Below are 72089 nucleotides of genomic sequence, written 5' to 3'. Positions count from 1 at the left end.
GAGCAAAATTCTTAGGATTAGAACAGATTCCAGTAGGTTAGAGGGATGAGATTTATACTGCAAAAATGTCTCGTGCTGAATCACAATGGATTTTCAATTCAAACACCCTTTTTTTGGTTTTGTATTCCACTGACTACTACATGCAATATTTTGGGCATCGTGGAATTGCATCTAATGTTTTATGTGTAGTATGAATTATATGTCATATTTTATTTTTCATTTTTAGTTTCTTATGCATAACCTAATGTTAAATTTTAATTTATTTAAAAAAATCATATTTTTAATATATATTTTTACTTGTATAATGCATATGAGCCTCTACTAACTGCAGGACTATTAGTTAGGATACCTATCATAAATCAAAGTGACTGTTATTTATAACACCATAGAATGGCTTGACTGTGGATTCCTCTGATGAAGCAAACAGCTTATTTTGATTGGCTTGAGATCAGGGGAGTTTCCTATCCATGGACCAAAAATTTCAATATTTTTTGTTTACCGAGCCATTTAGTTATAACTTTGCCTTTGGACACGGTGCTCCATTATGTTGGAAAAAGCATTGTTCATCACCAAATTGGTCCTTGATCATTGGAAGAAGTTGCTCTTAGAGGATGTTTAGATGCAATTCTTCATTCATGGCAGTGTTTTTAGGCAAAATTGTAAGTGACACCATAAATGGTATCAGGATACTTTAATGTTGGCATGATACAGGACTCATGATAGTGCTCACCTATTCTTCTCTGGACCTCTTCTTTTCAAGACTTTTTGTTCTCTCTCTCATTTTCTCATTTTCCAAGCAATTACAAGCTCTCCAATATTGAGATTTGTGCAAATATATTTGACACAAATCAAATTTTTGGGGAAAAATCTGCAAATTTAAATTTCAAAAGATCTACTCATCTCTTTTTAACACTGTAAATACTGAGTCTTTGCATATACCTGTATCTATCAATAAAAGTTTAAAAGCTTATGAATAGCTTATAATTGTACTTCAGTAACCATAGAAACATTTGACTAAGAGATCTAAAAAACACTGAAGCAGCAAACTTTGTGAAAACAAAATTTGTGTCAGTCTTAAAACTTTGGCCACAACTGTACATGTAATAACAGGTCTACAAAAGATACTGGGCTTTTGGCTGCCTGCCCATATTGATTTGATAACGGGTTATGCTAAAAATATTAAATCTGTAAAGCAAAATGAAATAAGCTTATCTCTTTATTCCTTAACATATAGAGGATATCCTAAAGGTTAGATATTTTCTTATGATATTTTCTTTCTTTCCATTTTCAGAGAAGATAGTTTATAACCATTTAAAACATAAAGTATGAGCCTGCATTTGATTGTACACCTTTTCCTATAGCTTTAAACTAGAATTAAATTTACTAAACTATTACAGTCCTACTGTTTTTATATTGTGGCAAGAGAATAACTAAAGGAACCGATCCTCCAAATGATTCCATTCATATTTCCAGTTGGCATATTATGCAGCTATGAGTCCATATCTATAATATAACGGGGGACGAGTGTCTCTGTCTGAAGCCTTTATAGACTGCGCATGCGTGACACGCATTCTGGCTCCAGACAGAAGAACGCATCCAGCCGTTACAGGTAAGAGCAGTGCATGGCGCCGGAGATCACGGTATGCGTAGGCACTGAACGCATACCACGATCTCTGGCGCCATACTTACATACTTACCTGACCGGGAGGAGCAACTCTCTTCGCCGGAGACCGGGGCAGGAGTGAGGCGTCGGATCGGCACATGCGCATAGCGCTATCTGGCGCTTTTTACTGAAGACACATTTGCAGTGTGTCTTCAGCAAAATGGCTCCGGACAGCATGGTGCTCCGGCGCCGCACTGCTCCCCCAGCCTCCGGCAGAACAGGACACCGCAGCGCTGGAGCACAGAGAAGAAAGGTGAGTATAACTATTTATTTTTTTGTATTGTTTACCTGTTAAATGGGGCATGGGCATGGGGGTGATCTCGGGTCGCTGATGGGTTGCTATGACAGCCGGGGGTTTGTTGAAGACCTCCATGCTTGTTATTATGGAGGTCCCCTGAAACCAAGCCTGTGGCCGGGCTTCAAAGGAGACTGTGATTTTCACTATATGCAGCAATACTGTGGTATTACTGTATATAGCACAAGCGATCAGGTGATCACATGTTCAAGTCCCATAAAGGGACTAACAATTACAGTAAAAAGTAAAAACAAATGTTTTAAAAAGACATGAAAAAAAGTTCAAATCACCCCACTTTTCCCACATTAAAAATAAAAAAATACACATATGTGGTATCGCCACATTCATAAAAGTCTGATCTATCAAAATATCAAAATATTTAACCCAATCAGTAAACATTGTCAATGAAAAAACAGTGGCTTCCCACATGGCAATAGATTTTAACGAGGACATACGTTCAGTTATTGAACTGTCAGGATCCTTAACCTGGGAGGAGTGTTTTCAAAACTAGGAATCCCAGAAAAATAATTAAAGAGATGTCTCTTTATAGTGATACAAGGCACAACATATTAAGCACTGAATGCTAGCTTTAATTTCTGTAAAACACTAGTGGGGTTAAAATGCTCATTACACCCATAGATCAATTCCTTGAGGGGTGTAGCTTCCAAACTGTTGCCATTTTTAGGAAGTGTCTGCTGTAGAGTACGTGCACACATTACGTATTTGCTGTGTTTTGTTGCTTTTTTTCTGCACAGTTTTATCACAAAACTGAAGCATTTCCTAGTACCAGCAAATTGAATGATAATCCTGAAGTCGCATGCACACGTTGCTTATTTTTTCCTTGCCAAACTTTAAGCAGTTTCAAATATGGAGCATGTCAATTTTTTTCAGCATTTTTTCAGCGTTTTTCACCCATTTCAATGCATGGGAAAAAAACACAAGAAAAAACATTAAATACGCAAGTAAAAATCTGGCAAAAACGCACATTTTTTTTCTGCTAAGAGACACATTTTTGGTGCAGAAATGTCTGCAGAAAATACTGAACATGTGCACATTCTTGCACGTGTATCCTAGAGGCTCTATACATATGACATGGCTCCTGAAAAATAATGCAGCAAAATCTGTGCTCCTAAAGTTTAATAGCTCTCCGTTCCTTCTGAGCCCTTCCACGTGCTCAATCAAGAGTTTACCATCCTCAGCAAAAAATGTGTGCCAGACTTGTGCAAATGAAAGGTTGTGGATAAAACATTTTATTGGAAAACATTTATTTGTTCATACCAATAAAGTGATTTTTTTTGCAATTACTATTTGTGTCTATAGACTGAAATGCGAACTTGTGAAGCCAGATTTAGAATAGTCAAGCTATGAAATGCCTGTCCCATACTGATGGCAGATTCAATGAAAGCATTCAAACAACTGCTAGCCGCTCATCCAATAACAGATGGAATTGAACGTGTAAATAATGTAGCATTAAATGATGATAATTGTTCATAAAAGAGTGAACTGTTCTGAACCTAAGTACTTATGCAACAGAATTGATGCACAGAATTTTTTCGTCTGATGATCACATTGTCTAATCCCAAGAACTAAAATAAATGGTGTTTGATTTCTAAAACACTTACCAGCACTCTAGGTAGAAGAAGGTGGCCAATCATAATCTAGTTACAGAACCAGTGTGTTGCCACTCCAATAAACTACAGTTGAGAGAGGTACACACTTAGGCCACAGCCCCACTATCAGTATTTAGTCAGTATTCGGTCAGTATTTTTTCTCAGGAGTGGGAACCTGGTGAGGAACAATCAGAGAAAAGGTTTAATAGAAACAAGTCACCAATTCTGCATTTATCACCCACTCTTGAGAAAAAATACTGACCGAATACTGACCAAATACTGATAGTGGAGCCATGGCCATAGGCAGACAATGCTCCACATCATCTTATTTTTGTATGACAGATGCCAGACAGAAATAAGACCTCAAATATGGGACTGTCTGAAATGGCTGGAGCCACACAGAATGGCATCAAGGCTGTAGGATGTATACCTTTACCATAAAGCAAAGTTGTTTGTATACTTTATAGTTGTATTATTTGAGCACTAAATAGTACATTGTAAGTGGACGTGTCAATACAAGAGACAGTACCTTGCATCACCCAACTTAAAGCTGGCTCTTGAGACTAAAAAGTTGGCACTTACTTCCTTCTTCCAAAAAACTTGTATGAGTGTCTTACATTTTGCTTTATTTACAACTCTATGGTCTCTTGTAAGTAGAATTTCCAAAACTCTAGAAAAGACTAGTAGTGAATTCCAACCCAAAAAAAGATATACTGTGCAAATATTTTACATCTAATATATCTTCAAATGTAGAAATGTAATAATCATATTAACATTTAAACAGTAATTATCTGTAGGTACTGAGATATCATTAAAAAAATCTTTTTTATAATAAAAAAAAATCTAGTTTTCAAGAAGAATTCTTCATATCTAAGTCAGTAAGCTGCAATGATAATTTTAAATGTTCTTTATGCACATTATCTCTCTTCCAATAGATGTTCTCTCTGTCGCTCTTGCTCAGGTGTCAGGAGATAATGAGGGCACACAGTGCCCTATCAGTTCTCTATAATCCAAATGAGAAACAGTAAGAAAATGTCAAAAATAAGAGATATTCTAGACATAAAGAGACTAACACAGAGACTGGTTTTAAGCTTCCATTAGTGTCTATTGCTACGTGTCATGCATTTCTAACACCATTTTTCGTTTCTAATATTTATTTAGAGGTTTTAGTGAAATTGATTAGAGATTAGAAAGTAATATCACAAATAATAAAAACCTCTAAATAAAAATGAAAGAAAACCCACAATGGTATCTGATACATTAGCTCACTAAGGGCTGTACACACATTTAGATGGGGGTCTCATCTGGAAGGAGAGGAAAGAAAAGAACATATCCCCAAATACTATATAAACCATTAATTCTCTCGGGCCCCTTTGCTTCTGTTGTCAAACCAGTGGCTACCTGTTTCCTAATTAGTGCACTCACAAACCAATAGGCGACATGGGAAAAAAAGCAAAAACTAGATGAAATGTTGCCTAGTATTCAATGAGTGATTTCATTTCAGTTTTATCTATGCTGACAATTCATTTAATAAGTGAAGACACCATTTGCAAACTTTACGTGATAGAGCTTCTGTTTTTACATGCTCCTTTTTTGTTATAGATATTTACAGAGTATTTCCTTTTTTGCCAGGCAGTGGTAATGGAAACCAATTGGATTAGATTTACAACGTATACTAGTCTGAACACCGTTTTACTGAACATATGTTATTCTCTACTTGTTTCTGAATCAAGAAACATGTTTAAGAGCATCAGATGTGTAAGATCTTGGTAATTTAGGAAAATTTCATCCTAACCACCTCTACTACTTTTAATGTTTCCTAACACATCGTATGTTTAAAGCAGACCTGTTACCAGGTGAAGAAAGGCTACTTTCTGCTTCTATTTTATTCCCCTGTATATTCCATGTTTTAATTTTTGTGTTTGTTTTTTTAAATCCACCATATGGTCCCATAGATATGGGCTTTTTTATTTAGTTTACCCAATATTGTAAATGTTATGGTCTTTACCAAGGGGGCACAGGATAAATATATAGCGTACCTTAAAGACAAGCCCTTAGAAAATCCTGTGAGCAGCATTCATTTTGTAAAGACCATAAAAAATCTAAATAAAAAGACCCATTCTTCTGGAGCCGAATGGCGGATTTAAAAAAAAAAAGAAAAGAAATGAATACTTAGGGGGAGCAGCAAAAATAAAATAAGAACAAAAACTGACCACTTTTGACTTAGTGGCAGGTCCTCTTTAAGTTGGCTAGTTTCTAATTCATAAGTATGAGGAGATACTAAAAATCATATCTGATATCTAAATTTGAAAAAGTGACAATATAATTACAGCCTCCATTTAATTCTGATCACTATCTATTAACCCATTACCGCTGTATTAGTGACAGCATATTATCTGTCAGCACATAAATTATGATTTGCAGCTTATATTATCAAGTCTATTATCTTGACACCCACTCTTGCATTTTAGTTTTAAGAACAGTGTCCACAATGTTAAAATAGGATTAAAAAATCATTCAAAGACCATAAGAGATTAAATTATCACAATATGAGCCTTCCTACTGGACCATCTCGTAAATATACACAAGCTTATGCAACGCCATTGATAGGTAGAAATCATAGTCGGTATGATCATTACTAACAATGTGCTATGAATTATCCACCGTCTCAGTACTTTAATCCTTTTTTGACTTATGATGATTTATGGCATCTGATAAAACATCTCAGAATCATAATCCCTTCCTTCCTCCCTTCATCATGCTATCATAATTCATTCAGTTTGCACTTTATTTCCTGAGATGTATTAACGTTTCTATTGTGTAGAAAAGCTATGAAACAGTTTGCAATTTTTGGTAATCTAGTTATTGTTACTCACCTGTCCCGACTTCAGAGCTGGCATCTGATTCCTTCTTTTATGTCTGCCTACCTTTGCTGTGATCCACACTGGGTTTCACAGGTTGACTGGCAAACACAATTGATTTCAACACTCAAGGCCTTTTAAGGCATTGACTCTCTCAACCATATGTATCGAAAAAGATAGAATTCTGTTACCCTGTTACCCTCATCAGTTCTCCCAGCTGGCTATCTTCTCTGCAAATTCCTGTGGTTTCAAGGATCTGAATCTATTTCCTGGCTCTGACCTGCTGATTATCTCTTCATCTGCTGTAAGCATAACAAAAGTTCTCTCTGGATTGTATCTTCTCTTTAAACAAGCTTGCTTGTACATCAATACTGCTATTGGCTATACATGTGATTGCTGATTAAACCTTTGTCTGCTGTAAGCGTAACGAACTGTCCTTTGAACTTGTTCAGATGATACTGCAGCAATTACTGTATTAGCTATACTTCCTTTCCTATGGTTGTTTATGCCCTTTGCTCTATGTTTTCTGGTGTGTTCTTCTCCACTTGCCTGTCTGCAGTGCAGATTACCATGTAGTCCTGGACCTCACTGTTCATCATAACATCTGACTTTTCACTCTGTGTGTTCTCCCTGATGTGCTACTTAGAAAATCCACCTTACCAAGTGAGCATTAATAGTTGTCTACACTCGGGCATAGGGATAACTATTTTCCACCACATGAAGATCCTCACAATTTATTTTGCATTTGGAGAAGTAATATTGAAAAAAAAAATGTTTCAACAATTTAAATGTGTTTGACTATGTAACATTTACAACCAATGAGTCCAAAAATAGAAAGATGATATGTTCTGCAACCAATAGATTTAAAAAGGAAGTAAACAATCACTTTGAGTATCACAAATTTTTGTTAAAATCATCTAGATTGCAAAAGGGGTTGTCTCAACATAGACAACCCCTATTTTAATATGAGGTTTCCTTCTGTTTGCTGAAGTTTAAGAATGCAGACTTGCATAGTATTCCATTTGAATTGTAGGATTATATACTTTAAATCCACTTGAAAAAAAAGAGAAGAAAATAGACCCCTAAAACATAACTTTTAATCTTATATTTAAGTCTCCCTACCTGACAGCGGAGGTTAACACCCTAATAGTTGCAAATTGGTGCCTTAGCTCCATGTCGGTATCCTTGAAAGCGATATTTCCAAAAAAGGTCAGTTAGGGAGACTGATAGGGATCATTAGAAAATTGTTAGTCCCCACCACTGTATATATATCTATATGTCCATTGTTGTGTAACCCTGTATGGCCTGAATCGATTGTACCTCTATTTTTTAGAAAGATTTTTTGTGAGTGTTTCACTTTTAAATATATGATTAAAAGTTATTTTTAGGCATCTATTTTCTTCTTGTTTTTTTTTTCTTTTATATTAAGGCCCTGCTGGTCTACTCGTGTTTGGTTTTCTCATAAAATCCTCTTGACAGGAACAACACTACCTCTGGTTTTTGAATATGTCCTCTATCGTAATCATTGCATGCTTTCAGTTGTTCTTTAGCATTATATTGGATCCTCAAAACCAAGAATTGCTGCTTCTTTGTGGTTCTGCATTCTGGCAAATAAAGTGTTGTCTCAAGCAGGGACCTCCTTTTATAATGTTCATGTACCCAAAATAGGCCATATGGAAAGGCTATGTCAATATACACACTGTTGCAGTATAATTATCAATATATAATTCAACCATCCTTTGCAAAGCCCCTGTTGAATCACGGCAGCATTGAAAGAGGGAGCACATAGTGAAGTTGAATAGGGCAGACAGAAGGCTAACCAGGGAGCAAAGGAATACATAGAAATCATGAACCCCCATAGCAAAAGTCAAAATTTCTGACCCCCCCCATAAAAATATTAGGCGGAGTAGACAGGGTCAAGATGCATAGTAGCAGTCACAGAATAGCATACCACTCAACTTTTAAAGACAGGGAGAGAAAAATGTATTGCAGCACCTTCATAGAATTCATAGAACCAGGGGAGGAGTCCTGAGGAGATAATTTGCATATTCCCACTGCATTTTGGGGTAAGTGAAGAGTCTCCGCGAGCTCAAAGAGCACTGGATTTTGGCTGTTGGAGCTGAAAAGAGGACATCGGTAAACCAGGGGAGGAGTCCTGAGAAGATAATTTGCATATTCCCACTGCATTTTGGGGTAAGTGAAGAGTCTCCGCGAGCTCAAAGAACACTGGATTTTGGCTGTTGGAGCTGAAAAGAGGACATCGGTAAACCGCGCGCCTGCAGGCGCCCGCATTTTTAAGCTTTTTTTTTAAGCTTTTTTCACTGTTTTCAGAACATTAACAGTAAGAACATGGAAGAGTCCAGGAGCCATTTGGTGAGCTGCATATCCTGCTACATGTTCACAGACTTGCCAGTGGAAAAGCCAAACTTCACATGTCAGAAATACAAGCTTGTGTCCCTGTTGGAGTAAAAGTTGCGAAATCTAGAAGAGAGGTTAACTACCTTGAAAATCATTAAGGAAGGTGAAGAGTTCTTAGACAGAGCAGAATTATCTCTTCATGATTCAGAAAGAGAAGAAATTCGAACTGCACCTGACGAAACAGAGGAATGGAAGCATGTGACCCACAGAAGCAGGAGGATCGAGAGGCAGTCAGCACCCATACTGCTCAGGAACCAGTATCAGGCTCTCACGCAGGAGAACCATGAAGAAATACAGCAAAATAAGACTTTGCCAGCAATGAATAACCTTGTGAGCCCTCAGAATCCTCCTGGATGGAGAAAGAAGAATGTTGTGAAGAAAAAACGGAGAGTGGTGGTCATGGGGGATTCCCTGTTAAGAGGAACAGAGGCCGCTATCTGCAGACCAGACATAACCTCAAGAGAAATGTGCTGTCTTCCAGGAGCAAAAATTAAAGATGTGTCTGACAGGATATCAAGACTCTTCAGATCTACAGATCACTACCCATTTCTGCTAATACATGTGGGGACAAATGACACCGCAAGAAAGGACCTGGTAACCATCTGCAGTGACTTTGAAGACTTAGGCAAGAAAGTGAAAGAATTGGGAGCGCAGGTGGTCTTCTCATCCATCCTCCCAGTGGATGGCCATGGAACAATGAGGTGGAATAAGATTCTACAGGTGAACAACTGGCTACGTCGATGGTGCTGTCAACAAGGATTTGGATTTCTGGATCACGGAATGAATTACCTATACGATGGACTACTTGCTAGAGATGGGGTGCACCTTACGAAGACTGGAAAACATGTATTTGGAAGTCGCCTTGCTACACTCATCAGGAGAGCTTTAAACTAGAACAATGTGGGAAGGGAAGCAAAAGGCCAGAAAAAGCCATACAACTGACAAATACTATTGAGATCTCTGCTACTGGAAGTGGAAAGGAAGAACAAAGACAAAACAATTTAAATAATAAAAATATGGGAGGAAGAGAAACCAATCACAAACTAAAATGTTTTTATACAAATGCACAAAGCATGGGCAACAAACAAGGAGAATTGGAACTACTAATGCAGGAAAAGAAATATGATGTCATTGGAATCACTGAAACTTGGTGGGACGATACACATGATTGGAATAAAAGGCTAAAAGGATACAACTTATTTGCAAGAAACAGACTTGATAAACGAGGAGGAGGTGTCGCATTGTATGTTAGAAAAGCGTATATCTGCACAGAGATTGAAGCTTCAGAGACTGGGAGTTCTGTGGAAACTGTTTGGGTAAGAATACAAGGAGAGAACAACGGAAAGGACACCATTGTAGGCATTTACTACAGGCCACCTGGGCAAGCTGAAGATATGGATGAACTCTTTATGTATTAAATGACCAAGTTCTCCAAAAAATATGACGTAGTGGTCATGGGAGATTTCAACTATCCAGACATTTGTTGGGAATCTCTCTCAAGTAAAACTAACAGGTGAAGCAAATTCTTATCCTCTCTTGCTGACAACTTTATCTTCCAAAAGGTAGGGGAGAAAACAAGGGGATCTGCTACTTTGGATCTAATCCTTATAAACAGGGAGGGAATGGTTGAGGAGGTAAAGGTGGCTGGGACCCTAGGAGGCAGCGATCATGCTATTATAGAATTTTGGATAACTAGAGGAGGAAGACATGTGAAGACTCAAACTTCAAGGTTAGATTTTAGAAAGGCAGATTTTAAGAGACTCAGAAAGAGAATAGGAGGGATCCAATGGCTGGATGTCCTTAAGGACAAAAATGTCCAGGAAGGATGGGAAATTTTTAAAAATGAGATTCTCAAAGCACAATCGTTAACAATCCCGAAAAGTAGGAAGAATGGGAAGCATTTAAGGAAACCAGGATGGATGAACACAGAACTTAAACACATGCTAAAAAGAAAGAAAGAAATGTTTATTAAATGGAAAGAGGGAGGCATATCTAAAGAAGATTATAATGCAGTCTGCAGATCCTGCAGGGCACGTATCAGGTTAGCTAAAGCTGACAATGAATTAAGGCTTGCAAGAGATGTCAAAAGCAATAAAAAAGGATTTTGGGGGTATGTCAAAAGTAAAAGAAAAGTCAAAGATGCTATAGGATTTTTACAGGATGAAAATGGAGAAATGGTAAGAGAGGATGTTGAGAAGGCCGAACTTTTTAATTCCTATTTTGCATCTGTTTTCTCTCAGAAAGAAAATGTAACATCAACTGATCTTCACTGTCCTTTTAAAGGAATAGAGGAATCCAAGTTATCTGTAAACAGAAAGATTGTGAGGGAATATTTAGCTAGCATAAATGAGTTCAAGTCTCCAGGTCCAGATGAATTACACCCCAGAGTACTGAAGGAGATCGTAGAAGAAATTTTAGAACCACTCTCCATAATCTTTGAAAATTCTTGGAGAACAGGAGAAGTCCCAGAAGACTGGAGAAGAGCAAATGTTGTTCCTATCTTCAAAAAGGGGAAGAAGGTGGACCCAGGGAACTATAGGCCGGTGAGTCTGACTTCTATACCAGGAAAGATCTTTGAACAAATTATTAAACAACATGTATGTAAGTACATGGATAAGAATGAAGTGATTAACCAGAGTCAGCATGGGTTTGTAACTAACAAGTCATGTCAGACTAACTTAATTTCCTTCTATGACAGAATCACTGACTGGGTGGATCAGGGAAATGCTGCAGATATAGTATATCTTGACTTCAGCAAAGCATTTGACAAAGTATCTCACACCATCCTTATTGAAAAAATGACCAAGTATGCAATGGACCAGGCAACTGTTAGGTGGATTCATAACTGGCTTAGTGATCGGACTCAAAGGGTGGTTGTAAATGGCTTCACATCCAGCTGGATGAATGTCTCAAGTGGGGTACCACAGGGCTCCGTCCTGGGACCTGTATTGTTCAACATCTTTATCAATGATTTAGATGAAGGAATTGAGGGTAAACTGATTAAATTTGCTGATGACACAAAGCTAGGAGGGATAGCTAATACTAGAGAAGAGAGAGAGAGGATTCAAAAAGACCTAAATAAACTGGAGCAGTGGGCAGCAACCAACAGAATGGTTTTTAACAGGGAAAAATGCAAAGTACTACATCTGGGCAATAAAAATGAAAAAAGCATATACAGAATGGGAGAAATAGAGCTAAGCAACAGTACATGTGAAAAAGACTTAGGTATACTAATAGATCATAGACTGAACATGAGTCAACAGTGTGAAGCAGCAGCAAAAAAGGCAAATACAATTCTGGGATGTATTAACAGAAGCATACAGTCTAGATCACGTGAAGTCATTATCGGTCTTTACTCCTCTTTGGTCAGACCTCATCTGGAATACTGTGTACAGTTTTGGGCACCACATTTTAAAAAAGACATAGACAAACTGAAGCAAGTTCAGAGAAGAGCGACCAGAATGGTGACTGGTCTGCAAACCATGTCCTATGAGGAACGGTTGCAGGATTTGGGAATGTTTAGCTTGCAAAAAAGAAGACTGAGAGGAGACTTAATAGCTGTCTACAAATATGTCAAGGGCTGTCACATTGTAGAAGGATCATCTTTATTCTCATTTTCACAAGGAAAGACTAGAAGCAATGGGATGAAACTAAATGGGAGGAGACACAGATTAGATATTAGAAAAAACTTTTTGACAGTTAGGGTGATTAATGAGTGGAACAGGCTGCCATGAGAGGTGGTGAGTTCCCCTTCAATGGACGTCTTCAAACAGAGGCTGGACAGACATCTGTCTGAGATGATTTAGTGAATCCTGCTTTGAGCAGGGGGTTGGACCAGATGACCCAGGAGGTCCCCTCCAACTCTACCATTCTATGATTCTATGATTCTATGAATTAGTGTCCCTACTGAAGCCCCTCAGTGTTCTTATCTAGCCCCATATAGTGTTGTATGCAGGTTACTTGGATGCAACAACGCAGACATTGAGGAGACAGTGGTACTCAACCAACGTTATTTATTTAACTGTCACAAAAAAGAAGATCTATAAGTATATATATATATATATATATATATACACACTGCTCAAAAAAATAAAGGGAACACTTAAACAACAGAATATAACTCCAAGTAAATCAAACTTCTGTGAAATCAAACTGTCCACTTAGGAAGCAACACTGATTGACAATCAATTTCACATGCTGTTGTGCAAATGGAATAGACAATAGATGGAAATTATTGGTAATTATCAAGGCACACTCAATAAAGGAGTGTTTCTGCAGGTGGGGACCACAGACCACATCTCAGTACCAATGCTTTCTGGCTGATGTTTTGGGCACTTTTGAATGTTGGTTGTGCTTTCACACTCGTGGTAGCATGAGACGGACTCTACAACCCACAGAGGTTGCTCAGGTAGTGCAGCTCATCCAGGATGGCACATCAATGCGAGCTGTGGCAAGAAGGTTTGCTGTGTCTGTCAGCATAGTGTCCAGAGGCTGGAGGTGCTACCAGGAGACAGGCCAGTACACCAGGAGACAGGCCAGTACACCAGGAGAAGTGGAGGGAGCCATAGGAGGGCAACAACCCAGCAGCAGGACCGCTACCTCCGCCTTTGTGCAAGGAAGAACAGGAGAAGCACTGCCAGAGCCCTGCAAAATGACCTCCAGCAGGCCACAAATGTGCATGTGCCTGCACAAACGGTTAGAAACCGACTCCATGAGGGTGGTATGAGGGCCTGACATCCACAGATGGGGTTGTGCTCACAGTCCAACACTGTGCAGGACACTTGGCATTTACCACAGAACACCAGGATTGGCAAAGTCGCCACTGGCGCCCTGTGCACTTCACAGATGAAGCAGTTTCACACTGAGCACATGTGACAGACGTGACAGAGTCTGGAGACGCCGTGGAGAGTGATCTGCTGCCTGCAACATCCTCCAGCATGACCGGTTTGGCAGTGGGTCAGTAATGGTGTGGGATGGCATTTCTTTGGCGGGCCGCACAGCCCCCCATGTGCTCGCCAGAGGTAGCCTGACTGCCATTAGGTACCGAGATGAGATCCTCAGACCCTTGTGAGACCATATGCTGGTGAGGTTGGCCCTGGGTTCCTCCTAATGCAGGACAATGCCAGACCTCATGTGGCTGGAGTGTGCCAGCAGTTCCTGCAAGATGAAGGCATTGAAGCTATGGACTGGCCCGCCAGTTCCCCAGACCTGAATCCGATTGAGCACATCTGGGACATCATGTCTCGCTCCATCCACCAACATCACGTTGCACCACAGACTGTCCAGGAGTTGACAGATGCTTTAGTCCAGGTCTGGGAGGAGATCCCACAGGAGACCATCCGCAACCTCATCAGGAGCATGCCCAGGCGTTGTAGGGAGGTCATACAGGCATGTGGAGGCCACACACAATACTGAGCCTCATTTTGACTTCTTTTAAGGACATTACATCAAAGTTGGATCAGCCTGTAGTGTGTTTTTCCTCTTTAATTTTGGGGGTGACTCCAAATCCAGGCATCCATTGGTTAATAAATTTTATTTCCAGTTTTGTGTGATTTTGCTGTCAGCACATTCAACTTTGTACAGAACAAAGTATTCAATGAGAATATTTCATTCATTCATTCAGATCTAGGATGTGTTATTTGAGTGTTCCCTTTATTTTTTGAGCAGTGTATATATATATATATCTATATATACATATATATATATAGATATATATATACAGTATATATGTATATATATTTATACACACATACACACAAGTAAGCACTACATTGCCAGTAACAGTAACAGGGTTAGTGCAATATATTATGACACAGCAATACGACTAAATACAATATCTATGCAACATTCTATTACATACACCGTTCTTGTTATCTAGCAGTTAAAAGACTGTTAATACCTTTAAGTCTCAACTTAACAGGCATCATTCTGAGCACTAGGCCCGCCCCATCGTAGTCTCTGTAAACACCTCTGATCATTACACTGGCCCTAGCGGGGATCACCGGTACTTCTTGCTAGGTCGCAAGTCGCAGATACAGTATGCTAGTCACTGGGTATACAGTGTGCTCAATGCACTGGCCATCTCCGTTCCCTGAAGCACTGCCCCAACCCATACCGTGTACCATATGTCTTTACTGGAAGTAATGTCCCACAGGAAAGGTTCTCTGCTACAGCCGGATTGTCTCCTAAGCCTGGTTCGGATCTGGCCACAGGCTTCTACTGGCACTGCTCACGGTTTTCTACTGGCGCTGCTTATGGGCTTCTACTTACACTGCTAATGGGCTTCTACTGGCGCTGCTTACAAACTTCTACTGGTGCTGGTCACAGACGTCTACTGTCGTGGGTCACAGACTTCTACTGGCGCTGGTCACAGACTTCTACTGGCATGGGGCATGGATTTTTCTCACAGCTCAGGCCTTCTCCAGCTTCTGAATGCTCTCAGACCCTTCTGTTGCGATGTGGCTGTAAGCCCACCAACAGCCACACAACCTATTCTAGTACAGGTTCTGGCGCCAACTGCCTTTTCTTGGCCCGGCCAGGCCTTTTATAATTAGTAACTACAACACAGGTGTCACCTGACCCGGTGTTTTCTTTAGTCTTTTCCTCTGCGAACATAGTTTTCCAATAATAGGTTTCTACAACTTTAATTCTTTCTTTACTTTTAATTTTGCTTTTGACCAGCAGATAGCAGTGTTCGCTTGAAATTACTCAGCTAGGCATCAACTTCAACTGTATTATTCTCACCTGTCCACTTCCTTATAGTATGATGCCCCTATATACAGTTTGATGACCCTCAAAATTCCCTCACACAATTTACTCCACATTACATGCCACATGCACGTTATGATGTACCCAGAGTGATCCCCCACACAGTATAATGCCACTTCATTTGCCCCCCCCCCCATATACTATAATGCTCCCAAAGTGACCTCCAAAAAGATATCAGGAATCTTTTCTGAATTTCTGTCAGCTATCCTCCATCAGACATTTATTCCTCTTTACTATTATAGAGCAAAGACAGCAATTAATTGCTAAAAAATTGTAGAAGCAACAGTGTACTGCATTGAAATAGCAAATAGCTATCCCTAAATCAAAAAATACTAGCTGACATATAGAGGCAAAGCTACTTTCTGACTTTGGTCCTTTAAGTTATATTTTATTGTGTTCTTTATACTACATAGGCTATTTTTTTCATTCAAATATCTTTCTAAGGAGAGAACAGTGGCTCAGTGGTTAGCACTGCAACCTGGCAGTGCTGAGGTCCTGGGTTCAAATCCCACCAAGGACAACATCTGCTAGGAGTTTGTATCTTCTCCCCGTGTTTGCATGGGTTTCCTCCAGGTTCTCCAGTTTCCTCCCACACTCCAAAAAAACATACAGTACGAATAAATCTGGATTGTGAGCCTCAATGGAGACAGTGCCAATAATGTCTGTGGAATTTATGGCTCTATGTAAGTGAGTAAAAATAAATAAATAAAGTTACAGGAATATGCTGGACATTGTCTTCCCCCACTCTGCTCAGTACTTGACTTTACTAACTCTCTTCTCTCGCTCTCTGACTACAACCTTCTTTGTCAAGAACTGTCTCCACACCCAGGACACTTATCACACATACAGAAATCAATGTGCCATCAACATCCAGCAACTATGAACAATATACAGTCATCTTTAGCTCCCATCTCCTTCCTCTCTTGTCCAGACTCTTCATTGTCACGTTATAAGGCTATGTGCCCACGTTGCGGAAATGAAGCAGAAAATTTCTGCTTCATTTCTGCAAGTAAAAACGCTTGCGGAATTCCGCGCGCGTTTATCGCGCAATTTCCACATGCGGAATTGCCTTGCGTTTTTTAATGCATTGCAAAAGGCAATTCCGTTTGCGGAAACACAAAATTAATGAACATGCTGCGGATTTTTGAACGCAGCATAAACGCAGCGTGGGCATAGAACTTGCGGAATCCCCTTGGGGACCATGGGGTGAGGATTACAAAGCGTTTTACAAGCGTTTCCGCTGCGGAAATTCCGCATCAAAAACGCTTGTAATCCGCAACGTGGGCACGCAGCCTGATAATACATCGCAGAGTTCCCTGGATAAAGCAGCACCTGCTACACACATAAAGACCCGACACAGACAGTGGCAGCACTGGCACTCGCTGCAAATATGTTTTCTCCAGCGCTGCGCAAGATGTGCCGAGCCTCTGAGGAGAAAATCACTTTCAGCAGAAGACTTCTTCCACTATAAGATCATGTTCAAAACTTATAACTCTGCTTTCTGTCTGGCCAAACAAGTCTATTTTACCACCCTCATCACATCACTAGCCAACAATCCAAAATAACTCTTTGAAACCTTCCACCCCCTCTTGAGCCCTAAAATACTGGCTCCAGCGCTCCAACCTCAGCGCTGACGATCTGGCCACTTATTTACTACAAAAAAATCAACCACATCTGCCAGGACATTTTTGCACAATCCCCTCAGAGCCTGGATCCTCCTCCCTCCCACACCTCAAGCTCACTTTCCATCTATGAGCCTGTCATAGAAGAAGTGACTAGGCCCCTTGCTTCTTCTTGCCATACAACCTGCACCAGTGACCCTATTCCCTCACATCTCCTCCAGTCTCCCTCCCCAGCTGTGACTACCTGCCTAAATAAAATATTTAACCTCTCTCTTTCTTCCAGTATCTTTCCCTTTTCATTTAAACATGCCATCATAACCCCTTTACTTAAAAAAAAATCCCTTGACCAGAATGGCACTGCTAACTACAAACCTGTCTCTAATCTTCCCTTTATCTCTAAACTCCTGGAACACTTGGTCAACTCTTGTCTAATCTGCTATGTCTCAGATCATTTTCTTCTGTACCCTTTACAATCTGGTTTCCGCTCTTTACACTCTACTGAAACTGCCCTTACTAAAATCTCTAATAACCTATTAACAGCACAATCCAATGGCCACTTCTCCCTGCTGTTTCTCCTGAATCTTTTTGCCACATTTGACATTGTGGATCACCAGCTCCTCCTCACTATGCTATGCTCTATCGGCCTCAAGGGTACTGCTCTCTATTCGTTCTCCTCTTACATCTGACTGCTCCTTCACTGTACCCTTTGCTGGCTCTTACTCCTCTCCTCTTCTTACTATTGAGGTTCCTCAAGGCTCAGTCCTAGGCCCCTCCTTTTCTCTATATACACCGCCCCTATTGGACAACCTATCAGCAGATTTGTTTTCCAGTATCATCTCTATGCTGATGACACCCAACTATACACCTCTTCTCCTGACATCACCCCCTCCTTTATACAAAATAACAGGAATTGTATTTTTGCTGTTTCTAACACCATGACCTCCCCCTATATGAAATTGAATCTCTCCAAAACTTCTTGTGTTTCCTCACTCTACTAACCTACCTATACCTGATATTGCTATTACCTTAGGTGGTTCAAGCATAACTCCCAAGCGGCACACTCGCTGTCTTGGGGTCATATTTGACACAGAACTTTCCTTTATTCCCTATATCCAATCACTCACTAGCTCGTATTACCTGCATCTTAAAAACATCTCCAGAATCCAACCTTTTCCCACCCTTGAAAATACAAAAAATCTTACTGTAAACTCTTATTCCTTTTAGTCTGGACTACTGTAACTCTCTACTGATCAGTCTCCCTTTAACTAAACTTCCTCCTTTCCAATCTGTCCTGAAAGTGGCAACCAGGGTTGTATTTCTGTCTAGACGCTTCACCGATGCTTCCACCCTATGTCAGTCATTACACTGGTTGCCCATCTGCTACAGAATACAATACAAGCTCATTACTCTCACCCACAAAGCTCTCCATAGTTCTGCACCGCCCTATATCTCATCCCTCATCTCTGTTTATCACCCTACCCATGCCCTCCATTTTGCAACTGATCTGATACTAACTTCCTTCATAATCTGAATCTCACACCTCCATCTCCAAGACATCTCTCTTGCTACACCAGTGTTCTGGAATGCACTACCCCAAACGATCCGACTAATATCTAGCACACATGTTTTTAAGCGTGCTTTAAAAACACATCTCTTTAGACAGGCCTATCACCTCAACTCACTAACCTAACTCTACCCTGTTCCCTCCTTCTAAATGTTAATCTTAATATGCTCTCTCTTATTCATCCACCATGCACCCAATAGCACACGGTAAGTGCACTTAGACAGATACTGGCTGATGATCGGATCATGCAGCTTTATATGAAAACCCTTATTTATTATAATGATGGCTGAATTGTACTTCACAAGCACATTCTACCTATTGTGTTCCCTCTATTTCCTTATAGATTGTAAGCTTGCGAGCAGGATCTTCACTTCGCTTGTAACTGTTGAACTGTGTGTTACTTTATATTGTATTTATTGTCTGTACATGTCCCCGCTTACTGGTAAAGTGCTGCGGAAAACGTTGGCGCTATATAAATAAAATTATTTATTATTAAATTATGTTTTATTACACCACAACACAATGATTGTCTTTTGTAGAACATACCATGGAGTTGGCACAGTTTGAGAGTAGTCTAGTAGATGGGTGCAGGAAGACGGAGAACGGATATTAGTCTTATATTGGTAGTAAAACAAAAAGCATGGTTGAAGTTACTGACATAGGGTAGAGTTATTGATTTAGCAGTTAAAAAGAAATATGAGCCTGGCTGCTACACTCAGGGTGGATTGGACTCAGAGAGTGCAGAATAGTGTTGAGCCACCCCCGTAGTGTTCGAGTTCGGTTCGGTTCGTCGAACACCCGTGTGTTCGCCGAACTGTTCGTCGAACTGTTCGTCGAACACCTTCGAACACCGTTAAAACCAATGGCAGGCAAACAAAAACACATAGAAACACATAGAAAACACCTTCAAAGGTGTCCAAAAGCTGACAAACTGCTCAGAAGACATAACTAACACATGGAAAAGTGACAAGTACATATAGTCATGCGAAAATAAAAGAGGTGGAGGAGTAAAAGGAGGGGGAGACACAGATATAGGCATGTCATGCCCTTCTAAAATCCAAAAAGTGAGAAGCCGACACGGCCAGTCCGCTCCTGCCCGTGCCACCTCCGTGTCGCCGGGTTTGTGCCAGAGCCGCGGTGAACCCTGACGGCCAGCCCCCCTCTCCCAATACTGGTGCCTGTCCGCTGGTGGGTCGAGCGAGCCCCCCTGTGGTGGAGGCAGCTCTAAGCTTTTTAATTTAAATTGTCTCTCTAATTTGAATGAATACACTTTAAATCCATTTACAAGGATCTATTGGAGGGCAAGTCTCATGCCAGCAGCCGCGGTAATTCCAGCTCCAGTAGCGTCCACTAAAGCTGCTGCAGTTAAAAAGCTTTTATAAGGATCGAGCTCGGCTGTCCACCGCAAGGCATCCTACTGCCAGTCCCAGCCCCTATGCCTTGGGGTGCCTCCTGATGCTCTTCACTAAGTATCCCATGGTCCCGAAGCATTTCCTTTGAAAAAATTAAGTGTCTAAACTACAGGTGGTGCAGCTTGCTTAACAGCCGGGATAATCCGCTGACTAGCAGACACTGCTACTAGGCACAAAGTATTTCCTGGGCTAGATGCAGTTAAAAATTTGTAATTAGATACTCTCGTTGGATGCTGAGAAAGCATTCCATAGAGTCTCCTGGCACGCCATATATGATTCTCTTAAAAAGCTTGGGGTAGGGGTCTAGGGGACCCTTTTATAGCCAAAATCACGGCCCTGTATCGCAATATGTCACCTAGGCTGAAGATAAATGGAACTGTAGCACCCTGAGGGCTCGGTTGCTACAGACGTATTGCACCTCACCCAGAGGTGTGATATCTCACTCTCAGGTAAGGATGGAGTGTGGATCAGGACCCGACACCTGCATGCATTACACCACATTGCCGTGGGGCAGGGCGACCAATATGCCCCTGAGATGGGCACGACAGTCCCTGTCCCTGGCTGGAGTGGGGGGAGGGAACACTGAGGAAGGGGAACCCTGTAGTGCAGGAGCAGGGAGGAAGCAGTTCCTGGGTGCATTGAGAAGGGAGTATAAAAGGTGGGCACCATCTTAGTTCAGTGCAGAGAAGTCTGAGCAGAAGTGGCAGGGAGCAGGGGCTCTGCATGAGCTCTGCTCCGGAGGCGGGCCTAGTAACAGAGGCCCAGGCCTGGAAGAGGGAGAAGGAAGGAAGAGGAGCGGAGAAGGCTCCAGGAACGAGGAATGAAGGGATCCCAGGGGTGCGGACGGGCGAGTCGCCACCGCACGCCCGAATCCACCTGCGTGGAGGGGTCAGGCCAAAGGGGGAGACCGGTCCCCGAACTAGTGGAGGCAGGAAATGACCCTCAGCTAGAAACCGGAGGCTCTGACATTTTATGTGGCGCAGCCCCTCGCTACACCCGCTAGGAAGGCACCACATAGGGTCAGGGAAACTGGCGCCAAGTTTACCAAGAGGAGGCCCGAGGCAGCCGGACAGAAGTGTTGGTAAGAAAGGCCAAACAAAGGACACACAAAGGGGGTCCTGTGAAGTGCTCCAAAGTTATCTGGGAGTTGTCTGAGCCCCTCACCTGGTGAGCACAGTACGACGTGGGCAGCCGTTACCTGCAGACGTGGTCTGGATAATAAGAACTGTGAGTAAAGGCCCTGAACTGCATCACTGACTCCGTGTCGTTACTGCTGCTGCCCTGCACCATCACCCCCATCCTCCGCATACACTGCCCTGAGGCTATACTCCTGCTGCACCCACAACACCAGCCTCAGCGGTCTGCCCTGTAGCGGCAATTCACTCTGACCGCAATCCACGGGTGGCGTAGTCGGACATTTAAACATCAAAACCACATAAATAGTTCCGCTGCTGGTTTGACCGCCCTGAGCCACGGAACCGGGTCGCCGCCACGAAGACTACAACCACCAGCATCCACCAAAAAGGGTCCGGCTCCGGGTGTCCCAAGGCCCAGGGGGTGCGTCAGAACATTTTCATCACCTTTCACAATCACCAATGGGACAAGGCAGTGATGTCCTCTGTCCCCTCTCTTATACATCCTAGTGACGGAGCACCTGCTCTCATCAATTCGCCATAACCCCAATATTAGGTGGATTGAGGTGGGAGGCACCGAGTACAAGTGCTCTCTATTTGCTGATGATGTCCTAGTATATATCACTCAATCACATATATTCATCCATGCTGTTATGGCTGAAATAGATCACTTTGTTACATGGTAAAATTTTAAAATCAATGCAGCGAAGTCTGAGGCCCTCGATGTCTCCCTCCCCAAATCCATATAGGATTCCATCCAGTCCAACTTTCCCTTTGCCTGGCCCTCACAGGGTATCAAATACTTAGGAATTCCTATTCATAGAGACCTCTCCCATCTATGTTATCTTAATTTTGGGCCCTTTATTGAACAACTCCATACAGACCACGGTTGGCAAGTTAGAACTGTAAGATTCACTACGTGAACCACTGGTGTTTTGTGGAAAAGCACATGTACACTGCGTTCCAAATTATTATGCAAAAAGTGTTTAGGAGTGATAAGGGAAGAATTTGTTTGTTTGTCAGTTAAACTCATTGATGGTGATGTGTGTCAGGGCTCTTTATATCACTGTAAGCAATTGCAGACACCTGTGCTAATTAGTTTGGCAGGTGTGTCCAATGAAAGGCAAGACTACTTAAGAAGGCTCTCTCACATTATTAAGCAGCCTACATTTTCTGCCAAAATGGGAAAGAAAAAGGATGTGTCGGCTGCTGAGAAGCAACAAATTGTGGAGTGTTTAGGTCAAGGCATGACTACAATCAACATTGTGCGATGATCAGGATGAAGTGTCTTGGCAATCAAGAAGTATGTAGCTGATTCACAGTACACACGTGTGCGTGCTGATAAGGGCAAATTGAGGACTCTTTCCTACAGGCAATTACGTCAGGTTGAAAGAGCAGCGGCAAAAAAGCCTTGTCATAGCAGCAGACAAGTTTTTGAAGCTGCTTGTGCCTCCAACGTCCCCCGAACAACAAGATGCAGGGTCCTTCAGAGGTTTGCAGCTGTGCATGCGCCATCCTGCCGACCTCCTCTATCCACTTCACACAAGCAGAAACGGCTCCAGTGGGCCAAACATTACATGAAGACTGATTTCAAAACTGTTTTGTTCACGGATGAGTGCCGTGCAGCGCTCGATGGTCCAGATGGATGGAGTGGAGGATGGCTGGTTGATGGACACCCCACGCAAACACGGCTACAGCGCCAACAAGGAGGAGGTGGAGTAATGTTTTGGGCTGGAATCATGGGGAGAGAGATTGTCGGCCCCTTTAGGATCCCTGAAGGCGCTAAAGATGAACTCCATAATGTATGTGGATTTTCTCAAACAGCACTTCCTGCCTTGGTTCAAGAAGAAGAACCGTGTATTTCACAGCAAGATCATTTTTCTGCATGATAATGCACCATCTCATGCTGCACATAAAACATCTGCATCTCTGGCTGATATGGGCATAAAAGGGGACAAACTTATGGTGTGACCCCCATGCTCCCCTGACCTCTACCCCATTCAGAACCTTTGGAGCATCATTAAAAGGAGCGTCTATGATGGCGGGAGGCAGTTCACATCTAAGCAACAGCTCTGGGAGGGTATTCTGTCCTCATGCAAAACAATTGAAGCAGAAACCATCCAAAACCTGACAAATTCAATGGACGAGAGAGTTCAGAAGCTCCTTTCGAACAAGGGGTCCTATGTGAAAATGTAACATCACCTAGAATAAAGTTTTGAGTTGAAAACTGTTTGATTTCAGTTTCTAACAACCTGCTAATGCTTATAATTTCAAAAATGACCATTTTTTTGGTCTTTATTAAAATGAAAAGGTTGATCGAAAAGTTTGGGGGATCTAAGAGTGTGGCAACCCAGTAGTCATGATTACTTCGAATTCTGACAATATGAGGGTCATGCTGCAGGTAGTGCAGCAAGAAGGCACTTATGTGCCTTGCGCATCTCGGAGCCCCAAAATTATTTTCCGGGCTAGATGCAGCTAAAAATTATTTTTAATTTTAAATCTGGTGAAGCTTTAGTATAGATGGCCTAATAGGATCAGTGCTGCACACTGCTACAAAGCCCAAATTATTTTCCAGTCAAGATACAGATAAACATGCTTAGTAATTTGAAAGCTTAAAACGGTTGGTAGGGTGATTTTAACCAATCATCAAGCTTTTACTCTCCCCAGGATGACACAGGGGTAGAAAAGTCATTTCGGATCCATGATTTGTTCATCTTTATGAACGTGAGTCTGTCTACATTATCAGTGGAGAGCCGCGTGCGCTTATCTGTCAGCACACCACCAGCAGCGCTGAACACACGTTCAGACAGAACGCTGGCTGCGGGGCATGACAAGATCTCCAAGGCGTAAGTGGCTAGCTCCGGCCATTTATCCAGATTGGAAGCCCAAAAAGAGCAAGGGTCCAGTGACACAGTCGTGGCTTCAATGTTTACTTGGAGATACTCCTGTACCATCGTCTCTAGGCGTTGACTATGTGTCAGACTTCTTGTCTCCTGTGGCCTTGCAAAGGATGGGCTAAAAAAGTGGTGAAATGATTCCGCAAAATTGATGTTACCAGCAGATACTGTGGTTCTGTTACGGTTTGAGTGCTGAACACTTGACGGTCCCACGGTTGGCAAGTTGGAACTGTGAGATTCACTACGTGCACCACTGGTATTTTGTGGAAAAGCACATGTAAGATTCTGCAACAGTCTCTGCTGATACTCCTGCATGCATGCATCCCTTTCTATGGCAGGAATAATTTCTGCAAATTTACTTTTGTACCGGGGATCTAACAGTGTGGCAACCCAGTAGTCAGGATTATTTCTAATTCTCACAATTCGAGGGTCATGTTGCAGGTAGTGCAGCAAGAAGGCACTCATGTGTGTTGCGCATCCAGGAGCACCAAGTCCCTGTTGTGTTGGTGGCGAGGTAACAATCATGCTTCCTTCCTCTGTCCTCTCCCCCCAACCTCGCACAACAGAAATGTGATCAAGGTCTCCCTCATCTGATGAGTCTTCCATCAGTTCGTCCTCCACTTCTTCCTGGGCTCCTGCACCTTCCTCACTAGTTTGGCTGCTACCATGCGCCCTGGTAAAACCATCTCCCCCACCCTCACATGCCTGCCGCCTTGGTGCTGCCGACCGTCTGGACCTTGCAGATGTTAGCCCTTCCGCATACAACTCCTCCTCCTCTACTTCCTCCACCTCCTCTTGTGCCACCACCTGACTCCGAATTCTGTTTAACATGTGCTCCAGCATGTAAATCACCGGAATAGTCATGCTGATAATGGCATCGTCAGCACTAAACATCTTCGTCGCCATTTCAAAACTGTGCAGAAGGGTGCATAGGTCCCTGATCTGAGACCACTCCTCCAGCGTGATTTGCCCCACCTCTGAATCTCGTTGGCCCAGGCTATACGTCAGAACGTATTGCACCAGGGCTTGTCGGTGCTGCCACAGTCGCTGCAACATGTGCAGAGTTGAATTCCACCGGGTAGGCACATCGCATTTTAGCCGGTGAAGTGGCAGGCCCAACGACTTCTGTAGAGATGTAAGTGGCTGAGCTGCGGGATGCGAACGGCGGAAGTGAGCACACAGCGACCGTGCCCTCTGCAGAAGGCCATCTAGTCTGGGATAGTGGGCTAAAAATTGCTGGACAACCAGGTTCAACACGTGAGCCATACAAGGCACGTGTGTGACATTGCCCCGGCGAAGGGCCGCACCCAGGTTTGCAGCATTGTCGCACACGGCCTTCCCTGGTTTCAGGTCCAGTGGAGACAACCATTCATGAAATTGGTTCTCCAGAGCTGACCACAACTCCTCAGCTGTGTGACTCACATTTCCCAGACATTTCAATGTAAAAACCGCCTGATGACGTTGAGCCCTACTGCCAGCATAGTAAGGAGGTGTGCAGGATCCCTTCTGCGCAGTTAGAAAGCTTGTGGCATGACCAGACAGGCTTTGGGTGCAGGTGGAAGACCGAGAGGAGGTTGAGGAGGCAGAAGCAGTGGAGGAACTTTGACATAAAGAGGATTGACGCACAACTCGTGGGGACGGCAAGACTTGGACAGCAGCCCCTTGTCCTGCTGTCACCATAGTTACCCAGTGCCCAGTCAGCGACATGTAACCCCCCTGTCCATGCCTACTCGTCCAAGTGTCTGTGGTGAAATGCACCCTGTCACACACAGAGTTTCTCAAAGAAGCGGTGATGTTATGTGCGACATGCTGGTGGAGCGCAGGCACACCTTTCTTTGAGAAGTAGTGCCGACTGGGCATCTGGTACTGGGGCACTGCGACGGACATAAGGTCTCGAAAATCCTCTGTGTCCACCAGGCGGAAAGGCAGCATTTCTGTAGCCAAGAGCTTGCAGATGGTGAAATTCAACCTCTTAGCTTTCTCATGGCTAGGAGGAAATGGTCTTTTACTTGTCCACATCTGAGGGACCGAGGGCTGGCTATTGTGCTTAGACGGGGTTGATAAGGGTGTCCCCGGCAAACTGCCGGTCTGTGAGGAAGATGCAGGCGGACATGTTAGGTTGCCTTGATCCAAAGGTGGTGCTATCGATGTCGGACAGCGCTCAACACCAGCTGGTGTTACCACCTCCAAAGAAAATGATGACCTGCCAATCACGCTGGCTGTTGCGGGTAAAGAGGTGGCAGGTCTGCGCCCCAAAACAGGTGTGACTGCTGTCCCCCCAGTCACAGAGGATGAAGAGGCCGCGGATGCACAAGATATGGCAGACGGTGGTTGGCCCGGCCGGCTAGGCCGCATTGTAGCACACTGAGCTTCCCACTGCAACTTATGCTTCATGTCCATGTGCCGGTTCATGCATGAAGTACTCAAACTATGTATTTTTTGGCCTCTACTTAGCTTTTGCTGACAAATGTTACAGATAACACGAGTTGGGTCATCTTTATCGATCTGAAAAAATGCCCAGGCTATGCAAGGCTTAGCACCCATGCGACCTGAAGAGCCACCACGACTTGTGGTGAGAGGCAGAGTTGTGTTTGAGGATGCAGTTGTTGACGTGCTTCCAGTACTACGTCTATGTCCAGGAAGGCGCAACCTGACCTCGTCGTCACTAGCATCTTCCTCCACCTCCTCTGCTGACCTCATCTCTTGGCTGACTGTGGGTTGACAGTAAGTGGGATCTCCGACCTCATCATCATCACCCTGTGCGTTATCACACCCGTCGTCCTCAGAGCCAACCTGTTCCTGCCCTGACAAAAAACTAAAGTTGTCGCTCCAATCAGGTATTTGAGTCTTATCATCGTCTTCCTCATTGTCTCCACCAACAGGAGTTACAGTTTGGGAATGAGGGTCTACATTATGGTCAGAACCTTCTGCGTCTGGTCCTGGATCCGACTCATAAAGATTCTGGGCATCAGTGCAGATCATTTCCTCGTCTGGATTCACAGAAGCGCTGGAGTCGACCTCTGATTCCCAGGCTATAGTATGAGTAAACAGCTCTGCAGACTCAACCATCTGTTCTACCTCATACTCAGACGGGCAGCTGGAGATTTGGGAGCTGTGAGGAAGCAAGTGCGATTTGGGTAACACCTTTGAGGACTGGAGTATTTGTGATGTTGAAGTTGATGTGGAGGAGAGCCCACTTAAAGGAGCACTTGATATCCGTTGAAGCACCTGCTGTTTTTGTGCCTCATCTGGAATTTGTAGCGATTGGCGTGGCCGTAAGAAAGGGATCTTATCACATTGTCCGCTAAAAGAAGTAGACATTTTAGTTTGGCTGGAAGATGGTCTTTCTTCTGCAGATGTTACTGTTGCTTTAACACCTACCCCACGGACACAACCTTTTTTCCCCTTCCCAACACGCCTATTCCCCTTTCCACCAGCAGCAGGCCTTTTTCCACTCATTTTCGTGGTTAACTAATTCACAACTCTGGAGTTGTTTGCACAAAAAAACAATGGATGGTAACCGAGCAGAGCTGAGTGGCCAAACTGTGGTATTAGGCCAAAACTATTGGCTGGGTTAGATGCAGAAAAAAATTATTTTGAATTTGCAACCTGATGGAGGTCAGTATAGATGGATTAATAGAACAAGACCCACACACAGCTAGAAGCCCAATATTTTTTCAGAGGTAGATGCAGGAAAAAAATATATTCAGTTTGCAACCTGATGGAGGTCAGTATAGATGGACTAATACAACAAGTCCCACACACAGCTAGAAGCCCAATATTTTTTCAGAGGTAGATGCAGAAAAAAATATATTCAGTTTGCAACCTGATGGAGGTCAGTATAGATGGACTAATACAACAAGTCCCACACACAGCTAGAAGCCCAAATATTTTTTCAGAGGTACTGTAGATGCAGATAAAAATTAGTTTTAATTTGCAACCTGATGGAGGTCAGTATAGATGGACTAATAGAGAAAGTCCGACACACTACTAGAAGGCCAAATATTTTTTCAGAGCTAGATGCAGAAAAAAATTATATTCAGTTTGCAACCTGATGGAGGTCAGTATAGATGGATTAATAGAACAAGACCCACACACAGCTAGAAGCCCAATATTTTTTCAGAGGTAGATGCAGGAAAAAAATTATATTCAGTTTGCAACCTGATGGAGGTCAGTATAGATGGATTAATAGAACAAGACCCACACACAGCTAGAAGCCCAATATTTTTTCAGAGGTAGATGCAGGAAAAAAATATATTCAGTTTGCAACCTGATGGAGGTCAGTATAGATGGACTAATACAACAAGTCCCACACACAGGTAGAAGCCCAAATATTTTTTCAGAGGTACTGTAGATGCAGATAAAAATTAGTTTTAATTTGCAACCTGATGGAGGTCAGTATAGATGGACTAATAGAATGATGCTATGCCCAAAAGATTTTACTTCACTAGGTGCAGTAAAAAAATTGGTATTCTATACACAGGTGGTATATCTTGCAACACAGATAGGCTACTCCACTGACTAACACACTCTGCAATAGGCCAAAAAGGATTAGCTTTGCTAGATTCAGCCAAATGCTGTGAAAAAAACTTGCACAGCACTGGCACAGACCTGCCTGGCAAAAACTGATAGGAACTGATGTAACCTAGTCCTGAAAAGGACTCCAATTACAATTAGTCTTTACTCCCACAACCTATCTATTTAAGAGCACAGACCTCCCTGATAAAAGTCGTAGGAAATGCTGTAACCTAGTCCTTAAAAGGACTGCAATCACAACTATTCCCTACTCCCAAGCTATCTGTAGATTTGTGCGAAAATTGGCTTGAAATTAACAAGGTATAGCGCACACAGCAACAGCGGTGCCGTCTAACACGCAGCTGCAGCAGTGAGAAAATGGTGGCGACGGGGAAAATGGCTTGGTCTTATAGGGCAAGGACATGTGACATACACTGCCAATGACACATGCCCTTGCTTGTGTGAAAAAAAGCACTTCGCTCCGTGTGTGCGCTGCTGATAGGCTGACAGATTGCACCTCCCCACTGCAAAGGCGGGAAAGAGAAAAAAAAATGGAGATCTTCATTGTTCCTGCAGAGATCCATCCCCTGCCCCTCCCCCCACCCCGCTGTACACTCAAACTGCGTATTAACATTAATTTTCATCATTACTGAGAAAAAATCCAGTTATGATTTTGGTGCACGAACAGTTATCGAACATAACCTCGAACAGCCGAATTTTTCTCAAATTGTTCGTGTTCGCCGAACGGCTCGAACACCGCCCAAAACAGCTCGAATTTGAGATTGGCGAACAGTTCGAGTAGAACAACGCTCATCTCTAGTGCAGAAGTCTAGATGAGAATGAAACAGAGCAACAATAAGTGTTTCCTGGGTAAGAAAAAAGCAGATTCTGTAAAAAAAAATTCTACTTATATTATGTAAACTAAGACAAATTAAAGAATTCTGGGTCAAGCAGCAAATCAGCAGCAACCAGTCCTAGCACATAAAATTACTCTTCTTTGGAATAAGAGTAGTTACAGAGATCTCAATGTAAGACAATTTCAGTACATTCTGAATTAGAGAACAATTATGCCTGCAGACCTCAATAAATCCAATGTCCATCACATGTCTGATTGAGGTATCATTAAGGTCCATTTTATGCTAACTTGCTTAAGTAGTATTTATACAAACGGAGTTTCGGGAATAAGTGGAGAAGGAGGGGATGTATGATCTCATAGAACAGATAGCACAATATGTAATAAAGAAGTATAAAACCAATTGTGCAAATTGACTTTATCCTCTAACTGTATATCTTATTTTTTTGTTTCTGTTTATTATCATTTTTCTTTTGGTTGTCTGCGGCCTCCTAGCAACAAGGTAACAATATATTCTTGGAAATTGAAATACTGATGCAATATAACATACAAAGATGCCCTTAGGTAAATGTTTTATGTTGTTAAATGTTTACTCAGTTCTTTAATTAAAAACAATAAAACTAGAACTAGAAAATTAAACGATTTCATGTTGAAGCAATGCCACATTATATAAAAGCAAAGCAATTTCTGTTCAATCATAAAATGCAAGGATATGCAGCTCTTCTTGACTACTGTAGTGTTAAAAGCCTTAAGCAAATCTTTTATAGCCAATTCTAATTGCTTATTTGTGACAAATCCTTGATCACTAAGTCAAAGCCGACGGTAAGCAGTTTACTGCAAAATAAGAAATTTTATCCAGTTAACATTTTGCAATTTTCAGTTGCATTTACTTCTTTATAAATTAATTTATAGGGACATCGGGACAAGTGCGAGTCCTTGGGTGTATTTTTTTTCTGCTGTGTATTTTAAGCAGTTGCAAATCTGTTAGAAAATTTAGCTCATGAATGGGTCAACATCAACAGTAGACCAATCATCTTTATTTCTGCTATGTACGACACTAGGGACATTGTTATAGTGAATGACCACCATTTATCTTTATGTTAAATAATTTCTTAATACATTATCTCTTTATAGTGATGTAAGCATTGTTTTTTTAACATAAATAGCGCCAAACCTTTGTACAAATTGACAACATTCTGGCTATCTGTACTACCACAAGGGGATCTTAGGAATTGAATAAATACAGTTTTATCATTAGGTTCAAAATATGTAGTAAGCTCTCCATAGTGGAAACTGTAGCTAGTTAGAACTTTTTTACTTATGCTTATGGAGCACATGGAGTTTTATGTCAGGAAAATAGATCAAAAGAACTCATATTGCAAAGTAATAAATACTAAGAATGTTGTGAAGAATATTGGAGATATCATTTCATGCAATCATTTGTATCCTATTTGGTATGGGATTATAAACTCTCCTTTCTTTGTGCAGCAGGGACAGGAAACCTGGCTCAGCAGGTTGTCCAGCATTCTCATAGCCTCAAGGAGAAAGCTGGCATCTAACTCAGCAGATGGTCAAGCCTCAAAAAGCTGTGAGTGACGGATTTCACACCTTGAGCCAGCTCATCTCAGGACAAAGGCTTGCTTGCAATATAGAGTCATGCTAAAGTCGAGCTATGAAAGAGACCTTCTAGAACATTCTAGAAACCTAAATTTATTGAAACCTAAATTTATAAGGAGTTATGAAGATACTGTGCATCCTAGCCATACATCGTGTATATTTTCGAGATCTCCAGAACATGGCGAACTCCCGCCTGGGTCTCGATCCGTTATAGCACCCTTGGATGGGGAGATACTTAGAATAGCAAGTAGAAGCCAGGTGGTGAAGCCGTGGTGGTTCTTAATGCATAGCAGGGGCCCTGCCGAATCCGATGGTGCCAAAACCGCCTCCCTTGAACTGTCCATTTAGGAGTTATGACCCATCTTTGGTTTTAGAGTTTTTAGCTGCTAGATGCAAGGGGAGGGGATTTAGATGCAGCCAAGTGGGCAGGAGGGGAGTGACTCCAAGGGGTTAGCCTCTGAACCACACCTTGGGGTAGAGATATGGTGAATAGCCTCCCACCCTCTCTTCAGCTGTTCACAAAAACCCAGTACTTAACATGGCCGATTAATCCATCTGAGCACTTAATATGCTGAAGCATTTTTCCAGGTTTAAATCACTAACGCTAACATCCTAAGTGACACATATCTCCCCTCAACTATTTTACTAGTGACCTTCTTACACAGAAGGGCTACAAGATTATCCAAGGTTGTTTGGGAGGTTATAAAAGATGATCAGATTGGCTTTATGCCATGGAAAATAAATGCAATAAATATACAGAGACTATTTCTAAATATCCAGACTGGGGCAGGTGAGGAGGTGATAGAGCAGTTCATATCTTGGATGCTACATGTGCTTTGAACTCGGTTGAAAGACCATATACGATAGAAGTGTTAAATATCTTAGGCTTTCATGAGATTTTTAGTTTGGATAAGTATAGTATAGGAGGAACAAAGGGCATGTACAAGATTTAATTCTTGAACATTAGAAATGCTCCCATTGAAAAAGGGGACTAGATTGGGTTGTGGCCTGTCAACCCTTTTGTTCCTCTTGTCAATAGGACCATAAATATAAATTAATCACCAAGAACAGGCCATCAAAGGTTTTAAATATGTTTTGGAATTTGGAAAAATGCACAATATTATGTTATTTTTGGGAGATACCAAAGAAACACTTTATAAATTCCAGAAAATATTAAGATACAGGAAAATATATATTTGTACTGTTTTAGCCAGCAGATAGAAAAATATTGAAATTTTATGGTCCTCTGTGGTTGATAGCTTTTAATGGCTAACTGAAAAGATGGTAATAAAAAGGAAGCTTTCAAGACTACACAGGTGTCTTCAGGCATAGTATGACCAGGCATAGTATGCCTGATGAAGAGACCTGAGTAGTCTGGAAAGCTTGCTATTTATTACATTCTTTTCAGTTAGCCATTTAAAATTTATCAACCATTAAGGACTCTCAAATTTTAATATTTTTCTAGGAAGTATTAAGAAGTTTTGAGAGGTTACTGGGAATAGAAATTAATTGAGAAAAATCTATTTTGCTGCCATTAGGTTTCCAATGTGAATTCCAGGTATCAAAAGACTATGTGAAATAACTGGGGATAAGCGTGTCAATAGATTGTATGGATTGGATTATGAAGAACTGTATATCCTCCCACTAATTAAGAAAATGCAACTGAGGGATATATGGAATATGGAGGAAAATGTCTTTCATCATGGCTAATAGAATAGTCCTGCTGAATATGATCTGGCTTCCTTAATTTTCATATTTTCTTTCAAATACACTTGTAAAATTATCCCAAATAGTTTTTAGTATATTGGAGGGCCTTTTCAGGGATCTGTTATGGAAAGGGAAAAAGACAAGAATATGATAAGCTGCATCGCACAAAAGTAAAACCTAAGCAGGGTGGGCTATTCCATCTCCATATAATCATTATATAGCCTCCTACATAAACCATCTAAATGGTTGGGCATCGTATGCATAGGTGAATAATAGGTTGAGTCAGGAAAAGCTAAGTGGAAAAGATTCCAATCACATAAACTGGAGAGGCATAAATTGATAAATAGCAAATATCCTATTCTGAGTTTAATATAAAATGCTTGGTATATTTATAGGAATCAGATAGAGAGACAGGAATTTAGTACTTTTTTTCCTATTTGAAGTAACCAAGAAATTGTAGTATATGAAAAGTTAGAGTGGTTTGGAGAATGGAATAGAAGAGGATTGAGGTGTCTTGTAAGTCTGTATGAAGGGAAAATCTTATGACATGGTACCAAAATGCTACTAAATTAAATATACCAAAAAAAGATTAACTTAAGTACTTTTAATTAAAGTCAGCATGTAGGAGTGTAAGCCTGGGCACAAATCCAACTATAATATAGTTTGAGAAAATCCAAGATTTGTTAGTGAATAATAAACCAAGAAAGGGTATGTCTAGGATTTATAACAGCTTTAGTAAAATCCACACCCCTAACAGAGGTTTGGAAAAAGCATGATAAAATGGAGGCAAGATTTGGTCGCCACTGAACAATAGGTAGCCATCCAAAAACCAATACTGGAATTTTTGCCCTCTTTACAATTTAGAATATCTCAATATTTTCTGCTATACAGAGTATTTTATTCCCCAGCTATCCTGTATCAGTTAATTTACAGAGCTACCCCTAATTGTTAATGTGTCTACTAAATTTAGGTACATGATCCACTTTGTATGGGACTATCTTAAATTTAAATATTAGTGTTATAAATAAGATAAATTATATATTTATTAATACATTACAAATGGCTATAAATAGTGACGAGCGAGCATGCTCACCATTATTCGGTACTTGCCCGAGCATCACAGTGCTCAGCACTCAACAAGTATTTTTGGAATGCTAGGGTCGCAGGCCTGCATTTTTGGCACTGGCACTAATTTTTGGCACTGGCACTAATTCTACTGAATATTTATCCTGGTGATAGCAGTAGTTAGGCAGGCAAAGTTATGGAGAGCGTATACAGCAGAATAAGGTCCATTGCACGTTCTTTTTGCTGTTGTTGCTCATATCCATTGCCCTAGATATCAGGGTTAATAATTAGTGGTGAGCGAGCACTAAAATGCTCGGGTGCTCGAAGCTCAGGCTGAGCTCACCATGATACTTGGGTGCTCGACCTGAGCAACGAGCCCAATGTTAGTCTATGGGAGTCCCGAGCATTTTTGCGGCGGCACCCCCGGCAGTCTGTAGAAAACCTAAAAAGTGCCCAAAACGATAGTGACAGTGTTCAAATGACATGGGGACCGCATGGGGATTGCCCCAGGAAGCATTTATGACCCCCAGGTCACTGCTGTCAACAACGTGGTCAGAGGTATTAAGCCATTTTATGGGCTCACAATAAAACGTTCAAAAACGAAACTGAAATGGTTTTCCTGTGAAATATGTTAAGGAACTTCCTTTCCAGGGTAAAGACTTGTGTATAAGGTAAAATAAATAACCAAAAACAAAAATAGTCCTCCACACCTTGGGCTATGTTCACAAGTAGCATTTTTTATGCGGTTTTGCACTTTTGTATTGCTTTCAACCGTGATAAATGCATTCACCGGGAAATGTCATTTTAACATTTTACAACCTTATCTGGCCATGTGCTGTGTGACACATGCATACAGTGCTGAAAAGACATGGGAACAGCATGGGGAAGACCCCTGGAAGCATCTCTGACACCCAGGTCACTGCCTAAAAGTTTGACCATCAGAAGTGATCCTTGCCGCATCAGAAGATGCAGACTTGCAACTATCCCCGTGCAAGTCCTTGTCCCAGGACAGTGTTCAATTGTACCTCCCCCATTCCTTGCAATGCAAGCGCAAGTATGCAGCCTGCCACCCACCCAACCCCAGGCTGCAATACCATACTGCTTGCTTGCACTTGAAATTGGGCCTTTTATTCATGTGGAGGCGGAATCTGGCCACCACGCCATGGCTGCATCGGCGGCCTGGTATCCATACTTTGTCCTGAGCCGCCCGGCGGCCGGGTGTCCATGCTTGGTCCCCAGCCGCCAGGGGGTGGCCGGGTGTCCATACTCAGTCCCCAGCCACCCCTATTTGAAAGACAGCCTAACCACAAACACATGGACAGATGAATGTGGCCAGGGATGGTCCATCTCACTGACGCCTTCACACTGGGTTAATATTGTGGAAGCCAGCACACAGTTGGACACTGGGATGCAACATGTCCTCCAGACATAAAGGATTGTGGGTCCTGGGTCAATCAGGCTTCAACACAAAGTTCAGAAGGTAGACAGCAGCAGTGGTCGGCCTCCTACACAACGAGTAAATTATTCATGATCATGAGGCCATCCATCTGCTTAGCTTTCTGTTCCTTGGAATGCAAGCGCATGGATGTAGTAGTGGCTAGGCCTGAGGTGGTCAGCGTTTTGGCACATATCCTACCTCCTCAAAGGATCGCTGGATGTTTTCCTGCTACTATCCCAGTTCTATGACTCCCGTTAAAACAAAGCTTCAGGTGATGAATGATGGATGAGGTGGTGGCAAAGGAGAAAGAGCAGGAGGAACAGGGACCATTCACATCAATATCAGGCCAGTCAACCACACATGTATTGTAGGATATGTTTCTGTACCAAAAGGAGCGGTTCGGCTACACAGTTATAGGGAATACAGAGAGTGCAATGCCTACCAAAAATTTCGAGGCACTCCAATGCCCCTTGGAAGTGACATGGAGGTCAGAGGGCCTTAACTAAACTTTTTTTCCATTTATAGCAACTGGGTCTCCTGTACACTGTTGGCCTAAGCAGTGAATGGAAGGCTTTCCAAAAATAATGAGGAACTGCAATGCCCCTTGAAACAGACGTGGATTACAGCGTACTATAAACCTTCTACCCATTATTGGGGAGTGGGTCTCCCTTAGTGTTCGCCTATGCATTGAAAAGCAAAAGCTGACTAAAATTAGGAGGAAATGCAATGCCCGTTATAAGAGTCGTGGAGGTTAGAGGTAATTAAAAACAACATTTCAATGCCCCTTGGAAGAACTGTGGAGTTCAGAGTGGTTTAACAAGACGGTTATAATGCCCCTTGGAAGAGACGTGGAGGTCACAGTAGCTTAACAAGACAGTTTTAATGCCCCTTGGAAGAGTGGTGGAGGTCACAGTAGTTTAACAAGACGGTTTTAATGCCCCTTGGAAGAGATGTGGAGGTCACAGTAGCTTAACAAGACAGTTTTAATGCTCCTTGGAAGAGTGGAGGAGGTCACAGTAGCTTAACAATAGAGATGAGCGGTATTCGACTCGAACTGTTCGCCAATCTCAAATTCGAGCTGTTTTGGGCAGTGTTCGAGCCGTTCGGCGAACACGAACGATTTGAAAAAAATTCGACTGTTCGAGGTTATGTTCGATAACTGTTCGTGCACCAAAATCATAACTGGATTTTTTCTCAGTAATGCTGAAAATTAATGTTAATACGCAGTTTGAGTGTACAGCGGGGCGGGGGGAGGGGCAGGGGATGGATCTCTGCATAAATAATGAAGATATCCATTTTTTTTTCTCTTTCCCGCATTTACAGTGGGGAGGTGCAATCTGTCAGCCTATCAGCAGCGCACACACGGAGCGAATTGCTTTTTTTCACACAAGCAAGGGCATGTGTCATTGGCAGTGTATGTCACATGTCCTTGCCCTATAAGACCCAGCCATTTTCCACGTAGCCACCATTTTCTCACAGCTGCAGCTGCGTGTTAGACGGCACCGCTGTTGCTGTGTGCGCTATACTTTGAGCATTAATTTCAAGCCAATTTTCGCACAAATCTACAGATAGCTTGTGAGTAGGCAATAGTTGTGATTGCAGTCCTTTTGAGGACTAGGTTACATCATTTCCTATGACTTTTATCAGGCAGGTCTGTGCTCTTAAATAGATAGGTTGGGAGTAAAGACTAATTGTAATTGCAGTCCTTTTGAGGGCTAGGTTACATCAGTTCCTATCACTTTTTGCCAGGTAGGTCTGTGCCAGTGCTGTGCAAGTTTTTTTCACAGCATTTGGCTAATTCTAGCTAAGCAAATCCTTTATGGCGTCTTGCAGTGTGTGTTAATCAGTGGAGTAGCCTATCTGTGTTGCAAGCTACACCACCTTTGTATAGAATACAATTTTTTTACTGCACCTAGCCAAGTAAAACCTATTGGGCATAGCATCATTCTATTAGTCCATCTATACTAACCTCCACCAGGTTTCAAATTCAAAATAATTTTTATCTGCATCTAGCTCTGAAAAAATATTTGGGCTTGTAGCAGTGTGTGGGACTTCTTCTATTAGTCCATCTATACTAAAATCCACCAGGTTGCAAATTCAAAATAATTTTTATCTGCATCTAGCTCTGAAAAAATATTTGGGCTTGGGCTTGTAGCAGTGTATGGGACTTGTTATATTCGTCCATCTATACTAACCTCCACCAGGTTTCAAATTCAAAATAATTTTTATCTGTATCTAGCTCTGAAAAAATATTTGGACTTGGGCTTGTAGCAGTGTGTGGAACTTGTTATATTAGTTCATCTATACTAACCTCCACCAGGTTGCAAATTCAAAATTATTTTTATCTGCATCTAGCTCTGAAAAAATATTTGGGCTTGGGCTTGTAGCAGTGTGTGGGACTTGTTCTATTAGTCCATCTATACTCACCTCCACCAGGTTGCAAATTAAAAATAATTTTTATCTGCATCTAGCTCTGAAAAAATATTTGGGCTTGGGCTTGTAGCAGTGTGTGGGACTTGTTCTATTAGTCCATCTATACTAACCTCCACCAGGTTGCAAATTGAAAATAATTTTTATCTGCTTCTAGCTCTGAAAAAATATTTGGGCTTGTAGCAGTGTGTGGGACTTGTTTTATTAGTCCATCTATACTAACCTCCACCAGGTTGCAAATTCAAAATTATTTTTATCTGCATCTAGCTCTGAAAAAATATTTGGGCTTGGGCTTGTAGCAGTGTGTGGGACTTGTTCTATTAGTCCATCTATACTCACCTCCACCAGGTTGCAAATTAAAAATAATTTTTATCTGCATCTAGCTCTGAAAAAATATTTGGGCTTGGGCTTGTAGCAGTGTGTGGTACTTGTTCTATTAGTCCATCTATACTAACCTCCACCAGGTTGCAAATTGAAAATAATTTTTATCTGCATCTAGCTCTGAAAAAATATTTGGGCTTGTAGCAGTGTGTGGGACTTGTTTTATTAGTCCATCTATACTAACCTCCCCCAGGTTGCAAATTCAAAATAATTTTTATCTGCATCTAGCTCTGAAAAAAATATTTGGGCTTGTAGCAGTGTGTGGGACTTGTTCTATTAGTCCATCTATACTAACCTCCACCAGGTTGCAAATTCAAAGTAATTTTTAACTGCATCTAGCTCTGAAAAAATATTTGGGCTTGGGCTTGCAGCAGTGTGAGGGTCTTGTTCTATTAGTCCATCTATACTCACCTCCACCAGGTTGCATATTAAAAATAATTTTTATCTGCATCTAGCTCTGAAAAAATATTTGGGCTTGGGCTTGTAGCAGTGTGAGGGACTTGTTCTATTAGTCCATCTATACTCACCTCCACCAGGTTGAAAATTAAAAATAATTTTTAACTGCATCTAGCTCTGAATACATTTTTTGGCTTGTAACAGTGTGTGGGACTTGTTCTATTAGTCCATCTATACTAACCTCCACCAGGTTGCAAATTCAAAATAATTTTTATCTGAATCTAGCTCTGAAAAAATATTTGGGCTTGTAGCAGTGTGTGGGACTTGTTCTATTAGTCCATCTATGGTAACCTTCACCAGGTTGCAAATTCAAAATAATTTTTATCTGCTTCCAGCTCTGAAAAAATATTTGGGCTTGTAGCAGTGTGTGGGACTTGTTCTAATAGTCCATCTATACTAACCTCCACCAGGTTGCAAATTCAAAAATTTTTCTATCTGCATCTAGCTATGAAAAAATATTTGGGCTTGGGCTTGTAGCAGTGTGTGGGACTTGTTCTATTAGTCCATCTATACTAACCTCCACCAGATGGCAAATTCAAAATAATTTTTATCTGCATCTAGCTCTAAAAAAATATTTGGGCTTGGGCTTGTAGCAGTGTGTGGAACTTGTTCTATTAGTCCATCTATACTAACCTCCGCCAGGTTGCAAATTCAAAATAATTTTAATCTGCATCTAGCTCTGAAAAAATATTTGGGCTTGGGCTTATAGCAGTGTGTGGGACTTGTTCTATTAGTCCATCTATACTCACCTCCACCAGGTTGCAAATTCAAAATAATTTTTATCTGCATCTAGCTCTGAAAAAATATTTGGGCTTGTAGCAGTGTGTGGGACTTGTTCTATTAGTCCATCTATACTAACCTCCACCAGTTTGCAAATTCAAAATAATTTTTATCTGCATCTAGCTCTGAAAAAATATTTGGCTTGGGCTTGTAGCAGTTTGTGGGACTTGTACTATTAGTCCATCTATACTAACCTCCACCAGGTTGCAAATTCAAAATAATTTTTATCTGCATCTAGCCCTGAAAGAATATTTGGGCTTGTGGCAGTGTGTGGGACTTGTTCTAATAGTCCATCTATACTAACCTCCACCAGGTTGCAATTTCAAAATAATTCTTATCTGCATCTAGCTCTGAAAAAATATTTGGGCTTGGTCTTGTAGTAGTGTGTGGGACTTGTTCTATTAGTCCATCTATACTAACCTCCACCAGGTTTCAAATTTAAAATAATTTTTATCTGCATCTAGCTCTGAAAAAATATTTGGGCTTGTAGCAGTGTGTGGGACTTGTTCTATTAGTCCATCTATACTAACCTCCACCAGGTTGCAGATTGAAAATAATTTTTATCTGCATCTAGCTCAGAAAAAATATTTGATCTTATAGCAGTGTGTGGGACTTGTTCTATTAGTCCATCTATACTAAACTCCACCAGGTTTCAAATTCAAAATAATTTTTATCTGCATCTAGCTCTGAAAGAATACTTGGGCTTGTAGCAGTGTGTGGGACTTGTTCTATTAGTCCATCTATACTAACCTCCACCAGGTTGCAAATTCAAAATAATTTTTATCTGCATCTAGCTCTGAAAAAATATTTGGGCTTGTAGCAGTGTGTGGGACTTGTTCTATTAGTCCATCTATGCTAACCTCCACCAGGTTGCAAATTGAAAATAATTTTTATCTGCATCTAGCTCTGATAAAATATTTGGGCTTGGGCTTGTAGGAGTGTGTGGGACTTGTTCTATTAGTCCATCTATACTAACCTACACCAGGTTGCAAATTAAAATTTTTTTTTTTCTGCATCTAGCTCTGAAAAAATATTTGGGCTTGTAGTAGTGTGTAGGACTTGTTCTATTAGTCCATCTATACTAACCTCCACCAGGTTGCAAATTGAAAATAATTTTTATCTGCATCTAGCTCTGAAAAAATATTTGGGCTTGGGCTTGTAGGAGTGTGTGGGAATTGTTCTATTAGTCCATCTATACTAACCTACACCAGGTTGTAAATTAAAATTTTTTTTTTTCTGCATCTAGCTCTGAAAAAATATTTGGGCTTGTAGCAGTGTGTACGATTTGTTCTATTAGTCCATCTATACTAACCTCCACCAGGTTGCAAATTCAAAATAATTTTTATCTGCATCTAGCTCTGAAAAAATATTTGGGCTTGGGCTTGTAGCAGTGTGTGGGTCTTGTTCTATTAGTCCATCTATACTAACCTCCACCAGGTTGCAAATTCAAAATAATTTTTATCTGCATCTAGCTCTGAAAAAATATTTGGGCTTGTAGCAATGTGTGGGACTTGTTCTATTAGTCCATCTATACTAACCTCCACCAGGTTGCAAATTCAAAATAATTTTTATCTGCATCTAGCTCTGAAAAAATATTTTGGCTTGTAGCAGTGTGTGGAACTTGTTCTATTAGTCCATCTATACTAACCTCCACCAGGTTGCAAACTCAAAATAATTTTTATCTGCATCTAGCTCTGAAAAAATATTTGGGCTTGGGCTTTTAGCAGTGTGTAGGACTTGTTGTATTAGTCCATCTATACTAACCTCCACCAGGTTGCAAATTCAAAATAATTTTTATCTGCATGTAGCTCTGAAAAAATATATGGGCTTGGGCTTGTAGCAGTGTGTGGAACTTGTTCTATTAGTCCATCTATACTAACCTCCACCAGGTAGCAAATTAAAAATAATTTTTAGCTGCATCTAGCTCTGAAAAAATATTTGGGCTTGGGCTTGTAGCATTGTGTGGGACTTGTTCTATTAGTCCATCTATACTAACTTCCACCAGTTTGCAAATTCAAAATAATTTTTATCTGCATCTAGCTCTGAAAAAATATTTGGGCTTGTAGCGGTGTGTGGACTTGTTCTATTAGTCCATCTATACTAACCTACACCATGTTGCAAATTAAAATTAATTTTTATCTGCATTCATCTATGAAAAAATATTTGGGCTTGGGCTTGTAGCATTGTGTGGGACTTGTTCTATTAGTCCATTCATACTAACCTCCACCAGGTTGCAAATTCAAAATAAGTTTTATCTGCATCTAGCTCTTAAAAAATATTTGGGCTTGTAGCAGTGTGTGGGACTTGTTCTATTAGTCCATCTATACTAACCTCCACCAGGTTGCAAATTGAAAATCATTTTTATTTGCATTTAGCTCTGAAAAAATATTTGGGCTTGGGGTTGTAGCAGTGTGTGGGACTTGTTCTATTAGTCCATCTAGACTAACCTCCACAAGGTTGCAAATTAAAAATATTTATTTTCTGCATCTAGCTCTGAAAAAATATTTGGGCTTGTAGCAGTGTGTGGGACTTGTTCTATTAGTCCATCTATGCTAACCTCCAACAGGTTACAAATTCAAAATAATTTTTATCTGCATCTAGCTCTGAAAAAATATTTGGGCTTGTAGCAGTGTGTGGGACTTGTTCTATTAGTCCATCTATTTTAACGTCCACCAGGTTGCAAATTCAAAATAATTTTATCTGCATCTAGCTCTGAAAAAATATTTGGGCTTGTAGCAGTGTATGGGACTTGTTCTAATAGTCCATCTATACTAACCTCCACCAGGTTGCAAATTCAAAATAATTTTTATCTGCAACTAGCTTGGAAAAAATATTTGGGCTTGGGCTTGTAGCAGTGTGTGGGACTTGTTCCATTAGTCCATCTATACTAACCTCCACCAGGTTGCAAATTCAAAATAATTTTTATCTGCATCTACCTCTGAAAAAATATTTGGGCTTGGGCTTGTAGCAGTGTGTGGGACTTGTTCTATTAGTCCATCTATACTAACCTCCACCAGGTTGCAAATTCAAAATAATTTTTATTTGCATCTAGCTCTGAAAAAATATTTGGGCTTGTAGCAGTGTGTGGGACTTGTTCTGTTAGTCTATCTATACTAACCTCCACCAGGTTGCAAATTCAAAATAACTTTATCTGCATCTAGCTCTGAAAAAATATTTGGGCTTGTAGTAGTGTGTGGGTCTTGTTCTATTAGTCCATCTATACTAACCTCCACCAGGCTGCAAATTCAAAATAATTTTTATCTGCATCTAGCTCTGAAAAAATATTTGGGCTTGGGCTTGTAGCAGTGTGTGGGACATGTACTATTAGTCCATCTATACTAACCTCCACCAGGTTGCAAATTGAAAATCATTTTTATTTGCATTTAGCTCTGAAAAAATATTTGGGCTTGGGGTTGTAGCAGTGTGTGGGACTTGTTCTATTAGTCCATCTATACTAACCTCCACCAGGTTGCAAATTCAAAATAATTTTTATCTGCATCTAGCTCTGAAAAAATATTTTGGCTTGTAGCAGTGTGTGGAACTTGTTCTATTAGTCCATCTATACTAACCTCCACCAGGTTGCAAACTCAAAATAATTTTTATCTGCATCTAGCTCTGAAAAAATATTTGGGCTTGGGCTTTTAGCAGTGTGTAGGACTTGTTGTATTAGTCCATCTATACTAACCTCCACCAGGTTGCAAATTCAAAATAATTTTTATCTGCATGTAGCTCTGAAAAAATATATGGGCTTGGGCTTGTAGCAGTGTGTGGAACTTGTTCTATTAGTCCATCTATACTAACCTCCACCAGGTAGCAAATTAAAAATAATTTTTAGCTGCATCTAGCTCTGAAAAAATATTTGGGCTTGGGCTTGTAGCATTGTGTGGGACTTGTTCTATTAGTCCATCTATACTAACTTCCACCAGTTTGCAAATTCAAAATAATTTTTATCTGCATCTAGCTCTGAAAAAATATTTGGGCTTGTAGCGGTGTGTGGACTTGTTCTATTAGTCCATCTATACTAACCTACACCATGTTGCAAATTAAAATTAATTTTTATCTGCATTCATCTATGAAAAAATATTTGGGCTTGGGCTTGTAGCATTGTGTGGGACTTGTTCTATTAGTCCATCTATACTAACCTCCACCAGGTTGCAAATTCAAAATAATTTTTATCTGCATCTAGCTCTGAAAAAATATTTGGGCTTGTAGCAGTGTGTGGGACTTGTTCTATTAGTCCATCTATACTAACCTCCACCAGGTTGCAAATTCAAAATAATTTTATCTGCATCTAGCTCTGAAAAAATATTTGGGCTTGTAGCAGTGTGTGGGACTTGTTCTATTAGTCCATCTATACTAACCTGCACCAGGTTGCAAATTCAAAATAATTTTTATCTGCATCTAGCTCTGAAAAAATATTTGGGCTTGGGCTTGTAGCAGTGTGTGGGTCTTGTACTATTAGTCCATCTATACTAACCTCCACCAGGTTGCAAATTCAAAATAATTTTTATCTGCATCTAGCCCTGAAAGAATATTTGGGCTTGCAGCAGTGTGTGGGACTTGTTCTAATAGTCCATCTATACTAACCTCCACCAGGTTGCAATTTCAAAATAATTTTTATCTGCATCTAGCTCTGAAAAAATATTTGGGCTTGGTGTTGTAGCAGTGTGTGGGACTTGTTCTATTAATCCCTCTATACTAACCTCCACCAGGTTTCAAATTCAAAACAATTTTTATCTGCATCTAGCTCTGAAAAAATATTTGGGCTTGTAGCAGTGTGTGGGACTTGTTCTATTAGTCCATCTATACTAACCTCCACCAGGTTGCAGATTGAAAATAATTTTTATCTGCATCTAGCTCAGAAAAAATATTTGGTCTTGTAGCAGTGTGTGGGACTTGTTCTATTAGTCCATCTATACTAACCTCCACCAGGTTTCAAATTCAAAATAATTTTTATCTGCATCTAGCTCTGAAAAAATATTTGGGCTTGTAGCAGTGTGTGGGACTTGTTCTATTAGTCCATCTATACTAACCTCCACCAGGTTGCAAATTCAAAATAATTTTTATCTGCATCTAGCTCTGAAAAAATATTTGGGCTTGTAGCAGTGTGTGGGACTTGTTCCATTAGTCCATCTATACTAACCTCCACCAGGTTACAAATTGAAAATCATTTTTATCTGCATCTAGCTCTGAAAAAATATTTGGGCTTGGGGTTGTAGCAGTGTGTGGGACTTGTTCTATTAGTCCATCTAGACTAACCTCCACAAGGTTGCAAATTAAAAATATTTATTTTCTGCATCTAGCTCTGAAAAAATATTTGGGCTTGTAGCAGTTTGTGGGACTTGTTCTATTAGTCCATCTATGCTAACCTCCAACAGGTTGCAAATTCAAAATAATTTTTATCTGCATCTAGCTCTGAAAAAATATTTGGGCTTGTAGCAGTGTGTGGGACTTGTTCTATTCGTCCTTCTATACTAACCTCCACCAGGTTGCAAATTCAAAATAATTTTATCTGCATCTAGCTCTGAAAAAATATTTGGGCTTGTAGCAGTGTGTGGGACTTGTTCTATTCGTCCATCTATACTAACCTCCACCAGGTTGCAAATTCAAAATAATTTTTATCTGCATCTAGCTCTGAAAAAATATTTGGGCTTGGGCTTGTAGCAGTGTGTGGTGCTTGTTCCATTAGTCCATCTATACTAACCTCCACCAGGTTGCAAATTGAAAATAATTTTTATCTGCATCTAGCTCTGAAAAAATATTTTTGCTTGGGCTTGTAGCAGTGTGTGGGACTTGTTCTATTAGTCCATCTATACTAACCTCCACCAGGTTGCAAATTCAAAATAATTTTTATCTGCATCTAGCCCTGAAAGAATATTTGGGCTTGCAGCAGTGTGTGGGACTTGTTCTAATAGTCCATCTATACTAACCTCCACCAGGTTGCAATTTCAAAATAATTTTATCTGCATCTAGCTCTGAAAAAATATTTGGGCTTGTAGCAGTGTGTGGGACTTGTTCTATTAGTCCATCTATACTAACCTCCACCAGGTTGCAAATTCAAAATAATTTTTATCTGCATCTAGCTCTGAAAAAATATTTGGGCTTGGGCTTGTAGCAGTGTGTGGGACTTGTTCCATTAGTCCATCTATACTAACCTCCACCAGGTTGCAAATTCAAAATAATTTTTATCTGCATCTAGCTCTGAAAAAATATTTGGGCTTGGGCTTGTAGCAGTGTGTGGGACTTGTTCTATTAGTCCATCTATACTAACCTCCACCAGGTTGCAAATTCAAAATAATTTTTATCTGCATCTAGCTCTGAAAAAATATTTGGGCTTGTAGCAGTGTGTGGGACTTGTTCTATTAGTCCATCTATACTAACCTCCACCAGGTTGCAAATTCAAAATAATTTTATCTGCATCTAGCTCTGAATAAATATTTGGGCTTGTAGCAGTGTGTGGGATTTGTTCTATTAGTCCATCTATACTAGCCTGCACCAGGTTGCAAATTCAAAATAATTTTTATCTGCATCTAGCTCTGAAAAAATATTTGGGCTTGGGCTTGTAGCAGTGTGTGGGACTTGTACTATTAGTCCATCTATACTAACCTCCACCAGGTTGCAAATTCAAAATAATTTTTATCTGCATCTAGCCCTGAAAGAATATTTGGGCTTGCAGTAGTGTGTGGGACTTGTTCTAATAGTCCATCTATACTAACCTCCACCAGGTTGCAATTTTAAAATAATTTTTATCTGCATCTAGCTCTGAAAAAATATTTGGGCTTGGTGTTGTAGCAGTGTGTGGGACGTGTTCTATTAATCCCTCTATACTAACCTCCACCAGGTTTCAAATTCAAAACAATTTTTGTCTGCATCTAGCTCTGAAAAAATATTTGGGCTTGTAGCAGTGTGTGGGACTTGTTCTATTAGTCCATCTATACTAACCTCCACCAGGTTGCAGATTGAAAATAATTTTTATCTGCATCTAGCTCAGAAAATATATTTGGTCTTGTAGCAGTGTGTGGGACTTGTTCTATTAGTCCATCTATACTAACCTCCACCAGGTTGCAAATTCAAAATAATTTTTATCTGCATCTAGCTCTGAAAAAATATTTGGGCTTGTAGCAGTGTGTGGGACTTGTTCTATTAGTCCATCTATACTAACCTCCACCAGGTTGCAAATTCAAAATAATTTTTATCTGCATCTAGCTCTGAAAAAATATTTGGGCTTGTAGCAGTGTGTGGGACTTGTTCCATTAGTCCATCTATACTAACCTCCACCAGGTTACAAATTGAAAATCATTTTTATCTGCATCTAGCTCTGAAAAAATATTTGGGCTTGGGGTTGTAGCAGTGTGTGGGACTTGTTCTATTAGTCCATCTAGACTAACCTCCACAAGGTTGCAAATTAAAAATATTTATTTTCTGCATCTAGCTCTGAAAAAATATTTGGGCTTGTAGCAGTTTGTGGGACTTGTTCTATTAGTCCATCTATGCTAACCTCCAACAGGTTGGAAATTCAAAATAATTTTTATCTGCATCTAGCTCTGAAAAAATATTTGGGCTTGTAGCAGTGTGTGGGACTTGTTCTATTCGTCCTTCTATACTAACCTCCACCAGGTTGCAAATTCAAAATAATTTTATCTGCATCTAGCTCTGAAAAAATATTTGGGCTTGTAGCAGTGTGTGGGACTTGTTCTATTCGTCCATCTATACTAACCTCCACCAGGTTGCAAATTCAAAATAATTTTTATCTGCATCTAGCTCTGAAAAAATATTTGGGCTTGGGCTTGTAGCAGTGTGTGGGGCTTGTTCCATTAGTCCATCTATACTAACCTCCACCAGGTTGCAAATTGAAAATAATTTTTATCTGCATCTAGCTCTGAAAAAATATTTTTGCTTGGGCTTGTAGCAGTGTGTGGGACTTGTTCTATTAGTCCATCTATACTAACCTCCACCAGGTTGCAAATTCAAAATAATTTTTATCTGCATCTAGCTCTGAAAAAATATTTGGGCTTGTAGCAGTGTGTGGGACTTGTTCTATTAGTCCATCTATACAAACCTCCACCAGGTTGCAAATTAAAAATAATTTTATCTGCATCTAGCTCTGAAAAAATATTTGGGCTTGTAGCAGTGTGTGGGACTTGTTCTATTAGTCCATCTATACTAACCTGCACCAGGTTGCAAATTCAAAATAATTTTTATCTGCATCTAGCCCTGAAAGAATATTTGGGCTTGCAGCAGTGTGTGGGACTTGTTCTAATAGTCCATCTATACTAACCTCCACCAGGTTGCAATTTCAAAATAATTTTATCTGCATCTAGCTCTGAAAAAATATTTGGGCTTGTAGCAGTGTGTGGGACTTGTTCTATTAGTCCATCTATACTAACCTCCACCAGGTTGCAAATTCAAAATAATTTTTATCTGCATCTAGCTCTGAAAAAATATTTGGGCTTGGGCTTGTAGCAGTGTGTGGGACTTGTTCTATTAGTCCATCTATACTAACCTCCACCAGGTTGCAAATTCAAAATAATTTTTATCTGCATCTAGCTCTGAAAAAATATTTGGGCTTGTAGCAGTGTGTGGGACTTGTTCTATTAGTCCATCTATACTAACCTCCACCAGGTTGCAAATTCAAAATAATTTTATCTGCATCTAGCTCTGAATAAATATTTGGGCTTGTAGCAGTGTGTGGGATTTGTTCTATTAGTCCATCTATACTAACCTGCACCAGGTTGCAAATTCAAAATAATTTTTATCTGCATCTAGCTCTGAAAAAATATTTGGGCTTGGGCTTGTAGCAGTGTGTGGGACTTGTACTATTAGTCCATCTATACTAACCTCCACCAGGTTGCAAATTCAAAATAATTTTTATCTGCATCTAGCCCTGAAAGAATATTTGGGCTTGCAGCAGTGTGTGGGACTTGTTCTAATAGTCCATCTATACTAACCTCCACCAGGTTGCAATTTTAAAATAATTTTTATCTGCATCTAGCTCTGAAAAAATATTTGGGCTTGGTGTTGTAGCAGTGTGTGGGACTTGTTCTATTAATCCCTCTATACTAACCTCCACCAGGTTTCAAATTCAAAACAATTTTTATCTGCATCTAGCTCTGAAAAAATATTTGGGCTTGTAGCAGTGTGTGGGACTTGTTCTATTAGTCCATCTATACTAACCTCCACCAGGTTGCAGATTGAAAATAATTTTTATCTGCATCTAGCTCAGAAAATATATTTGGTCTTGTAGCAGTGTGTGGGACTTGTTCTATTAGTCCATCTATACTAACCTCCACCAGGTTTCAAATTCAAAATAATTTTTATCTGCATCTAGCTCTGAAAAAATATTTGGGCTTGTAGCAGTGTGTGGGACTTGTTCTATTAGTCCATCTATACTAACCTCCACCAGGTTGCAAATTCAAAATAATTTTTATCTGCATCTAGCTCTGAAAAAATATTTGGGCTTGTAGCAGTGTGTGGGACTTGTTCCATTAGTCCATCTATACTAACCTCCACCAGGTTACAAATTGAAAATAATTTTTATCTGCATCTAGCTCTGAAAAAATATTTGGGCTTGGGGTTGTAGCAGTGTGTGGGACTTGTTCTATTAGTCCATCTAGACTTACCTCCACAAGGTTGCAAATTAAAAATATTTATTTTCTGCATCTAGCCCTGAAAAAATATTTGGGCTTGAAGCAGTTTGTGGGACTTGTTCTATTAGTCCATCTATGCTAACCTCCAACAGGTTGCAAATTCAAAATAATTTTTATCTGCATCTAGCTCTGAACAAATATTTGGGCTTGTAGCAGTGTGTGGGACTTGTTCTATTCGTCCTTCTATACTAACCTCCACCAGTTTGCAAATTCAAAATAATTTTATCTGCATCTAGCTCTGAAAAAATATTTGGGCTTGTAGCAGTGTGTGGGACTTGTTCTATTCGTCCATCTATACTAACCTCCACCAGGTTGCAAATTCAAAATAATTTTTATCTGCATCTAGCTCTGAAAAAATATTTGGGCTTGGGCTCGTAGCAGTGTGTGGGACTTGTTCCATTAGTCCATCTATACTAACCTCCACCAGGTTGCAAATTCAAAATAATTTTTATCTGCATCTAGCTCTGAAAAATTTTTTTGCTTGGGCTTATAGCAGTGTGTGGGACTTGTTCTATTAGTCCATCTATACTAACCTCCACCAGGTTGCAAATTCAAAATAATTTTTATCTGCATCTAGCTCTGAAAAAATATTTGGGCTTGTAGCAGTGTGTGGTACTTGTTCTATTAGTCCATCTATACTAACCTCCACCAGGTTGCAAATTAAAAATAATTTTATCTGCATCTAGCTCTGAAAAAATATTTGGGCTTGTAGCAGTGTGTGGGACTTGTTCTATTAGTCCATCTATACTAACCTGCACCAGGTTGCAAATTCAAAATAATTTTTATCTGCATCTAGCTCTGAAAAAATATTTGGGCTTGGGCTTGTAGCAGTGTGTGGGACTTGTACTATTAGTCCATCTATACTAACCTCCACCAGGTTGCAAATTCAAAATAATTTTTATCTGCATCTAGCCCTGAAAGAATATTTGGGCTTGCAGCAGTGTGTGGGACTTGTTCTAATAGTCCATCTATACTAACCTCCACCAGGTTGCAATTTCAAAATAATTTTTATCTGCATCTAGCTCTGAAAAAATATTTGGGCTTGGTGTTGAAGCAGTGTGTGGGACTTGTTCTATTAATCCATCTATACTAACCTCCACCAGGTTTCAAATTCAAAATAATTTTTATCTGCATCTAGCTCTGAAAAAATATTTGGGCTTGTAGCAGTGTGTGGGACTTGTTCTGTTAGTCCATCTATACTAACCTCCACCAGGTTGCAGATTGAAAATATTTTTTATCTGCATCTAGCTCAGAAAAAATATTTGGTCTTGTAGCAGTGTGTGGGACTTGTTCTATTAGTCCATCTATACTAACCTCCACCAGGTTTCAAATTCAAAATAATTTTTACCTGCATCTAGCTCTGAAAAAATATTTGGGCTTGTAGCAGTGTGTGGGACTTGTTCTATTAGTCCATCTATACTAACCTCCACAAGGTTGCAAATTCAAAATAATTTTTATCTGCATCTAGCTCTGAAAAAATATTTGGGCTTGTAGCAGTGTGTGGGACTTGTTCTATTAGTCCATCTATACTAACCTACAACAGGTTGCAAATTGAAAATCATTTTTATCTGCATCTAGCTCTGAAAAAATATTTGGTCTTGGGGTTGTGGCAATGTGTGGGACTTGTTCTATTAGTCCATCTAGACTAACCTCCACAAGGTTGCAAATTAAAAATATTTATTTTCTGCATCTAGCTCTGAAAAAATATTTGGGCTTGTAGCAGTTTGTGGGACTTGTTCTATTAGTCCATCTATGCTAACCTCCAACAGGTTGCAAATTAAAAATAATTTTTATCTGCATCTAGCTCTGAAAAAATATTTGGGCTTGTAGCAGTGTGTGGGACTTGTTCTATTGGTCCTTCTATACTAACCTCCACCAGGTTGCAAATTCAAAATAATTTTATCTGCATCTAGCTCTGAAAAAATATTTGGGCTTGTAGCAGTGTGTGGGACTTATTCTATTCGTCCATCTATACTAACCTCCACCAGGTTGCAAATTCAAAATAATTTTTATCTGCATCTAGCTCTGAAAAAATATTTGGGCTTGGGCTTGTAGCAGTGTGTGGGTCTTGTTCTATTAGTCCATCTATACTATCCTCCACCAGGTTGCAAATTCAACATAATTTTTATCTGCATCTAGCTCTGAAAAAATATTTGGGCTTGTAGCAGTGTGTGGGACTTGTTCTATTAGTGCATCTATACTAACCTCCACCAGGTTGCAAATTAAAAATAATTTTATCTGCATCTAGCTCTGAAAAAATATTTGGGCTTGTAGCAGTGTGTGGGACTTGTTCTATTAGTCCATCTATACTAACCTCCACCAGGTTGCAAATTCAAAATAATTTTATCTGCATCTAGCTCTGAAAAAATATTTGGGCTTGGGCTTGTAGCTGTGTGTGTGACTTGTTCTATAAGTCATCTATACCAACCTCCACCAGATGGCAAATTCAAAATAATTTTTATATGCATCTAGCTCTGAAAAAATATTTGGGCTTGGGCTTGTAGCAGTGTGTGGGACTTGTACTATTAGTCCATCTATACTAACCTCCACCAGGTTGCAAATTCAAAATAATTTTTATCTGCATCTAGCTCTGAAAAAATATTTGGGCTTGGGCTTGTAGCAGTGTGTGGGACTTGTTCCATTAGTCCATCTATACTAACCTCCACCAGGTTGCAAATTCAAAATAATTTTTATCTGCATCTAGCTCTGAAAAAATATTTGGGCTTGGGCTTGTAGGAGTGTGTGGGATTTGTTCTATTAGTCCATCTATACTAACCTCCACCAGGTTGCAAATTCAAAATAATTTTTATCTGCATCTAGCTCTGAAAAAATATTTGGGCTTATAGCAGTGTGTGGGACTTGTTCTATTAGTCCATCTATACTAACCTCCACCAGGTTGCAAATTCAAAATTATTTTATCTGCATCTAGCTCTGAAAAAATATTTGGGCTTGTAGCAGTGTGTGGGACTTGTTCTATTCGTCCATCTATACTAACCTCCACCAGGTTGCAAATTCAAAATAATTTTTATCTGCATCTAGCTCTGAAAAAATATTTGGGCTTGGGCTTATAGCTGTGTGTGAGACTTGTTCTATAAGTCCATCTATACTAACCTCCACCAGATGGCAAATTCAAGATAATTTTTTTCTGCATCTAGCTCTGAAAAAATATTTGGGCTTGGGCTTGTAGCAGTGTGTGGGACTTGTACTATTAGTCCATCTATATTAACCTCCACCAGGTTGCAAATTCAAAATAATTTTTATCTGCATCTAGCCCTGAAAGAATATTTGGGCTTGCAGCAGTGTGTGGGACTTGTTCTAATAGTCCATCTATACTAACCTCCACCAGGTTGCAATTTCAAAATAATTTTTATCTGCATCTAGCTCTGAAAAAATATTTGGGCTTGATGTTGTAGCTGTGTGTGGGACTTGTTCTATTAATCCATCTATACTAACCTCCAGCAGGTTTCAAATTCAAAATAATTTTTATCTGCATCTAGCTCTGAAAAAATATTTGGGCTTGTAGCAGTGTGTGGGACTTGTTCTATTAGTCCATCTATACTAACCTCCACCAGGTTGCAGATTGAAAATAATTTTTATCTGCATCTAGCTCAGAAAAAATATTTGGGCTTGTAGCAGTGTTTGGGACTTGTTCTATTAGTCCATCTATACTACCCTCCACCAGGTTTCAAATTCAAAATAATTTTTATCTGCATCTAGCTCTGAAAAAATATTTGGGTTTGTAGCAGTGTGTGGGACTTGATCTATTAGTCCATCTAGACTAACCTGCACCAGGTTGCAAATTGAAAATAATTTTTATCTGCATCTAGCTCTGAAAAAATATTTGGGCTTGAGCTTGTAGCAGTGTGTGGGACTTGTTCTATTAGTCCATCTATACTAACCTCCACCAGGTTGCAGATTGAAAATAATTTTTATCTGCATCTAGCTCAGAAAAAATATTTGGGCTTGTAGCAGTGTTTGGGACTTGTTCTATTAGTCCATCTATGCTATCCTCCACCAGGTCGCAAATTCAAAATAATTTTTATCTGCATCTAGCTCTGAAAAAATATTTGGGCTTGTAGCAGTGTGTGGTATTTGTTCTTTTAGTCCATCTATGCTAACCTCCACCAGGTTGCAAATTAAAAATAATTTTTATCTGCATCTAGCTCTGAAAAAATATTTGGGCTTGTAGCAGTGTGTGGGACTTGTTCTATTAGTCAATCTATACTAACCTCCACCAGGTTGCAAATTCAAAATAATTTTTATCTGCATCTAGCTCTGAAAAAATATTTTGGCTTGGGTTTGTAGCAGTGTGACGTACTTGTTCTAGTAGTCCATCTATACTAACCTCCACCAGGTTGCAAACTAAAAATATTCTTATCTGCATCTAGCTCTGAAAAAATATTTGGGCTTGTAGCAGTGTGTGGGACTTGTTCTATTAGTCCATGTATGCTAACCTCCACCAGGTTGCAAATTAAAAATAGTTTTTATCTGCATCTAGCTCTGAAAAAATATTTGGGCTTGTAGCAGTATGTGGGACTGCTTCTATTAGTCCATCTATACTAATCTCCACCAGGTTGCAAATTCAAAATAATTTTTATCTGCATCTAGCTCTGAAAAAATATTTGGGCTTGTAGCAGTGTGTGGGACTTTTTCTATTAGTCCATCTATGCTAACCTCCACCACGTTGCAAATTGAAAATAATTTTTATCTGCATCTAGCTCTGAAAAAATATTTGGGCTTGGGCTTGTGGGAGTGTGTGGGACTTGTTCTATTAGTCCATCTATACTAACCTACACCAGGTTGCAAATTAAAAATAATTTTTATCTGCATCTAGCTCTGAAAAAATATTTGGGCTTGTAGCAGTGTGTGGGACTTGTTCTATTAGTCCATCTATACTAACCTCCACCAGGTTACAAATTGAAAATCATTTTTATCTGCATCTAGCTCTGAAAAAATATTTGGGTTTGGGGTTGTAGCAGTGTGTGGGACTTGTTCTATTAGTCCATCTAGACTAACCTCCACAAGGTTGCAAATTAAAAATATTTATTTTCTACATCTAGCTCTGAAAAAATATTTGGGCTTGTAGCAGTGTGTGGGACTTGTTCTATTGGTCCTTCTATACTAACCTCCACCAGGTTGCAAATTCAAAATAATTTTATCTACATCTAGCTCTGAAAAAATATTTGGGCTTGTAGCAGTGTGTGGGACTTGTTCTATTCGTCCATCTATACTAACCTCCACCAGGTTGCAAATTCAAAATAATTTTTATCTGCATCTAGCTCTGAAAAAATATTTGGGCTTGGGCTTGTAGCAGTGTGTTGGACTTGTTCCATTAGTCCATCTATACTAACCTCCACCAGGTTGCAAATTCAAAATAATTTTTATCTGCATCTAGCTCTGAAAAAATATTTGGGCTTGGGCTTGTAGCAATGTGTGGGACTTGTTCTATTAGTCCATCTATACTAACCTCCACCAGGTTGCAAATTCAAAATAATTTTTATCTGCATCTAGCTCTGAAAAAATATTTGGGCTTGTAGCAGTGTGTGGGACTTGTTCTATTAGTCCATCTATACTAACCTTCACCAGGTTGCAAATTAAAAATAATTTTATCTGCATCTAGCTCTGAAAAAATATTTGGGCTTGTAGCAGTGTGTGGGACTTGTTCTATTAGTCCATCTATACTAACCTCCACCAGGTTGCAAATTCAAAATAATTTTATCTACATCTAGCTCTGAAAAATTATTTGGGCTTGGGCTTGTAGCTGTGTGTGTGACTTGTTCTATAAGTCCATCTATACCAACCTCCACCAGATGGCAAATTCAAAATAATTTTTATCTGCATCTAGCTCTGAAAAAATATTTGGGCTTGGGCTTGTAGCAGTGTGTGGGACTTGTACTATTAGTCCATCTATACTAACCTCCACCAGGTTGCAAATTCAAAATAATTTTTATCTGCATCTAGCCCTGAAAGAATATTTGGGCTTGTAGCAGTGTGTGGGACTTGTTCTAATAGTCCATCTATACTAACCTTCACCAGGTTGTAAATTCGAAATAATTTTATCTGCATCTAGCTCTGAAAAAATATTTGGGCTTGTAGCAGTGTGTGGGACTTATTCTATTAGTCCATCTATACTAACCTCCACCAGGTTGCAAATTCAAAATAATTTTTATCTGCATCTAGCTCTGAAAAAATATTTGGGCTTGGGCTTGTAGCAGTGTGTGGGACTTGTTCCATTAGTCCATCTATACTAACCTCCACCAGGTTGCAAATTCAAAATAATTTTTATCTGCATCTAGCTCCGAAAAAATATTTGGGCTTGGGCTTTTAGCAGTGTGTTGGACTTGTTCTATTAGTCCATCTATACTAACCTCCACCAGGTTGCAAATTCAAAATAATTTTTATCTGCATCTAGCTCTGAAAAAATATTTGGGCTTGTAGCAGTGTGTGGGACTTGTTCTATTAGTCCATCTAGACTAACCTCCACCAGGTTGCAAATTCAAAATAATTTTTATCTGCATCTAGCTCTGAAAAAATATTTGGGCTTGTAGCAGTGTGTGGGACTTGTTCTATTAGTCCATCTAGACTAACCTCCACAAGGTTGCAAATTAAAAATATTTATTTTCTGCATCTAGCTCTGAAAAAATATTTGGGCTTGTAGCAGTGTGTGGGACTTGTTCTATTAGTCCATCTATGCTAACCTCCAACAGGTTAAAAATTCAAAATAATTTTTATCTGCATCTAGCTCTAAAAAATATTTGGGCTTGTAGCAGTGTGTGGGACTTGTTCTATTGGTCCATCTATACTAACCTCCACCAGGTTGCAAATTCAAAATAATTTTTATCTGCATCTAGCTCTGAAAAAATATTTGGGCTTGTAGCAGTGTGTGGGACTTGTTCTATTAGTCCATCTAGACTAACCTCCACCAGGTTGCAAATTCAAAATAATTTTTATCTGCATCTAGCTCTGAAAAAATATTTGGGCTTGTAGCAGTGTGTGGGACTTGTTCTATTAGTCCATCTAGACTAACCTCCACAAGGTTGCAAATTAAAAATATTTATTTTCTGCATCTAGCTCTGAAAAAATATTTGGGCTTGTAGCAGTGTGTGGGACTTGTTCTATTGGTCCATCTATACTAACCTCCACCAGGTTGCAAATTCAAAATAATTTTATCTGCATCTAGCTCTGAAAAAATATTTGGGCTTGTAGCAGTGTGTGGGACTTGTTCTATTAGTCCATCTATACTAACCTCCACCAGGTTGCAAATTAAAAATAATTTTATCTGCATCTAGCTCTGAAAAAATATTTCGGCTTGTAGCAGTGTGTGGGACTTGTTCTATTAGTCCATCTATACTAACCTCCACCAGGTTGCAAATTCAAAATAATTTTTATCTGCATCTAGCTCTGAAAAAATATTTGGGCTTGGGCTTGTAGCTGTGTGTGTGACTTGTTCTATAAGTCCATCTATACCAACCTCCACCAGATGGCAAATTCAAAATAATTTTTATCTGTATCTAGCTCTGAAAAAATATTTGGGCTTGGGCTTGTAGCAGTGTGTGGGACTTGTTCTATTAGTCCATCTATACTAACCTCCACCAGGTTGCAAATTCAAAATAATTTTTATCTGCATCTAGCTCTGAAAAAATATTTGGGCTTGTAGCAGTGTGTGGGACTTGTTCTATTAGTCCATCTATACTAACCTCCACCAGGCTGCAAACTCAAAATAATTTTATCTGCATCTAGCTCTGAAAAAATATTTGGGCTTGTAGCAGTGTGTGGGACTTGTTCTATTAGTCCATCTATACTAACCTCCACCAGATTGCAAATTCAAAATAATTTTTATCTGCATCTAGCTCTGAAAAAATATTTGGGCTTGGGCTTGTAGCTGTGTGTGTGACTTGTTCTATAAGTCCATCTATACTAACCTCCACCAGATGTCAAATTCAAAATAATTTTTATCTGCATCTAGCTCTGAAAAAATATTTGGGCTTGGGCTTGTAGCAATGTGTGGGACTTGTACTATTAGTCCATCTATACTAACCTCCACCAGGTTGCAAATTTAAAATAATTTTTATCTGCATCTAGCCCTGAAAGAATATTTGGGCTTGTAGCAGTGCGTGGGACTTGTTCTAATAGTCCATCTATATTAACCTCCACCAGGTTGCAATTTCAAAATAATTTTTATCTGCATCTAGCTCTGAAAAAATATTTGGGCTTGGTCTTGTAGTAGTGTGTAGGACTTGTTCTATTAATCCATCTATACTAACCTCCACCAGGTTTCAAATTCAAAATAATTTTTATCTGCATCTAGCTCTGAAAAAATATTTGGGCTTGTAGCAGTGTGTGGGACTTGTGCTATTAGTCCATCTATACTAACCTCCACCAGGTTGCAGACTGAAAATAATTTTTATCTGCATCTAGCTCAGAAAAAATATTTGGGATTGTAGCAGTGTGTGGGACTTGTTCTATTCGTCCATCTATACTAACCTCCACCAGGTTGCAAATTCAAAATAATTTTTATCTGCATGTAGCTCTGAAAAAATATTTGGGCTTGTAGCAGTGTGTGGGACTTGTTCTATCAGTCCATCTATACTAACCTCCACCAGGTTGCAAATTCAAAGTAATTTTTATCTGCATCTAGCTCTGAAAAAATATTTGGGCTTGTAGCAGTGTGTGGGACTTGTTCTATTAGTCCATCTATACTAACCTACACCAGGTTGCAAATTGAAAATAATTTTTATCTGCATCTAGCTCTGAAAAAATATTTGGGCTTGTAGCAGTGTGTGGGATTTGTTCTTTTCGTCCATCTATGCTAAACTCCACCAGGTTGCAAATTAAAAATAATTATTATCGGCATCTAGCTCTGAAAAAATATTTGGGCTTGTAGCAGTGTGTGGGACTTGTACTATTAGTCCATCTATACTAACCTCCACCAGGCTGCAAACTCAAAATAATTTTATCTGCATCTAGCTCTGAAAAAATATTTGGGCTTGTAGCAGTGTGTGGGACTTGTTCTATTAGTCCTTCTATACTAACCTCCACCAGATTGCAAATTCAAAATAATTTTTATCTGCATCTAGCTCTGAAAAAATATTTGGGCTTGGGCTTGTAGCTGTGTGTGTGACTTGTTCTATAAGTCCATCTATACTAACCTCCACCAGATGGCAAATTCAAAATAATTTTTATCTGCATCTAGCTCTGAAAAAATATTTGGGCTTGGGCTTGTAGCAGTGTGTGGGACTTGTACTATTAGTCCATCTATACTAACCTCCACCAGGTTGCAAATTTAAAATAATTTTTATCTGCATCTAGCCCTGAAAGAATATTTGGGCTTGTAGCAGTGTGTGGGACTTGTTCTAATAGTCCATCTATACTAACCTCCACCAGGTTGCAATTTCAAAATAATTTTTAGCTGCATCTAGCTCTGAAAAAATATTTGGGCTTGGTCTTGTAGTAGTGTGTAGGACTTGTTCTATTAATCCATCTATACTAACCTCCACCAGGTTTCAAATTCAAAATAATTTTTATCTGCATCTAGCTCTGAAAAAATATTTGGGCTTGTAGCAGTGTGTGGGACTTGTTCTATTAGTCCATCTATACTAACCTCCACCAGGTTGCAGACTGAAAATAATTTTTATCTGCATCTAGCTCAGAAAAAATATTTGGGATTGTAGCAGTGTGTGGGACTTGTTCTATTCGTCCATCTATACTAACATCCACCAGGTTGCAAATTCAAAATAATTTTTATCTGCATGTAGCTCTGAAAAAATATTTGGGCTTGTAGCAGTGTGTGGGACTTGTTCTATAAGTCCATCTATACTAACCTCCACCAGGTTGCAAATTCAAAGTAATTTTTATCTGCATCTAGCTCTGAAAAAATATTTGGGCTTGTAGCAGTGTGTGGGACTTGTTCTATTAGTCCATCTATACTAACCTACACCAGGTTGCAAATTGAAAATAATTTTTATCTGCATCTAGCTCTGAAAAAATATTTGGGCTTGTAGCAGTGTGTGGGATTTGTTCTTTTCGTCCATCTATGCTAACCTCCACCAGGTTGCAAATTAAAAATAATTATTATCGGCATCTAGCTCTGAAAAAATATTTGGGCTTGTAGCAGTGTGTGGGACTTGTTCTATTAGTCCATCTATACTAACCTCCACCAGGTTGCAAATTCAAAATAATTTTTATCTGCATCTAGCTCTGAAAAAATATTTTGGCTTGGGTTTGTAGCAGTGTGTGGGACTTGTTCTATTACTCCATCTATACTAACCTCCACCAGGTTGCAAATTAAAAATATTTATTTTCTGCTTCTAGCTCTGAAAAAATATTTGGCCTTGTAGCAGTGTGTGGGACTTGTTCTATTAGTCCATCTATGCTAACCTCCACCAGGGTGCAAATTAAACATAGTTTTTATCTGCATCTAGCTCTGAAAAAATATTTGGGCTTGTAGCAGTATGTGGAACTGATTCTATTAGTCTATCTATGCTAACCTCCACAAGGTTGCAAATTCAAAATAATTTTTATCTGCATCTAGCTCTGAAAAAATATTTGGCCTTGTAGCAGTGTGTGGGACTTGTTCTATTGGTCCATCTATGCTAACCTCCACCAGGGTGCAAATTAAACATAGTTTTTATCTGCATCTAGCTCTGAAAAAAATATTTTGGCTTGTAGAAGTGTGTGGAACTTGTTCTATTAGTCCATCTATACTAACCTCCACCTGGTTGCAAACTCAAAATAATTTTTATCTGCATCTAGCTCTGAAAAAATATTTGGGCTTGGGCTTTTAGCAGTGTGTGGGACTTGTTGTATTAGTCCACCTATACTAACCTCCACCAGGTTGCAAATTCAAAATAATTTTTATCTGCATGTAGCTCTGAAAAAATATATGGGCTTGGGCTTGTAGCAGTGTGTGGGACTTGTTCTATTCGTCCATCTATACTAACCTCCACCAGGTATCAAATTCAAAATAATTTTTATCTGCATCTAGCTCTGAAAAAATATTTGGGCTTGTAGCAGTGTGTGGGACTTGTTCTATTAGTCCATCTATACTAACCTCCACCAGGCTGCAAACTCAAAATAATTTTATCTGCATCTAGCTCTGAAAAAATATTTGGGCTTGTAGCAGTGTGTGGGACTTGTTCTATTAGTCCATCTATACTAACCTCCACCAGATTGCAAATTCAAAATAATTTTTATCTGCATCTAGCTCTGAAAAAATATTTGGGCTTGGGCTTGTAGCTGTGTGTGTGACTTGTTCTATAAGTCCATCTATACTAACCTCCACCAGATGGCAAATTCAAAATAATTTTTATCTGCATCTAGCTCTGAAAAAATATTTGGGCTTGGGCTTGTAGCAGTGTGTGGGACTTGTACTATTAGTCCATCTATACTAACCTCCACCAGGTTGCAAATTTAAAATAATTTTTATCTGCATCTAGCCCTGAAAGAATATTTGGGCTTGTAGCAGTGTGTGGGACTTGTTCTAATAGTCCATCTATATTAACCTCCACCAGGTTGCAATTTCAAAATAATTTTTATCTGCATCTAGCTCTGAAAAAATATTTGGGCTTGGTCTTGTAGTAGTGTGTAGGACTTGTTCTATTAATCCATCTATACTAACCTCCACCAGGTTTCAAATTCAAAATAATTTTTATCTGCATCTAGCTCTGAAAAAATATTTGGGCTTGTAGCAGTGTGTGGGACTTGTTCTATTAGTCCATCTATACTAACCTCCACCAGGTTGCAGACTGAAAATAATTTTTATCTGCATCTAGCTCAGAAAAAATATTTGGGATTGTAGCAGTGTGTGGGACTTGTTCTATTCGTCCATCTATACTAACCTCCACCAGGTTGCAAATTCAAAATAATTTTTATCTGCATGTAGCTCTGAAAAAATATTTGGGCTTGTAGCAGTGTGTGGGACTTGTTCTATCAGTCCATCTATACTAACCTCCACCAGGTTGCAAATTCAAAGTAATTTTTATCTGCATCTAGCTCTGAAAAAATATTTGGGCTTGTAGCAGTGTGTGGGACTTGTTCTATTAGTCCATCTATACTAACCTACACCAGGTTGCAAATTGAAAATAATTTTTATCTGCATCTAGCTCTGAAAAAATATTTGGGCTTGTAGCAGTGTGTGGGATTTGTTCTTTTCGTTCATCTATGCTAAACTCCACCAGGTTGCAAATTAAAAATAATTATTATCGGCATCTAGCTCTGAAAAAATATTTGGGCTTGTAGCAGTGTGTGGGACTTGTTCTATTAGTCCATCTATACTAACCTCCACCAGGCTGCAAACTCAAAATAATTTTATCTGCATCTATCTCTGAAAAAATATTTGGGCTTGTAGCAGTGTGTGGGACTTGTTCTATTAGTCCATCTATACTAACCTCCACCAGATTGCAAATTCAAAATAATTTTTATCTGCATCTAGCTCTGAAAAAATATTTGGGCTTGGGCTTGTAGCTGTGTGTGTGACTTGTTCTATAAGTCCATCTATACTAACCTCCACCAGATGGCAAATTCAAAATAATTTTTATCTGCATCTAGCTCTGAAAAAATATTTGGGCTTGGGCTTGTAGCAGTGTGTGGGACTTGTACTATTAGTCCATCTATACTAACCTCCACCAGGTTGCAAATTTAAAATAATTTTTATCTGCATCTAGCCCTGAAAGAATATTTGGGCTTGTAGCAGTGTGTGGGACTTGTTCTAATAGTCCATCTATACTAACCTCCACCAGGTTGCAATTTCAAAATAATTTTTATCTGCATCTAGCTCTGAAAAAATATTTGGGCTTGGTCTTGTAGTAGTGTGTAGGACTTGTTCTATTAATCCATCTATACTAACCTCCACCAGGTTTCAAATTCAAAATAATTTTTATCTGCATCTAGCTCTGAAAAAATATTTGGGCTTGTAGCAGTGTGTGGGACTTGTTCTATTAGTCCATCTATACTAACCTCCACCAGGTTGCAGACTGAAAATAATTTTTATCTGCATCTAGCTCAGAAAAAATATTTGGGATTGTAGCAGTGTGTGGGACTTGTTCTATTCGTCCATCTATACTAACATCCACCAGGTTGCAAATTCAAAATAATTTTTATCTGCATGTAGCTCTGAAAAAATATTTGGGCTTGTAGCAGTGTGTGGGACTTGTTCTATAAGTCCATCTATACTAACCTCCACCAGTTTGCAAATTCAAAGTAATTTTTATCTGCATCTAGCTCTGAAAAAATATTTGGGCTTGTAGCAGTGTGTGGGACTTGTTCTATTAGTCCATCTATACTAACCTACACCAGGTTGCAAATTGAAAATAATTTTTATCTGCATCTAGCTCTGAAAAAATATTTGGGCTTGTAGCAGTGTGTGGGATTTGTTCTTTTCGTCCATCTATGCTAACCTCCACCAGGTTGCAAATTAAAAATAATTATTATCGGCATCTAGCTCTGAAAAAATATTTGGGCTTGTAGCAGTGTGTGGGACTTGTACTATTAGTCCATCTATACTAACCTCCACCAGGTTGCAAATTTAAAATAATTTTTATCTGCATCTAGCCCTGAAAGAATATTTGGGCTTGTAGCAGTGTGTGGGACTTGTTCTAATAGTCCATCTATATTAACCTCCACCAGGTTGCAATTTCAAAATAATTTTTATCTGCATCTAGCTCTGAAAAAATATTTGGGCTTGGTCTTGTAGTAGTGTGTAGGACTTGTTCTATTAATCCATCTATACTAACCTCCACCAGGTTTCAAATTCAAAATAATTTTTATCTGCATCTAGCTCTGAAAAAATATTTGGGCTTGTAGCAGTGTGTGGGACTTGTTCTATTAGTCCATCTATACTAACCTCCACCAGGTTGCAGACTGAAAATAATTTTTATCTGCATCTAGCTCAGAAAAAATATTTGGGATTGTAGCAGTGTGTGGGACTTGTTCTATTCGTCCATCTATACTAACCTCCACCAGGTTGCAAATTCAAAATAATTTTTATCTGCATGTAGCTCTGAAAAAATATTTGGGCTTGTAGCAGTGTGTGGGACTTGTTCTATCAGTCCATCTATACTAACCTCCACCAGGTTGCAAATTCAAAGTAATTTTTATCTGCATCTAGCTCTGAAAAAATATTTGGGCTTGTAGCAGTGTGTGGGACTTGTTCTATTAGTCCATCTATACTAACCTACACCAGGTTGCAAATTGAAAATAATTTTTATCTGCATCTAGCTCTGAAAAAATATTTGGGCTTGTAGCAGTGTGTGGGATTTGTTCTTTTCGTCCATCTATGCTAAACTCCACCAGGTTGCAAATTAAAAATAATTATTATCGGCATCTAGCTCTGAAAAAATATTTGGGCTTGTAGCAGTGTGTGGGACTTGTTCTATTAGTCCATCTATACTAACCTCCACCAGGCTGCAAACTCAAAATAATTTTATCTGCATCTATCTCTGAAAAAATATTTGGGCTTGTAGCAGTGTGTGGGACTTGTTCTATTAGTCCATCTATACTAACCTCCACCAGATTGCAAATTCAAAATAATTTTTATCTGCATCTAGCTCTGAAAAAATATTTGGGCTTGGGCTTGTAGCTGTGTGTGTGACTTGTTCTATAAGTCCATCTATACTAACCTCCACCAGATGGCAAATTCAAAATAATTTTTATCTGCATCTAGCTCTGAAAAAATATTTGGGCTTGGGCTTGTAGCAGTGTGTGGGACTTGTACTATTAGTCCATCTATACTAACCTCCACCAGGTTGCAAATTTAAAATAATTTTTATCTGCATCTAGCCCTGAAAGAATATTTGGGCTTGTAGCAGTGTGTGGGACTTGTTCTAATAGTCCATCTATACTAACCTCCACCAGGTTGCAATTTCAAAATAATTTTTATCTGCATCTAGCTCTGAAAAAATATTTGGGCTTGGTCTTGTAGTAGTGTGTAGGACTTGTTCTATTAATCCATCTATACTAACCTCCACCAGGTTTCAAATTCAAAATAATTTTTATCTGCATCTAGCTCTGAAAAAATATTTGGGCTTGTAGCAGTGTGTGGGACTTGTTCTATTAGTCCATCTATACTAACCTCCACCAGGTTGCAGACTGAAAATAATTTTTATCTGCATCTAGCTCAGAAAAAATATTTGGGATTGTAGCAGTGTGTGGGACTTGTTCTATTCGTCCATCTATACTAACATCCACCAGGTTGCAAATTCAAAATAATTTTTATCTGCATGTAGCTCTGAAAAAATATTTGGGCTTGTAGCAGTGTGTGGGACTTGTTCTATAAGTCCATCTATACTAACCTCCACCAGTTTGCAAATTCAAAGTAATTTTTATCTGCATCTAGCTCTGAAAAAATATTTGGGCTTGTAGCAGTGTGTGGGACTTGTTCTATTAGTCCATCTATACTAACCTACACCAGGTTGCAAATTGAAAATAATTTTTATCTGCATCTAGCTCTGAAAAAATATTTGGGCTTGTAGCAGTGTGTGGGATTTGTTCTTTTCGTCCATCTATGCTAACCTCCACCAGGTTGCAAATTAAAAATAATTATTATCGGCATCTAGCTCTGAAAAAATATTTGGGCTTGTAGCAGTGTGTGGGACTTGTTCTATTAGTCCATCTATACTAACCTCCACCAGGTTGCAAATTCAAAATAATTTTTATCTGCATCTAGCTCTGAAAAAATATTTTGGCTTGGGTTTGTAGCAGTGTGTGGGACTTGTTCTATTACTCCATCTATACTAACCTCCACCAGGTTGCAAATTAAAAATATTTATTTTCTGCATCTAGCTCTGAAAAAATATTTGGCCTTGTAGCAGTGTGTGGGACTTGTTCTATTAGTCCATCTATGCTAACCTCCACCAGGGTGCAAATTAAACATAGTTTTTATCTGCATCTAGCTCTGAAAAAATATTTGGGCTTGTAGCAGTATGTGGAACTGATTCTATTAGTCTATCTATGCTAACCTCCACAAGGTTGCAAATTCAAAATAATTTTTATCTGCATCTAGCTCTGAAAAAATATTTGGCCTTGTAGCAGTGTGTGGGACTTGTTCTATTGGTCCATCTATGCTAACCTCCACCAGGGTGCAAATTAAACATAGTTTTTATCTCCATCTAGCTCTGAAAAAAATATTTTGGCTTGTAGAAGTGTGTGGAACTTGTTCTATTAGTCCATCTATACTAACCTCCACCTGGTTGCAAACTCAAAATAATTTTTATCTGCATCTAGCTCTGAAAAAATATTTGGGCTTGGGCTTTTAGCAGTGTGTGGGACTTGTTGTATTAGTCCACCTATACTAACCTCCACCAGGTTGCAAATTCAAAATAATTTTTATCTGCATGTAGCTCTGAAAAAATATATGGGCTTGGCCTTGTAGCAGTGTGTGGGACTTGTTCTATTCGTCCATCTATACTAACCTACACCAGGTTGCAAATTAAAAATAATTTTTAGCTGCATCTAGCTCTGAAAAAATATTTGGGCTTGGGATTGTAGCAGTGTGTGGGACTTGTTCTATTAGTCCATCTATACTAACTTCCAACAGTTTGCAAATTCAAAATAATTTTTATCTGCATCTAGCTCTGAAAAAATATTTGGGCTTGTAGCAGTGTGTGGGACTTGTTCTATTAGTCCATCTATACTAACCTCCACCATGTGGCAAATTAAAATTAATTTTTATCTGCATCCATCTATGAAAAAATATTTGGGCTTGGGCTTGTAGCAGTGTGTGGGACTTGTTCTTTTAGTCCATTTATACTAACCTCCACCAGGTTGCAAATTCAAAATAATTTTTATCTGCATCTAGCTCTGAAAAAATATTTGTGCTTGTAGCAGTGTGTGGGACTTGTTCTATTAGTCGATCTTTACTAACTTTCACCAGGTTGCAAATTGAAAATCATTTTTATCTGCATCTAGCTCTGAAAAAATATTTGGTCTTGGGGTTGTAGCAGTGTGTGGGACTTGTTCTATTAGTCCATCTAGACTAACCTCCACAAGGTTACAAATTAAAAATATTTATTTTCTGCATCGAGCTCTGAAAAAATATTTGGGCTTGTAGCAGCGTGTGGGACTTGTTCTATTAGTCCATCTATGCTAACCTCCACCAGGTTGCAAATTCAAAATAATTTTTATCTGCATCTAGCTCTGAAAAAATATTTGGGCTTGTAGCAGTGTGTGGGACTTGTTCTATTCGTCCATCTATACTAACCTCCACCAGGTTGCAAATTCAAAATAATTTTATCTGCATCTAGCTCTGAAAAAATATTTGGGCTTGTAGCAGTGTGTGGGACTTGTTCTATTCGTCCATCTATACTAACCTCCACCAGGTTGCAAATTCAAAATAATTTTTATCTGCATCTAGCTCTGAAAAAATATTTGGGCTTGGGCTTGGAGCAGTGTGTGGGACTTGTTCCATTAGTCCATTTATACTAACCTCCACCAGGTTGCAAATTCAAAATAATTTTTATCTGCATCTAGCTCTGAAAAAATATTTGGGCTTGTAGCAGTGTGTGGGACTTATTCTATTAGTCCATCTATACTAACCTCCACCAGGTTGCAAATTCAAAATAATTTTATCTGCATCTAGCTCAGAAAAAATATTTGGGCTTGTAGCAGTGTGTGGGACTTGTTCTATTAGTCCATCTATACTAACCTCCACCAGGTTGCAAATTTAAAATAATTTTAATCTGCATCTAGCTCTGAAAAAATATTTGGGCTTGTAGCAGTGTGTGGGACTTGTTCTATTAGTCCATCTTTACTAACCTTCACCAGGTTGCAAAATGAAAATCATTTTTATCTGCATCTAGCTCTGAAAAAATATTTGGTCTTGGGGTTGTAGCAGTGTGTGGGACTTGTTCTATTAGTCCATCTAGACTAACCTCCACAAGGTTGCAAATTAAAAATATTTATTTTCTGCATCGAGCTCTGAAAAAATATTTGGGCTTGTAGCAGCGTGTGGGACTTGTTCTATTAGTCCATCTATGCTAACCTCCAATAGGTTGCAAATTCAAAATAATTTTTATCTGCATCTAGCTCTGAAAAAATATTTGGGCTTGTAGCAGTGTGTGGGACTTGTTCTATTCGTCCATCTATACTAACCTCCACCAGGTTGCAAATTCAAAATAATTTTATCTGCATCTAGCTCTGAAAAAATATTTGGGCTTGTAGCAGTGTGTGGGACTTGTTCTATTAGTCCATCTATACTAACCTCCACTATGTGGTAAATTGAAATTAATTTTTATCTGCATCCATCTATGAAAAAATATTTGGGCTTGGGCTTGTAGCAGTGTGTGGGACTTGTTCTATTAGTCCATCTATGCTAACCTCCAATAGGTTGCAAATTCAAAATAATTTTTATCTGCATCTAGCTCTGAAAAAATATTTGGGCTTGGGCTTGGAGCAGTGTGTGGGACTTGTTCCATTAGTCCATCTATACTAACCTCCACCAGGTTGCAAATTCAAAATTATTTTTATCTACAACTAGCTCTGAAAAAATATTTGGGCTTGGGCTTGTAGCAGTGTGTGGGACTTGTTCTATTAGTCCATCTATACTAACCTCCACCAGGTTGCAAATTCAAAATAATTTTTATCTGCATCTAGCTCTGAAAAAATATTTGGGCTTGTAGCAGTGTGTGGGACTTATTCTATTAGTCCATCTATACTAACCTCCACCAGGTTGCAAATTCAAAATAATTTTATCTGCATCTAGCTCGGAAAAAATATTTGGGCTTGTAGCAGTGTGTGGGACTTGTTCTATTAGTCCATCTATACTAACCTCCACCAGGTTGCAAATTTAAAATAATTTTTATCTGCATCTAGCTCAGAATAAATATTTGGGCTTGGGCTTGTAGCAGTGTGTGGGACTTGTTCTATTAGTCCATCTATACTCACCTCCACCAGGTTGCAAATTCAAAATAATTTTTATCTGCATCTAGCTCTGAAAAAATATTTGGGCTTGGGCTTGTAGCAGTGTGTGGGACTTGTTCTATTAGTCCATCTATACTCACCTCCACCAGGTTGCAAATTCAAAATTATTTTAATCTGCATCTAGCTCTGAAAAAATATTTGGGCTTGTAGCAGTGCGTGGGACTTGTTCTATTAGTCTATCTATACTAACCTCCACCAGGTTGCAAATTAAAAATAATTTTTATCTGCATCTAGCTCTGAAATTTTTTTTTGGCTCGTAGCAGTGTGTGGGACTTGTTCTATTAGTCCATCTATGCTAACCTCCACCAGGTTGCAAATTCAAAATAATTTTTATCTGCATCTAGCTCTGAAAAAATATTTGGGCTTGGGCTTGTAGCAGTGTGTGGGACTTGTTCTATTAGTCCATCTATACTAACCTCCACCAGGTTGCAAATTAAATATAGTTTTTATCTGCATCTAGCTCTGAAAAAATATTTGGACTGAGCTTGTAGCAGTGTGTGTGGCTTGTTCTATTAGTCCATCTATACTAACATCCACCAGGTTGCAAATTCAAAATTATTTTTATCTGCATCTAGCTCTGAAAAAATATTTGGGTTTGTAGCAATGTGTGGGACTTTTTCTATTATTCCATCTATACTAACCTCCACCAGGTTGCAAATTCAAAATAATTTTTATCTGCATCTAGCTTTGAAAAAATATTTTGGCTTGGGTTTGTAGCAGTGTGTGGGACTTGTTCTATTAGTCCATCTATACTAACCTCCACCAGGTTGCAAATTAAAAATATTTTTTTCTGCATCTAGCTCTGAAAAAATATTTGGGCTTGTAGCAGTGTGTGGGACTTGTTCTATTAGTCCATCTATACTAACCTCCACCAGGTTGCAAATTCAAAATAATTTTTATCTGCATCTAGCTCTGAAAAAATGTTTTGGATTGTAGCAGTGTGTGGAACTTGTTCTATTAGTCCATCTATACTAACCTCCACCAGGTTGCAAACCCAAAATAATTTTTATCTGCATCTTGCTCTGAAAAAATATTTGGGCTTGGGCTTTTAGCAGTGTGTGGGACTTGTTGTATTAGTCCATCTATACTAACCTCCACCAGGTTGCAAATTCAAAATAATTTTTATCTGCATGTAGCTCTGAAAAAATATATGGGCTTGGGCTTGTAGCAGTGTGTGGGACTTGTTCTATTAGTCCATCTATACTAACCTCCACCAGGTTGCAAATTAAAAATAATTTTTAGCTGCATCTAGCTCTGAAAAAATATTTGGGCTTGGGCTTTTATCAGTGTGTGGGACTTGTTGTATTAGTCCATCTATACTAACCTCCACCAGGTTGCAAATTCAAAATAATTTTTATCTGCATCTAGCTCTGAAAAACATATTTGGGCCTGTAGCAGAGTGTGGGACTTTTTCTATTAGTCCATCTATACTAACCTCCACCAGGTTGCAAATTAAAATTAATTTTTATCTGCATCCATCTATAAAAAAATATTTGGGCTTGGGCTTGTAGCAGTGTGTGGGACTTGTTCTATTAGTCCATCTATACTAACCTCCACCAGGTTGCAAATTCAAAATAATTTTATCTGCATCTAGCTCAGAAAAAATATTTGGGCTTGTAGCAGTGTGTGGGACTTGTTCTATTAGTCCATCTATACTAACCTCCACCAGGTTGCAAATTTAAAATAATTTTTATCTGCATCTAGCTCTGAAAAAATATTTGGGCTTGTAGCAGTGTGTGGGACTTGTTCTATTAGTCCATCTTTACTAACCTTCACCAGGTTGCAAAATGAAAATCATTTTTATCTGCATCTAGCTCTGAAAAAATATTTGGTCTTGGGGTTGTAGCAGTGTGTGGGACTTGTTCTATTAGTCCATCTAGACTAACCTCCACAAGGTTGCAAATTAAAAATATTTATTTTCTGCATCGAGCTCTGAAAAAATATTTGGGCTTGTAGCAGCGTGTGGGACTTGTTCTATTAGTCCATCTATGCTAACCTCCAATAGGTTGCAAATTCAAAATAATTTTTATCTGCATCTAGCTCTGAAAAAATATTTGGGCTTGTAGCAGTGTGTGGGACTTGTTCTATTCGTCCATCTATACTAACCTCCACCAGGTTGCAAATTCAAAATAATTTTATCTGCATCTAGCTCTGAAAAAATATTTGGGCTTGTAGCAGTGTGTGGGACTTGTTCTATTCGTCAATCTATACTAACCTCCACCAGGTTGCAATTTCAAAATAATTTTTATCTGCATCTAGCTCTGAAAAAATATTTGGGCTTGGTCTTGTAGTAGTGTGTGGGACTTGTTCTTTTCGTCCATCTATGCTAACCTCCACCAGGTTGCAAATTAAAAATAATTATTATCGGCATCTAGCTCTGAAAAAATATTTGGGCTTGTAGCAGTGTGTGGGACTTGTTCTATTAGTCCATCTATACTAACCTCCACCAGGTTGCAAATTCAAAATAATTTTTATCTGCATCTAGCTCTGAAAAAATATTTTGGCTTGGGTTTGTAGCAGTGTGTGGGACTTGTTCTATTACTCCATCTATACTAACCTCCACCAGGTTGCAAATTAAAAATATTTATTTTCTGCATCTAGCTCTGAAAAAATATTTGGCCTTGTAGCAGTGTGTGGGACTTGTTCTATTAGTCCATCTATGCTAACCTCCACCAGGGTGCAAATTAAACATAGTTTTTATCTGCATCTAGCTCTGAAAAAATATTTGGGCTTGTAGCAGTATGTGGAACTGATTCTATTAGTCTATCTATACTAACCTCCACAAGGTTGCAAATTCAAAATAATTTTTATCTGCATCTAGCTCTGAAAAAATATTTGGCCTTGTAGCAGTGTGTGGGACTTGTTCTATTGGTCCATCTATGCTAACCTCCACCAGGGTGCAAATTAAACATAGTTTTTATCTGCATCTAGCTCTGAAAAAAATATTTTGGCTTGTAGAAGTGTGTGGAACTTGTTCTATTAGTCCATCTATACTAACCTCCACCTGGTTGCAAACTCAAAATAATTTTTATCTGCATCTAGCTCTGAAAAAATATTTGGGCTTGGGCTTTTAGCAGTGTGTGGGACTTGTTGTATTAGTCCACCTATACTAACCTCCACCAGGTTGCAAATTCAAAATAATTTTTATCTGCATGTAGCTCTGAAAAAATATATGGGCTTGGGCTTGTAGCAGTGTGTGGGACTTGTTCTATTCGTCCATCTATACTAACCTACACCAGGTTGCAAATTAAAAATAATTTTTAGCTGCATCTAGCTCTGAAAAAATATTTGGGCTTGGGATTGTAGCAGTGTGTGGGACTTGTTCTATTAGTCCATCTATACTAACTTCCAACAGTTTGCAAATTCAAAATAATTTTTATCTGCATCTAGCTCTGAAAAAATATTTGGGCTTGTAGCAGTGTGTGGGACTTGTTCTATTAGTCCATCTATACTAACCTCCACCATGTGGCAAATTGAAATTAATTTTTATCTGCATCCATCTATGAAAAAATATTTGGGCTTGGGCTTGTAGCAGTGTGTGGGACTTGTTCTATTAGTCCATCTATGCTAACCTCCAATAGGTTGCAAATTCAAAATAATTTTTATCTGCATCTAGCTCTGAAAAAATATTTGGGCTTGGGCTTGGAGCAGTGTGTGGGACTTGTTCCATTAGTCCATCTATACTAACCTCCACCAGGTTGCAAATTCAAAATTATTTTTATCTGCATCTAGCTCTGAAAAAATATTTGGGCTTGGGCTTGTAGCAGTGTGTGGGACTTGTTCTATTAGTCCATCTATACTAACCTCCACCAGGTTGCAAATTCAAAATAATTTTTATCTGCATCTAGCTCTGAAAAAATATTTGGGCTTGTAGCAGTGTGTGGGACTTATTCTATTAGTCCATCTATACTAACCTCCACCAGGTTGCAAATTCAAAATAATTTTATCTGCATCTAGCTCGGAAAAAATATTTGGGCTTGTAGCAGTGTGTGGGACTTGTTCTATTAGTCCATCTATACTAACCTTCACCAGGTTGCAAATTTAA

This window comes from Phyllobates terribilis, unplaced genomic scaffold, assembly GCF_046119375.1.
Source record: "Phyllobates terribilis strain yellow unplaced genomic scaffold, ASM4611937v1 Scaffold_3__8_contigs__length_932513732, whole genome shotgun sequence".
Lineage (NCBI taxonomy): Eukaryota > Metazoa > Chordata > Amphibia > Anura > Dendrobatidae > Phyllobates > Phyllobates terribilis.
This window is presented reverse-complemented; position numbering follows the sequence as displayed.